We start from the raw sequence: 60,714 nt of genomic DNA, 5'->3' as shown, positions 1-60,714 counted from the left end.
GAAGGCAAAAGGGAACAGGGACAAGGCATAGTGCAGCAGCCCAGATGCAGTGCCCAGCTCAGGAAAGGTCCCAGTGTCCCTGTGTCCCCGTGCTGTAGCCAGGGGCAGCCCAGTCCTAGTCACCATGCCAAGAGTGCAGACCAGGAGCCCATTTCCCATGTGGGAGGGCAGAGAAAGAGCAGGTGTGAAACCTCCAGAGGTGGTGGGAGTCTCTTACCTCCTGTGCCCAGGAGGGAGAGAATTGTGCCAAGCTGCAGATAAAGCCTGAGTCACTCACCACCAAATGCTGCTAGCAGGGAGCAGACATGCTCATGTGAAGGGGTGAAACTGCTGGTGATCAAGGCAAGGGGAACAGTGATGGGCAAACCAGGGCTTGAGATGGGCATGTTATATAGGAGGGGGACATGACAGGGGACAGAGCACAGCTAGCTGCTGGAGGGAGGGGTGATCTCACCAGCAGCAAGGGTGCTCTGCTTTGCCCATCACAGGCAGAAGAGATCTCCTTTTCTCTTGGGGTAACACAATGGGCTGGCTGGTTTCTCAGTGGAGGAGGGTGCAGAGATCAGTGAGACTCCCCCAGGGCAGCTGTCCCAGGAACCATAGCCCAGATGCTGCAGGGCTGGGAGCTGCATCCCCAGCCTCTGCTGGGAGCCATGACTGGTACAAGAGGAATCAGAGATGCCGAGCACGGGACTGAGCGCTGGAAAACCATTCCTGAGGCTCGTCTGTGGGGAGAATTGGTGTGGCAAGCTGTGGGCTCCTCCTGTCCCCAGCTGCCCAGCCCTTGTGTGGCCCTCTGCTACTTTCTGGGCATGTCAGCTTCCTCCTGCCCCAGGCAGCTCCTGCTGCTCCTCCTGTTATGATCTGGTGCTGGGGACTGTCTCCGTTCTGGGTCTTGGCTGCACCTGAAATGAAATCACCATAGACAAGATGCCCATCACTGCACTCTTCTCCTGGTCTCCTTGCTCCTGGGGAGGGCTCGATCATTCTCCTGCATGTCCCTCTATCCCAGGTGTGTCTCTCCAGAGTGTTGGAGCTAAGTGTTGGGAGATGCTTGTGAGGGGGTCACTTCCCCAGCTTTCCCAGGTGGGACAGACTGGTCTGAGGATAGGCAGGGTCGTGGAGTCAGGGATGTGCAAGGCGAGCCAGGCGAGCCCAGTGCAGGGACAGGGGCCAGGCAGGGCTGTCCTGGGGGCGATACAGGTTCACCAGGTTTGGGCAAGGCTATACCAGGCGTGTCGGGGTCCGACAAGAGTGTGACAGGGAGGTATCGGGGACACCTCGAGGCCAGGTCGGGTTTGACAGGGCTGCGGCAGGACCCCGAGTGGACCCGGGCAGGGCTGCGCCAGGCAGGTCCGTGCCAAGCAGGTCCGCAGCAGGTCCCGGGGCTTCCGAGGCAGGGCTGTGCCAGCCAGATCCGCAAAAAGGGCTGCACGCTCAAACGCGGCGGCGAGACGCGGGGCCGGACAGGCTGCGGCCACCGTCTCCTACCGGAGGGTGCCCGTGCCCACACCGCGTCCGTGGCTCTGCGCTGCGAACGGAGCCTGGCACCCGGGAGTCCCCCCGCCCGGCCCGCCCTGTCCGTCCCCCCGGGCTCCGGTTTCCCTGTCGGAGCAGATGCTTTCGCAGCCCCGTCCCTCCTCCTCCTCCTTCTCCGGAGCAGCCTCCGCGCCGCGCTCCAGCCGCCCGGAGGTGCCTGCCCAGCCCAGCCCAGCCCAGCCCAGCCCGGCCCGGACGGCGCTGCCTGCCCGGCCCGGCCCGGCCCGGCCGAGGGACGCAGCGGGCACCCACCCGCCGGGGCCCCGGCCGGACCTCGGGGCTGCCCGGCTCCCGGAGAGTGGCGCGCTGAGAGTTCCACGCTTTCCTCAGTCCTGGCAGGATGCTGCCTTCCTCCCGGACCCAGCTGGGGCTCTTCTTCATCCTCCTCTGCCCCGCGAACATCATCGGGCTCTGGTGGTGAGTAGGACATCCCGGGGGGTGGGTGAGCAGGAGGGTGCACAGGCTATCTCGATCTCCGGGGGTAGTCCCCCTCCAGCTGGGGGACAGCAGAGTCCCCTACACCCAAGCACCACTTGGATGGGATTGCTGCTCACTGGCTGCTCTGATCCCGATTGGGGCACCCACATACTGCTGGGCTTTGGGGACAAAAGTGTGTTGGGGGCAGCAGGCTGGGGGATCCCCAGGAGTATGGGGCTCACAGGTCCCGTGGTGAGACTTGCACTTTGCCTCCCCACACCCCCCAGCCCACGGCCTGGGAGGCTTGTATGCCTGAGGGGTGGGCAAGGGGGCTTAGTGGCTTCCAGACCCCTCCAATAAGTCAAATTTAATTAAAAGCCTTAGGGTCCCTACAGTGTCCCCCCTGAATGGTGGCTTGGACACAGCAGGGACAAAACCCCTATTTGTAATGGTGCCCTCATCAAAGGCAGAGACGGTGCCTCGCAGGATACCAGAGGGGGTGGGGGATTCATTACAGGCACAGAACTGGGACCCAGCCTTGGAAAGCCCAGGTATCTGTCGAAACATGAACTATTTAAATCTATTAAGAATTTCACCCAGCCTGTCTTTATCCGGTTTTAAGTGCTTAGATTCCAGCTCCCCGGCGTGCCGTCCGGGCTATCATTCATTATCTGAGGCTATTCGTCTCCACATTGTCACACTCTTTTGACCCCTAAAATAAAGCTCTCCATAAGCCTTTCCCCTCACGGTTCCCTGCCTGCCCACCAGTGATTTATTCCACATCTCCATTCCCTTTGCTAACCCTGGCTCCAGGGCTGCAGTGGGGGCCTTTGTGAGTTTAAATGGTGCTGCTACAGTCAGTTGTACATCAGCTGAGAGTTTGTCCCTGGAGCCCAAGTGCTGTGTTTATTGCCAGGCAAGGGTTTAATATGGGTCTGAGAGGGACTTGCCTTGGATTTTTGCTAGAAGAGGGGAGAGCAAGGTAGGGCAAGCCCTGGGCAAGGCAGGGTGCTTGTGGAGGGTCTCCATGCTCCCTGCCACCTACCTCAGGGTAGCTGTGCCATTGAAGGGCATATGCCCTCCTGCTGCCTGAGACCTGCTGTTTTTCCCTGGCTAATTCTCAGACACACACACAGCTGTCCCTTCAGCTGTCCCTGCTTTCTCTGCCCCATCCTCCTCAATATCTCCAAGTTCATGCCCTGTGCTCCAGCTTTGAGAACATCTGCCCATGACTGGAGCAGGTAGATGTGAAGCAGAAGCTCATTTTGCCTTCATTTCAGGAGCAGGCAGACAGCATCAATAAGGGCAGGGGGCTGGGGTACCAGTGCCCCTTGCCCCAGGTGCTCAGAACTGCATCTCACTGTGGAGTCTGGGTCCTGCTGGTGCCATGTGTGCACAGACAGCAGTGACTTCGGGAGATTAGCAGGATTTGGCAGAGGAGGGCAAGGGGTCAAACTTGGTTTTTCTTCTTTTAAAAAAGAAGAAAGGGAACCTTTATTTTAAGAAAAATAACTCAGCTGCCTGATGCACGGCAAATGCACTGGGCAATGGAGTGGCTTCAGGAGGATCACCAGCTCACACTCTGCTTCACTCTGGAGCCAGTGAGTGGGAAGACATGGTGGGTGGATGAGGCCACCAGCACCACCAAATGGATGTGCCAGGCTTCCTGGGACAGGGCATAGGAGCAGCTGGGTGATTCATGAACTGCTTCCCTCAAAGTTTGGGGTTTTAGCCCCTGGGCCAAATCATCTTGGGGAGCCCTGCCTGTGCAGGGCAGAGGAGTCTGGGCATTTATAGGCATCCTCCCATGTGCCTGCTCCTGGTACTGGTCCCCTCTCCCAGGTCTGGGTAGCACTGGTGTCTGTGGGTTTTGCTATTGGTGGGGAGGGGTTCTTGGGAGTAGCTGTGTGTTGTGCCAGAGTTCCTAGAAGCCCCAGGTGGCACTGATAGAGCTGTTCCTTACTGTCCCTGATGCATATGGACTTTGGTGGCACACCTTTGTGTGTGCATCACTGGGCACTTGTGGGCTCTTAGCCAAGGGGGCATTTTCCCCTGGCCAAGAAAGAAATGTCTTTACAACTTCCCCATCCCACCCCTGAGTACATTATCCTTGTGGTGGGGGGATACAGAGGTTGCCTGTTTAAGCCAACTTTTCCCCCACTGACAACCTAATTTGTGAGAGTGGTGTGGAGGGCTGCAGCTGGGCTGGAGCTCAAGAGGCACAGTCCCAGCCCAGGCAAGCAGCCAGGCCTGGCCACTCACGGGGGGTAACTGTGCCCATCTGGATCCTGGCAGATGTTTGCCTCTATGGAAAAAGATTCAAGTATGACATACAACCACTGACATCCTGCTAGTGACATGGTAGCCTGAGAAAGAGCATCCTCCTTGTGTTAGGATTCCTCAGAGAGCTCACTGAAGATACAGACCTTTCCAGGGCAAAAGGGAGCAGGCTGTGGTTAGTGCCAATGAAAGACATGTCACTCACATGCTGCTGGCACCTTGATTAGTGCCAAGATGCAGGGATTAGGCTTTCCTTGCTTCCACCAGCTCCGTAAATTCTCTTTCTTCCTCCTCCCCTATCCTTTGCGCATTTCTTGCTCAGCTCCTTGTGCAACAGTGATTTCTCCCTCAGCAGGACAGGTAGGAACTGCCTGGGGCTCCTGGGCTGGCCCAGAGGCTGCAGAGATAGAGAACAGGCAAACTTAGTGCCTGAGGAGCCCCAGGCAGGTTCAGGGCAGGATTTCAGCCAAGCCGGTTTGCAGTTGGGTGTTTGCAGGAACAGAGGCACTCTGGGGATGGGGGCAAGCAAAGCCAGCTTCCCTGTGCCTGTTGGCTCTCCATGGGCATGGCTGAGAGCAGCTGGAAGATGGAAGAGAAAGCAGGGGAGAAAATAATCCCAGCTGAAATGCACTCTGCTCCAGCTGTGGGTCTGAGGGAGCCCTGAGGGATGGACACCTGCCCTCCATCCCCTTCCCTTCCATGCACAAGAGCAGTGCACCTCCAGGTTTTCATGGAACTTCTTCAGTGGTGCTCAGGGAGGACCCCTCCACCAGCCCCTGTGGCTGTACCCTTGAGGGGGTCCCAGTCCCATGTCCCTCAAGCCACACACCCTGGGTGGTTTAATGCAACAGTAGTCTCTCCTCCTTCACTGCCCTGACCAGCACCCACACTGCAAGGCTAGAGCCTGTAAGGGCAGGCTGCAGGGCTGGAGGGCAGGCACCCCTGGGGTGAGCCTTGTGAGTCACCCCCTGGGCTTGCTGACCCACAGCTGCCACCCCACAGTGCCCAACAGACTGGGCTGCCCAGCCTTCCCCAGCACCAGGTGCCCCTGGAGTAGCACCATATGGGCAGCAATGAATCTCCCCGTGGGAGACCCACTGGTGCCATCTCCCTGTGCCCTTGCTGGGGCAGCTGCTGATTTGCTGGGTTTTTCAAAGGGACAACGTTTCTCTTGCACTCTTTGAGATGACTACTGGCTCTAGCATTGGGCTACTTGTTTTCCCCCACATGGCAGCTGAGCTTTCCCCAGTGCCATGCCTTGTTCCTGCTCCTGGTCACATCCACTCTTCCATGGTGACACCCAGGCTCCCTGGCCATGCCCTTAACATGTCCCCAGCTGGAGGCTTTGTCTGGGCTTTGCATCAGAACCATGACACTTTGAACACCCCTCATGCAGGAGGGTACTGGGCACACCCTGACATCTTCCCAGGCTTTGCAGGGTTCTCCCACAACATGTGGCACCCACATTTGGGCATGAACTAGCCAAGCCTTCATGCTATGTCAGCTCCAGCCTCTGTCAGCACCAGGAGAAGGACACAGTGACCATGAGTGGGTGGACTTCTTTCTTCTTATCCCAGCCTTTCCAGGGTTTGGACATGGCTTTAGGATGACCACCTCTGCAGGTGCATGCTTCCTCCATCCCCCCAGTACCTGCAGCACAAGTTTGGGCAGCTTTTGCTCACGACAGCCTGGCCTCAGCGTGACCCTGCAGCTAGCAGGTCCATGGGTTGATGCAATGTCATGCCAAAGCCTCTTTCCCTTAGGCAGCTTCCCAGCTGTTTGCGTGCCATCCTTGCCAAGGAACTGCAAGGAGAAGGGCAAGGAATGGGGTCCCCCTTCTCTTCCCAACCCATGGCATTTCCTGCTCCCTCAGTGCCCCGGGTGCTGCTCGGCAGCCAAACCCTGGCTGTGCCCCCCAGGGCAGTGACTTGCTGCTTACTCACCACACCCTCACGGGCCTCCTGCTCCGTTTCCACACCCAGCTGCCCCAGTGAGTGGCAGCACCCACGCATTGCCCCGGGTGAGGGGCTGAGTGCCCGCCACAAGCCTGCATGGGCTGTAGGAAAGCTGGATGGGTGAAAATTCATCTGCGTGTCCCCCTTGCCCCATTTGCACGGCTTGGAAAGAGACAGGCTCCCTTTGGGCTTGACTTTTAGGCTGTCACTCAGTGTGACATCATTGTGTAGGGCGTGGGGTGACCTATGTCTCCAGGGATGGAGGTCAGTTCTCCATGGCTGTCATCCCACAGTTCTTACCTCTCCAGGTGGGTGCAGAATTACCTGTGGGCTCAGAGTCATGACCCAGGTAACCCAGTAACCTGCTGAAGGCTTCCAGAAGCTGGGGTAGAGACCTGCATGTGAGGCAAGACAAAGCCTTACTACCCTAGAGCAGTCTCCTCGCCACTTGGGAGTGCCCAGGCAGCAATACTCACTGGGTGCAGGCCAGTCAGATCCCACATGGAGCTGGCACGGCCCAACCACTGCTCTCCCACAGGTGCCACCTTTGAGAGCTGACTATCCTCCTTCTCACGCCATAGTTCTACCAGCCTCACTCCCTTGGCTTCCTGCAAACTAGGACCCCACTGGCTCCCCTCCATAATGGTCTGCTGGCAGGGGCCAGAAGTCCTGCTCCACATCATCCCCATGCCCCAGGAGAAGATGGTGACTTGGCCCAGGCTCCTTGGTCCGTGATTTTGGCTAGGAATGACTGGGACATACTGGAAGCTCCATGACTAAGAGCTGAGCTGGAAAAAAATGGTGATTATGGCTCTTAGGAACCCCCGGCTCTGTTGCAGCAGGCACAGCATCCAGAGCACAGGGGTTGCATCAGAAACCCCAGTGACTCCTGTTTGACGTGCGCCACTGGGACTGGGCTCAGGCTGCGGCTGTGGCAGCCCAAGGGGTGACAGCAGCAGGTGGGCAATGGCTTGCAGCCCCTTTTCTGTGCCTCAGTCTCCCCTTTCAGCAATAGGGTTGTTTCCCTTACACAGGGGTGCTGGGAGGTTGGAAAGTGGGCCTCATGATCATTGGCTTTTGGGGTGAGACAGAGGCCCCCAGCAGCAGTTCTGGCAGCCAGCAAAGGGCACCAGGGGCAGGTGGGAGGGATGCTGCTGTGCTGCTGAGCCTGGCTGGGGGCTCCCAGGCAGGAGGCACCAGGGGGCCGGGGTGCCCCAGGCAAGTTGCGGGGAGCCGGGCTGGCGACCCTGCTCCTTCACCAGGGCAGGGGGAGGAGTGCCCGGCAGCAGAGGTGGGGCACCTTAATTGTAGATGCGGGAGGCCTTGGAGCGGGACAAGCTCAGGCAGATCTGGGCCCTGCGCCGGAGCCCTTGCCAAAGTGGTAGCAGTTTGGCAGCATTTTTCTTGCCCTTGTCTCCCTCCATTCTCCCCCCCTCTCTGAACCCTCCAAAGCAAAACAGCTCTTGGGCTCCCGGCAGCCTCCCCGTGCCAGAAAGCGGAGTCCAGCGGAAATTAATATCGCGTTGGGCTTAGGCAGCCCACCCCACGCCTCGCCGGACGGACAGAAAGCTCCCGCGCTCTCCCACCAGCCTTGGACCATGGGTGGGGACCCCCGTGGAGCCGGTGGGCCGCCCATCACCCCCCAGACCCGCGGGGCTGAGCTCTGCTTCCCGGCCTGATCCGGCGGGCTGGGGTGAGCCACAGTTCAGCATTTGATCTGACGGCCCCGGGGGGCTGGCGCATCGTTTTTATATGAGTACAAAGAGTCATCTCTTAATGAAAGTCCCATCCCGGCTCCCCCTCTTCCCCACTGCACCGGCGCAGGCAGCCAAAGCTCCGCCATCCTGCTGTAGATGTTGGGAGCCCGTGCTCACAAAGGACAGCGAGCTTGGAGACCAACATGGAGGCTTGGATCCCTGTGTGGTCATCATGGAATGAGACTGGACAGATTTTCTGGTCACTTTCCACGTGGGCCTCAGTTTCCCCATCTATGGAGGATCTGTGCCAGGCAAACTCAGTGATGCTCCCCTAGCTGCCCCATCCCTTTGCAGAGGTCTATGTGAATCATATAGCAGAGGGAAACCAAGCTGCCGGGAGCAAAGGGAGATGGGTTGTCCCTGGCAGGAGTGTGGGCTTGCCTCAGTTTCCCTGCTGGAAATTTCCTTTCCAGGCAATTCCTCTCTGTTGAGCTGTTTAACCTTTAAACCTCCAGCCAAAGCATAAGGGCTCTCTTTCCAGGCTGTGAGAGAGGGCACGTCCTCTCTAAGCCCAGCTGAGGTCTGGTGGGAAGGAGATCCAGGCAGCTGGGGAGCCTGACATGAGGCAGGGGGACCCTGGCAGGGCCTTGAGCTTCAAACAAGGGGCTTGGAGGGGGTTTGCACTGGGGACAGGATTGCAAGCAGAGTACTGCAGCCTGGTGTCCCAAACACAGCCCCACAGCTGCACAAGAGAGAAAAGGAAACCCAGAACACAGTTAAACACTGAGATTCAGCTTGTGATTTTTGAGCCCCTGGGGCTTGGCCAGACTATAAAGCTCTGGGTTTGAAAGCTGTGCAGCTGATGCTCTCCAGTGAGTGGGGCTGAAGGAGGCACGGGCCGCCCAAGCGCTGCTCCCCAGGAAATCCCAGGGAATGTAGCCTCCCAATCATCAGGCATGTCCTGCTCCTGGGGTATGCTGGGTTCAGCCCTGAGCTTCTGTGGGCATCCATGGCCACGAAAATCATGTTGTTGAGCAGGATGAGCCCACAGGAGCAGCGCTGGAGGCAAGGGTGGGCTGAGTTTAGGGTGTGCTAAATTCGTGTGGCCCATGGCTGAGTTGCCCGTGGCAGAGCTGGAGCATCGCCCACGCCAGCACGAGGCAGGGCGCTGCAGCTGCGCGAGCTGTGCCGGGGAGGGCACTCCGGGCGAAATGTGTGGGGAAAGCACAGCAGCTTCTGTAGCTGATGGCGCACCGGGGAGCGCAGTGTTGTGCTCAGACTTTGCCTTCAGGGCCAGGGAACCAGGCACCTCACTCCAGCTGTGCTGGCAAGGAGGAGCTGCCTCTGACGTGGGCCCAGCCAAGACTTGCCCTCCCTCACTGGCATTGGCAAAGCTGGCGATGCCACCTGCATCCCTCCCCTGCACTCCCGCACCCGCCTGCAGCTCCATTCCCTGGAGTCAGTGCCTGGATTTAGGGAGGTGAGTACAGGATCCTGGCCAGCAGCCGAGGGGCTTTATCAGAGGCAAGGTCATTCATCTAGTCTCCCACGGGGTAAAGCAACAAGCCCCCACGGAGAGGGGGAACACAGCAAGAATGCTGGCTGGGCTCCTTGTGTCCACAGCTCCGGGAGACGCAGCTGCATCAGGCATCAGTCACATGGCAATGCCAGGACTGGGTTAGGTCATTGCCAGCCCCAAAGAGCAGAGGCTGAGTAGCACAATATTTCTGAGTAGCACAATAGCCATCTCCTGTTGGGGTTGACACTATCACCCCCACTGATGTCCCCATAGATGTCCCCAAAGATGTAGAGAGGTATATGCCAGCATCTTCGTATAGCCTGTCCCACGGCTGGAGATCCCCCCCATTCCCCAAATGGATGGACAGGGCAAGGTCCATTGCATGGGTGACCTACCTATTGTCCTGCTCCCACTGCATACATCTCTCTGTCCCCTTGTCACCCAGGCTCAGCATGGAGCTGGCACTGCCCTACAGCCTCGCTCCGTCCCTGGGAGTAGATCTGGTCCTGTCCCATCCACACCCTGGTCTCTCCTGGGCTTGGGTGCTGGTTTTGCTCTGCTCGCTGTCCCCTCCTGCAGGGCAGTGGGGAGCCCCCTGGTCATGGACCCCAACAGCATCTGCCGCAAGACGAAGCGGCTGGCGGGCAAGCAGGCAGAGCTGTGCCAGCTGGAGCCAGAGATTGTGCAGGAGGTGGCCAAGGGCACCAAGCTGGGCGTCCGGGAGTGCCAGTACCAATTCCGCTTCCGCCGCTGGAACTGCACCAGCCACAGCAAGTACTTCGGCAAGATCCTGCAGCAGGGTAAGGCCAGCACTTCCTCAGCTTCCCATTTCCCAAAAAGACCCCAGCCTGGTCACGCACCTCCCTGGGACTCCTGGAGTCTTGGCGTGCAAAGCTGCTTGTGTGTGTGTGTGTGCATGTAGGGGGTTGCTCAGTGCTCCCCGGTGCAGTCACACTGAGCTTTTACTGCCGGGACATGTCTCCCTGTGTTGTAATGAAGCAATTACCAATGCTCCCAGACAGTGCGGGGCTTCATGAAGCCCAAGAATGCACCCTCGTCTGGCAGTGATTTACTGCTCCCCCGGGACCCCAGGGTGTGCTGTGGGAAGGGGCCCGGGTGGGAGGCAGTGCACAGCCATTGGGAGCTGCCCCTCACCCCGTGGGTGCCCTTCACATCCCTCCTCCTGACCCTGCAGGGAGCAGAGGAGAGGAGTGTTTGCCTCCTGTCCCTGTCCCTGTATGGGCACCCTGATGTCACCCTGAGGAACAGGGCTGGGAGGCAGGGAGGTATGTGCAGGTCTCAGACAGTGGATGCAGTGGTCCAAGCCAGGCCCAGCTGCATCAAAATCAGAGCAAGGGCAGAGCAATAGGGCACCCATGGGTGAGGCTGGGAGTGGATGGTGATCCAAGCAAGGGGGATGCTTGAAACACCTTGGTAGGATCACTCAGTGGGAGGTGAGTTTAGACCTGCCCCTCTTCCCTTGTTGATCCCTGTGCTGTGGCAAAGGAAGATGCTGGAACAATCCCCAGTCTCCTCAGCTGTCACATCTGTTGGTGCATGGCCAGCCTGAGGCAAAGCGGGTATGTCCATGGGCCATGCAGGGGGCTCAAGGTGACATTCCTGGAGGAACTGGAAAGGTCGGTGGGCCCTGGGCACCCAAGTGACTGCAGATACTAGTGGGGGTCAGAGCTGAAGCCTCGAGGGAGACACTGACCCATGGGAGGGGGATAGGCTCATTTAAAAAGCTGATTTGCAGATGTGGGTTCCCCCCAACACAGGAAGGTGTATTCTGTCAAGAGGCAGAGAGTCAGGGCATATGAGGGACACTCTTGCCTCTGGAGTCACCTATTCTCACCACAACCTGGCAGTGAGGTAGGTTGGATCTGTGCCAGGCAGGGAGCTGGGCTGGAAGTGGGGTGCTGCCAGAATGCAGGGCCAGACCAGGTGGTGAGTGAAAGGTACTGGCAGATGAGCTGCTGGGTACCCAGGAACAGCTTGTGTTGGAGGAGGCACAGGCACATGGGGATGCTGGTGGGGCCACCACATTGGTCCAGCCTCACTGCTGGGCTGATAGAGACAAGCAGTGTCATAGGGACAGTGGTGTATTTGTGGGTCCCTGGCACTCTGAGGACATGGGGCAACCCAGTTAGAGGTATGGAGTTCCCCAGAGCAACAAGATGGGTTCAGAAGCCCTCCCTGTAAACCTGCAGCTACTGCATAAAGTATCCCTGCATTTTTGGGGTTGCCAGTTCCATCAGATGGGTACCTCCCATCCAATATCCTTTTCTATCCAAGGATGCTGCAAACCTCTCATTCCTGGCCACGGCCTCCCTGGCACAGTCACGGCTGTCCCCTCTTCCCTTGCTGCCACCCGTGCCAGGTGTGGCATGCCAGGGCAGGCTGGCTTGGGGGCAGCCACGTGTCTGGAGGAACTGTCAGAGGAGCAGCATCCCCCCAGGGCCCGGCTGGCAGGGTGGCATGGGCACCTCCGCCAGCTTTGGGCTGTCTGCTGGGGGTTCTGCCAATCCCAGGTGGGAGCAGGCGGGTGGTCGGGTGGCTTGTGGGGGCAGGAGGGCCTGGGGAGGGGGTGGTGCCCCCTCGGTGGCACTGCCAGAAAGGCACTGGTGTGCCCAGTTCCTGCTAACATCAGAGGGATGCAAGTGCTGCGTGGGCTTTTGCAGGAGCTGCTCATGGTGCTCTGGTATCCCTCTTCCTGCAGCCTCCCCAAGCCAGAATACTGAAGATGGAGGGATGGGACACCCCCCAAAACCCACCTTCCCCTCCCTCCCGAGGAATCCCCTGCAGGCCAGCACCCTGGGCCAGCCTGCCCTGGCATTTGGGTGGGCAGAGCTGGGCTGGCACGGCGCAGGGGGAGCGCGGACCCCCCGAGCAGGGCGCCGCACCCCTGCTGCCAGAATCCCCCGCTGGCTGCGGCTGCGAGCGGCAGGTCCGGGCAGGGGAAAGATGCTTGGAATTCGTGTCCCGGAGCAGAGAGAGACAGGAGCAAATACTAATAATAAATAATCCTGCAGGGTGGAGGCTGTGCCGGTGGAGAGAGGGAGGCAGGCAGCTCCCCATGGCAAAGAGGGTAGTGGGGGAGAGCAGGCAGCAGAGCTTCATCACTGCTGCCCTTTAGAGGGTGAGTGGCACCCTCAGTATCCCTTGCAGTGTTTGTTTCCAGGTGCCAGTCTGGAGCTGGGGTTGGGATTTTTACTGCTTGGAGGGATATTGCCGGGTAGTATGAGGAAGATGTGGGTACCACCTGGTCACCTGGGACTACCCTCTGCTCTCTGAGCTTCTCTCTTTCCTATGGGGCAGCACGCAGACTGGCAAGAGGAGGTGGGAGATTTGTTCCTTCATCTGGGTGGAGGAACACTGGCAGGGCCTTACTGTCCCCCACAGTCTTAAAATCTGCTTGTGAGAGGCAGCTCCTGCTCCAGGCAGCCTGTCCACGGTGGGTGTATCACCCAGGGATAAGCACCACTGGCATATGAAGAAGGGAGGAGGGGGGGGTCTGAGCTGGGATGTCAGCTGGGGGGGAGCTTTGCCTGCTGGAGCTGACCCCCATGCCGGCCCTGTCCGTTCTCCTGCAGATATCCGTGAGACAGCCTTCGTGTACGCCATCACGGCGGCGGGGGTGAGCCACGCCATCACGCAGGCCTGCAGCATGGGCGAGCTGCTGCAGTGTGGCTGCGAGCTGACACGGAGCCGGGCCCCCCCCTCGCCCACGGCGGGGCCAGGCACCGAGGGCACCGCCTGGGAGTGGGGGGGCTGTGGGGACGACGTGCAGTTTGGCTACGAGAAATCCCAGCAGTTCATGGATGCCAAGAACAAGAAAGGCAAAAATGACATCCGAGCTCTTATCGACCTGCACAACAATGAAGCCGGGCGCTTGGTAAGGCCCCTGCACTCCCTGCCCCCTGCACCCTTTGTGCCCCTACCCAGCCCTCTGCCTTCAGCATTCCCAAGTCATGACCCTGCACCAGCTTTGGCTGAAATATGGCCCAATATCTTTAGGGTATCCTTTGGAGGCGCTTTGGAACCCCCTCAGGCCACTCTCCAGCCCCCAGGGCAGCACCAAGAGGCAGGGTTTTGGCTGGGGGTGCTGGGCAGCGGGAGAGGGAGCCGAGGGCTGAGCGTGGCTGTCTGTTCCCCAGGCGGTGCGCAGCTACATGAGGACAGAGTGCAAATGCCACGGGCTGTCGGGCTCCTGCACCCTGCGCACCTGCTGGAGGAAGATGCCCCATTTCCGAGAGGTGGGGGACCGCCTGCTCGAGCGCTTCAACGGGGCTTTCAAGGTGATGGGAGGCAACGACGGGAAAACCCTCATCCCTGTGGGTGACAACATCAAACCTCCCGATAAACAGGACCTCATCTACTCGGCCGACTCACCCGATTTCTGCTCGGCGAACCGCAAGACAGGCTCGCTGGGCACCAGGGGCCGTGTGTGCAACAGCACAGCCATGGACACGAGCGGGTGCGACCTGCTGTGCTGCGGGAGGGGGCACCGGGACGAGACGGTGGTGCTGGAGGAGAACTGCCTGTGCCGCTTCCACTGGTGCTGCGTGGTGCAGTGCCGCAAGTGCTCCGTCCGCCAGGAGCTCAGCCTCTGCATCTGACAGCCTGGGGTCAGGCGAGGACAATTCGGGAGGCCACTCCAGGCTCACAAGGCCCCCCTGGGACAGAGACAGGTGGAGCCAGCGGCAGGGTCAGCGTGGGTGAGCTCAGCTCTGCGCTCTGGGCAGTGCTGGCTTCCCCAGAGGGCAGCACCGGGCTGCCCGGCAGCCACACGGCCCCGTGGGGGGAGCTGTGGGCACAGGGCTTCCACTAATAAAGCTATTTAAAGCTGGTGTGCCTCAGCGCTTCCTGGGGAGGGCTGAGAAGCGCTGACCACCGTACTGGAATGGGACTAGCCAGGGAGCTGTCCTGCCCCAGCTGTGAGTCCCAGTCAGTCACACTCCTGCCAGCCTCTGACCTTGCTGGGACCTGTGGCAGAGTCCAGCTCATTTTTAATCTACTCTCTGTGGTTGTTGAGCCCGAAGATGAGTGTGGATGAGGGCATGGGCACTCTCCTGCCCTGCTGTGCTGTTTCCATTGCCTGAGTGCTCTCCTCCCATCATCCACAGCTGTCATTGCTTGTGGTGCCAGTTTGTGTCCTGCCACCACCTGACCTGGGATGTTTGCACTCCACAGTGCCTCCACTCATGCCTCATGCTGGAGGTACACCTAGCAGCCCTAACGCTATGGTGTTGTGCTCTGACTTTCTTGAAGGGACCTTGTATTCTTTTCACTTCAGCCACAGTCACTGCAGCCCCTGCTGCAGAGCCTGGCACACAGAAGCCTTGGACAGCGCTGGCACTGTTGGCTTGGTGGCATGCAAGGCATTCACTTGGCATGCCATGGGCCACGTGCAACCCCACCTGGATGGCAGGGTGCCAGGCATGTATGTCTTGATAACCTGATCAGCCATCAACCTGTTTGTCCTGTCATGGACAAACACAGGGTGAGGAGCAGCCTGCGTGGCTGCCCAGCAAGGCAAGCTGCCAAGCCTCTGTTCCAGGGGCTCCAGGGATCTCTGAGGGGGTCCCTCCCATGCTGCAAGGAGCCCACAGGAACTGGTTTCTCCAGGGTTACCCAGCACAGGGGTTTAGGTAACTGCAGAGTGGAATGTGTGCGTGCAGTGCCTGCTCAGCTGGCAATGCCCCACTGAGCTGAGGCTCCCCAGAGGGATGTCAGCAGAGTGAGAGCCTGGGAAGAGAGATCCATGCTCCTGGGCCTGCCTTCCACATTGCAGCAGTGCTGGACACTGGGGGCTTTCCTGTCCACCCCTCTTCAAGAGAGCTATAAGCTGAGGTAGCTGAGGTGGGCAATGCCCCATGTGCTGGGTACTGCCAGGCAGGGTAAAAGCAGAGCTCACAGTGCTGGGCAGACTGCAAGGCAAGGGAGGCTGCACAGGTGCTGGAGATGCCCACCAGTGGGTCCTTCCTCGCCCACCCCAGGCAGCCAGCAGGAATAGCCAGAAGCAAGGTGCTGGTGAACCATTAACTTGGCCCAGCAATCACTGGGGAGGGAATCTCTAAATCTGCCAGCTGCAGCTTTGCAGCTGGAAATTCCCTTCTGACTTGGCCACAGTGGTGCTGGGAGAAGGGAGGCACACAGGGCTCTCAGGAACTCCTGTCCCCACACCCACCATGGGAACACACGGGTGGGTGTGAGCAGGGCAGGGTGGGTGCAGGGGAAGGTACCTGTGCATGCAAGCAGTTTGGTGTGTGTGCATGCACAGGTAGCATGAATATGCTTGTTCATGACCATACACGTGCATGTGAGATTGTATAACCCATCACTGTGTGTGTGAGCCCCTCGTGGGTGTGTAAATATGTTGGCCCATGTATTCTGCATTTCTATGAATACACAGCAAATTGAAAGTGTGTGTGCATCAGTGACACTGTCCCCATGTGAGCCTTTGTGAGAGTATGTTTGCATGTCATATTGTGTTTCCTCAAGTGTGTCTGGGACAGGGAGGACCTCTAGGAAGGGAGCTGGAGAGTTGCAAAAGTTGTGTGCTGGAAGATGTGTGGATCTGTTCCATAGGCTCTGCAGGTCCCTCTGGATGGATGCACTTGAGCACTCTGGACTGCCTGTCAGGAGACGTCAGTTCAGGCAGATCCTGTGAAACTTTAGGTCACCCATGCTGTCCTCTGGAACCATAGCTGAGACTGCCTATAAGGGGATTCTGAAACCCTCTATGAGATGTTCACAGTCTGAGCTTCAACATTTGGCAAGTTCCTTCTCTGGATTCTGTCTCAGCTCCCCCACAGTGGGCTGCTTTCCTGCTCTGGGCTCCATGGACATGGCTCTGGAGATGTGGCAATGGATAAACCCCTGGGAAGACATTTAGTGCTTTTGAGTAAGGTATCTGACCTGTGTCCTCTCTGCCACTGCCCCAAATCACAGCTCCTGAAGGATGGAGATCACAGAAGACACAAATGTGGAGGGGAAGCACAATGGTATGCTTGTGGGGTAACTCCTCTGCACATCCACGAGTTTGCCTGTGAGCCTCTCATGAGTGTGCAAACCAGTTGGGCTGTGTGCATTGTTCTCTGCCCAGGTGGGGAAAAGGGACAGCTCTTGTGGAGGCTGACAGCTCCTTACCACAGCTCCTGATCTGGCAAAGCCAAATCCATTCCTTTGATAACCAGGAGAAGCCCTGACACAGGCAAATGCTGCCAGTAGCCTGTCAGGGTCTGGACTGACCCAGTGATCTGGAAAGGGCTGAACAGCAGAGCCCCCTGTAAATCCCAATTCTCCAGACCTCCACAGCTCCCCAGGAGCTCCCCACCACACAGGACCTCACCCCAGATTCCTAACACACCCCAGCACCCCCAAGGGCAGTTACTCCTCAGGTCCCCAGAAGTGCTCCAGGAATCCCCCAGATTCCTAGAAGTCCTGCAGCCATCTAGACCCCAGGAGCCTCCTGAACCCCTCAAGACCGAGCAGCTCCCGGCCTGGGGTGCGCAGCATCCCTGCCGTCGCCATGGCAACCCTGGATGTGGGGCAGAGCGGGCGGCGCAGCGGCAGGAGGCCGCCAGGGGGCGCTGCGGCACGGGATCGTGGGATGGGATGGGATGGGATGGGATGGGATGGGATGGGATGGGATGGGATGGGATGGGATGGGATGGGATGGGATGGGATGGGATGGGATGGGATGGGATGGGATGGGATGGGAGGATGCATGGGGAACATGGGAGTGGGCACAGGGTTTAGTGGTGAACACGGCAGTTAGACGTTTACAGCTGGATTCGATGTTCCTAGAGGTTTTTTCCAGCTGAAATGATTCTATGGCTCCATTAATGTGGCTGTGTGGGGGCTCATGGAGGTTTACTGGGTTGTGCAAGTGGCTGTGCCTGGGGAGCTGCTCATGTGGATTTGTGTGTGTGGGTGTGCATGGGATTGTACTTGGGAGAACGGGCCCAGGAGTGCGTGTGTGTGAGTGTACAACCCCCTGATTCCCATCCCTGTGCTCCCGTGGGCAGGGGTCAAGCAGGACTCTGTTCTGGGCCAGGCTGGTGAAAGCCAGGGGTGCACAAGGGTGGCTGTGTGGGTGCAATGAGTAGCTGGAGAGTCTGGGGGGTGTGGCTGTAGATGTGCGTGTATAGCCCAGATCCCTGCTACTGGACAGTTTACATTGCAAAACTTTCAGGATCTTCCCAAGGGAAAAAGAGGAAGTTTATAATAATTGGATTTAAAAAAAAAAAAAAAAAAAGAAAGAAAAAGAGAGAGAGAGAGAGAGAGAGAATCCCAGACTCCTGTAATGTTAATGACTTTGGTTTTTGGTTGGGTTTTTTGGTTTGCTTTTTTGGTTTGCTTTTTTTTTACATTTTCTTTCCAAATGGGAAGAATGCATTTTTCCCTTCAATTCCCCAAGTTGAAAGCAGTTGGACAGATTAATTCAATCAAACTTGAAAATCTCTCTGAACTGAGACCAAAAATAGAATATTTTTGCCCCCCTAAAATAAGCACTTTAGGAAAGTTTGGTGTCATGCAGATAAGTCCTAAGAGGGGAAGCCAAGAAACCTGGATGCCAGCTCAGCCAAGCTGAGTGATCAGGCTTGGACAGTGGCACCCAAAACCTGTGTGAAACCCTTTTCCTGTGGTTGCACTGCTGGCTCACTGCTTGTTGCTGAGCAGGGGCTGCCTGGCCAGCAGCAGAGCTGGGTCCTGCCTGCCCAGCCCTGCTCTCCTGGGAGGCCTCTCACTCTCCTTCTCCAGGCTCTGCTGCTCCCTCCAGGGAGCTGCCTGTAACTGTCCTCTGTCCTCACTCCATTTCTCAGTGATAGATGCCACCCAGGCAGCCGGGAGCACACACGAACCCCAACCTGCCCACGAGGGCCTGGCTCACCCCTGCCCATTATGGGTGTTCTGCTGACCCAAACCAGCTCCTCCTGGCTCTGCCCTGTCTCTGGGACTCTGTGTGTGCAGTGGTTGCCTCTGGAATGGGGGACATGGGTACTGGGAGGTGTCCAGGCCAGCTCTGCTGCACATCTCTGAGCACTCAGGCAAGGGAACATGTTGGGCTACCTAAAGCAGAGTGCAGAGAGTAGGTGTGAGCCCTCGAGGGTCAGGAGATGGGGTGCACAAGGACCCCAGACAGCTCTTTGGAGACACTGCCTATGAACATCAGGGGTCTGTGTACCTCCTTTTGCTGTCAGAACTTCTCCAACACTGGTGTCTGGGCCCTGCTCTGTCCACATAACTCCAGCATCCTGGGACTGGCTGTGCTGGCCTGGCCCACACCAAGCAGTGTTTGTGAGGGCAGTGGGCTCTGGAGGCTATCAGGGAGATGCCTGACACCAGGGCACTCCTTAGCTCCCCCACCCCAGAAGAAGGGTAGAGCAGAGGTTCTCTCACTCCTGGGTCTTATTTCTGACTGCCAAAATCTCACCTTATTCAAGTATCTTCCACTCCATGGCCTCATTACTTACCCTGTAGCAAAGGCAGCAGCCATCCTCCATCTCTAGGGTAGGGGATCTGCCTGTGCCTACCCCTGGAAGGCAGAGCTGCAGGAAAAGTGATTGCTGAGCTGGCTTCATGCCCTGATCACTCCACATGGGGACCAGCACTCCCACCTATTCTTGTGGCTGTGCATCCCTCCCCACAAGAGGCACCTGCAGCAGCCCTGCACAGATGTGCTTGGGCAGCCCTGTCCAGCCACCTCCCTGCTGCCTCAGCCAGCAGCCTGGTCCTTTTGGGGACGTGCTCTCCTTGCCTAAGGCAGTGCAAGGGTTGGGATCCCCCATGGTGGTCATAGCAGCTCTGCCATGGGGTGTCCCTGTGGAGTGTGGGAGGCAGCGTGCCTGGGGACGTGCTCCAGCCCCACGGATGGTGGTACCACAGCCGGGCTCCAGCTCCTCCCCTGCACCCTGCTGTGACCCAGGCAGCCTCTGCCAGGTGCTGGGAGGAAGATGGGAGGGAAGATCTGCCTCACTGCAAGGATGCTCGCAGGGATGGCCAGGTGCTGCCTTTCCACCCCGACGCGAGGCAGCGAGGCTGAGCGCTGCTGCTGGCACTGCCCACCGCCCCGGGCTCGCAGCGCCCCCGCCCCCGGCAGCTGGGAGGACTGGCCGGGCCAGACCAGCGGCCGTGAGCCTGGTCCTGAGTCACACCCAGCAGACTCGGGCAGCTTGTGGGTGTGAGCCAGCAGGGAGGCACTGATGCTGGGGGCTGCAGTGCTGCTGGGCTGGGGAAGTTTGACATGGTGAGTAATGCTGCCGCAAAAGGCACGGTCACCCTGACCCCACACCCAGCCCTGACTCACGTGGCTGCCGCTCCAGTCCCAGGGGTGCTGCCGGGCAGGGGAGTGAGGAGACCTGTGCTTCAGGATGGCAGAAGCTGGGTAAATGCATGGTTGCATGGGCTCTCAGCAATCCTCCCCTTCCTCCTCCTTCTCCTCATCCAAGCTTCCCCTCACTTTAAGATTCCCCAGAGCTTCCCCCTGCACCCCTTCAGCCCCACCCTGTGTCACCAGAGCTGCCTCCCCTTCCCACACCTGCACACACAGACTGGCTGGCCCTGGTGGTCCCAGAGGCTATCAGCCCTTCCAAGCTTGCAGCATGGCCAGGACTGTGCTTGTCCAGAGCATTGTGTTGTCTTTCTGTGCTGCCTTCTGGTCACATCTCTGGGCCCACAGCCAGTCTGTAAGAACAAGTGGGAGCAGCACGATACACACAGAGATCTCAACCCCCCCATTTTCCTGCTATGGATTTCTGGTGGGTCATTCCTGGACATCACAGAACCTCAGAAAAGCTGCATGATGTCCAGGGCCTTGGAAGCTGCTTACCAAAAGGCAGAAGGGGCTAGAGGAAGGCATATGCCAGGAGGAAAGGGGGAACAGAGCCAGCTGAGGTGCTGGAAAGGAGTTCTGATGGAGATGACCACAGGAGAGCCAGCCCCATTCTCCCAGGGGTGTGGAGCCTGTGGCGTGGGGTGCTGGCAGGACCTGCTCCTGCACAAGGGAAGGGGAACAGAGCAGGCAAAGTGCAGGCAGCCTGAGGGCTGGGCAGGAGGATGTGCAGTGTAAGAGATGGAGGGATGGCAAGAAGGATGGAGAGACAGAGAGATAGAAGGATGGAGAGGATGGAGAGAATAGAGATGCTTCCCCAGTCCCCTGCACAAAGCACATCCTGGGGCATCATGTAACCTGCTGAAAGAAGGGACCTGCCTGAGTGCTTTGGCCTGAGCAGGGGAGCTCCAAGGGGTATTCCCACTGGGGAGCAACCACCTTCATTCCAGCTCTGACAGCATCCCACATCTCTTCCTGGTCTCTGCAGAGTGTGGGGCTGCTGAGCAGTGCTGGAGATGGGGCAGAAGCTTGGATGTGACAGGTCCCACGACCCACTGATGCTGCGTACCCAACTGGGGGCCTATAGTAATGATAAGAACAGATGCAGTGCTCTCAGAAATCTCAGCTTTTTGCCCTGAGCTTTGATGGTGCCATCGGGACCAAAGCACCCTCCACCAGCCTCGCATGCCTGCCTACACCCATCCCTGCTCAGGGGGGCCAGCTCCTGTTCTTAGTCCCTCCGGTCCCTGGGCCACAACAGGTGCTTACTCATGCTTCAGGGCTTTGCTGGTGTGATTCAGAAGAAAGGCTGGAGCAAAAGGCTCACCTGGCTCCTCTCCAGCCCCAGGACATTGCTGGGACATGAGGAAACAAGTCCCCCGTGCCTGGCCCTGCTGTGAGCACCGAGACTGTGGGACACAGCAGCTCCCCAAGTCAGCAGGAGCGTGTGAATGAGACACCTGCTCCTGAAAGTGATTATGAAAGGATGAAAGCGTTCCTCCTCAGATTTTCCTTGGCATTTATTTTGTGCACAGGATCCTAATGAACATATAAGCATCTGTGCTCCTGAAGCCTGGAAGCAAGGGTCCCTTCCCACAGGGCAGGAGCTTCTGGTGGGAAGGTGTCCTGCTTTCACCAGGGGATCTCTGGTGGGTCCAGGCTGAGGGCAGCACATGCCTGGGTGTTATCTCTGGGGTGGCCCGAGAAAGAAAGGGGTGCTGAGGACACCTGAGCCAGGAAGCTGCCTGAAACTGGAGGCTGTTCCTCTGCCCTACCCCTGCCTGCTAAGTGGGGGTTCAGACAGTCTGTTCCAGGATATAAAGGGGAATCTCCAGACAGGAGCCAGGTCTTGTGTGAGAGCAAGTGGAGAGGGTGGGAGCAATGGCTTCTATGTTAGGGACCACTGTGTGTCATGTCCACAAGTCTGCTGGTGTGCTCTGTCCAGCCCTGACACCACACCTCTCATCACCAGTCTGCATCTCTGCCTCCTTCGGTGGCAGGTGACTAAAGGGTGTCCTGACACCATTCCCAAACTCCTGTGGGACACTGCACATCACTTGCTGGGTGCTGGGGGATCCAGGAGGGCAGCAGCTATGGAGGAAGTGATGAGTGCCAGGTGATGCTGTGCCAGGAACCTCTCTGTATTCTCAGGTCCTTGCCTGAGGGATAGAAGGTTCTGCACCCTCGCCTCTTGCTAAACTGTGTGGGTAAGGAAGCTGGAGGGTAGATGCTGGCTCTGGACCAGTGTCCACCCCTGCACACCCCAAGGAAGCAGCAGGGAGACACAGGGATAATCTGCAAGGCCACTGCACAGTTCCCAGATGAAAGATACCCTGCCCACTGGACTCTGTGAAGGTAAGGGGTGCCCAAGAACTAAACTGATGGTGCCAAGGAGGTGGATAAAATTGGGTGCCCAACCTGAGAGAACTGTGGGCTGAGGCTGTGAGTGCTTGGTGGCCCTGTTGAGGGAAGGCAGAACCACATCCACAGCTCCTCCACAGGCACTGGCAATGCAGCACTGTTCTCCTGGCATTGGGCTGGGGGAACCCAAAACAGGGATGACACATGGGATGTTCATGGCAATTCTTCATGCACACACACACGAAGTCACAACCCCAGCACGTGCCACTCATGCTCATACCCCTGTGCACACTGACAGGCACCCACACGCTCCACACCCTCAGGAATGCCTTCCTGCCAGCACCCCCAGTCCCCATGTGCACACCCTGATACCTCCATGAACCTCCAGCATCCCCTGCACACCCCACACCACGGGGATACTTGCCCACACTCCTCCTCCATGCTATGTACAGCCTGTCTTCACTCACTCCATGCCCCATGTATTCCCTGTCTGCTGGTACACTCACTCCCCACAAACCCCACACCACGCACTCTCTCCATCCCCATTAACACTTACCCATGCCTCAATCACATTCAATCCACACTGTCCACACTTGACCACACTGCACACACTTGTTTTATACTCCCCAGACCCTGTGCACACAGGCATTGGGATTGAGAACAGTCATACCCTCCACACTTCACACATGCCACCCTCACCACTTGCACTTTCTCTGTACTGCATGCACACTCACCCCATGCCATGCATCCTTATGCCATACCTACTCCCATGCCCTATGCAGCTACCCCACACCACACACACATCACACCCCACACACCCTCATCCCTGCCATGCACACTCACCCGTGCACTGCTTTCTCACTGTGCTGGGGTACAAGAGTCCCCTCTACTCATGCATGCTGTGCACACTCACTCTTGTCTCACACACACTCAACCAAGCCACGCACAATCACCCTGCACCCTGTGCCCTCATCCACACCTGCTGCACTCTCACGCTGAGCACATTCACTCCACACCTGGTGTATGCTTATCCCACGCCATGCACATTCACCCATGCTCTGTGCACACTCTGCTTCCTTGCGCACACCGCTAAACCCCACGCCCACAGCACCTTTCCCCCATGCCCTGAGCACACTCCTCCCAGAAGCGTGCGGTCCCCCAAGTCCTCACGAATATGGTCCCACAGCACGCACACTCACCTTGCACCCCACGCACGGTCCCACACCGTGCACACATGCCCACGCGCACTCAGCCCTCGCCGCTCTCCAAACCCACGCCGCACACGCTCGCCCCACAGCACGAACACTTACCCCGCACCCTGCGCACGCTCCTCCGCGCTGAGCATTCCCACCACACACACTTCCCCGCGCGGTGCGCGCTCACCCCGCACACCGTGCCCACTCACCCACGCCGTGCCCAGCCCACGCCGCCCTCTCCCCCAGCCCCGCGCCCGCTCTCCAGCCGCCCGTGCCCGCTCCCCCCCCGCCGCCCGCTCCCTCCCCGGCAGGCTGCGTGCGACACGCCGGCTCCCCGCCCCGCTGCCACCCTCTGCCCCGTCCTTCCCCCGCGGGCTCCTGTCTGGACGTGTCGGGACTCGGGCTCCGGGCGCTGAGTAATGCTCGGCGCAGCGCGATCCCAGGCAGAGCCGCTGCCGCCGCCGCCGCCGCTCCGCGCCCCGCGCTCCCGGGGCGCTCCGGCCGCGACCGCGCTCGCTCCGCCGGAGGCCCGGCGACACCGGCGGCGGAGGGCGGCGGGGGGGCCGCGGCTCCCCATGTGCCTGCGGGCCCCGCGGGAGCCGCGGAGCCGCTCGCCCGGCGAGCCCTGCCCACGCCCGCCGCGGCCCCGGAGCCCCGGGGCGCCCTGGGGAGCGGCGGGGGAGCGCACCCCGCGGGCCGAGCGCCCCCCCGGCCCCCCGGCACGTCCCGCCATGGGGGGCTGAGCCGGGGGGCTGCGTGCGGCGGGGCGGCGGCGGGCAGGGCGGGGGGCGCGCAGCCCTCGCCGGGCTCGGAGGGCGCCGGGGCGGCGGGAGGCGGGGGGGGCATCCCGGGAGGATGGCAGAGCCGCCCCGGCGAGCCGAGCCCCGGCGCGCAGGGAGCCAGTGAGAGGGAGGAGAGGGGAAAACACAAACAAGCAAACAACCCACAACAAACAAAGCGGGCAGAGAGCAGCGCCGAGCCCCGCCGCCCCTGCCCCAAAGGCGCCCGCCCGCCCGCAGCCCGCACAGCCGCTGCCCCAGCGAAGATGCGCCCGGCCCTGGCCCACGGACTCTGCTCGCTGCTGCTCAGCCTCTGGGTACCCAGGTAGGAGCTGCACCCCTCCATCCCCAGCCCCGCCGCGGAGAGCCCCGGCCCCGCGGGGAGGGCGCCGGGGAGCCGCCGCGCCCAGCCCCGCACCGGGGGCGGTCTGCCCGGGGGGCTCCTGGGGGTCCCGCCGCCCCAGCCCGGCCCCGCACGGTTGCGGCCCCCCGTTCCAGGGGCTGTCAGGGCTGCTGCCCCCTCCGCCTTCCCTCGTCCCGACGGAACGCTGGCGGGATGCGCAGCTTCTCCCGCTCCGGGAGGCTGTGCCCCTTCCTCCCCGGCCGGAGACGCTCCGGCGCACGCCCCGACTGCCTCAGTTTCCCCGCTCGCCCGCGGTGGACGGGGGAATGCGGCTGGGATGTCACTGTCGTGGGGGTCGGTGCCTGCTGGATCGCCCTGGGTCCCCTCCCTGGCTCCGCCTGTCCTAAATGCTAGAGGGGTAAGAGGGGGCCACCTGCTTTACAGAAAGCGAACCCCCAAATTCACCATCCCTGTACGTCTTCGCCTTCCTTCTGCTCACTCCCAAACTTGTGCGCTGCAGGCAGCCAGGGGTTAATTCTGGTGCTGGTATGAGTGGGGGGGGTCCCCCGCCCTTCCCCCTCCCTCCAGCCCCTTTAAATATAATTTGTTAACGTTGGGACTTGTATTAATTAAAGCAGCAGCCGCTGCAGCCTGTGACCTGGGGGCCTGTCACCGTGAAATCAAGTTTAAATCCAGATTTAAAGGGGGAAGAGAGATGGGGGGAGCGCTGTATCCTCCTAAGAAGTGTGACAGTGACAGCTTCTTACCGGTCCCTGGCTCTCCTGAGCCCTGGGTGGAGCAAGAGGCAGAAGGACCTTCCCTCCACTCTCCGGAGCTCCTGCCTCAGTTTCCCTGCAGTGCAATCGGGAGAAAGACCGTAAAATCGCCCCCATCCCGGGATACCCTGGGAAAAGATGGCAGACGCTGTGTCAGGCTCAGGACACAGCAGGGAACGAAGTTGTTGCAGTGGTCGGGGCAGGAGCTCCTGGGGTTGGGGATGGTGGTACCTGTGTCCTGCTCTGCATCTTTTGTCAGCCAGGGCTTGCTTGACAGTGGAAATGAGTGCAGGAAGCCAGGAAGAAAATTTCCTCTCCTGTGTAGGGGTTTTGGAGGGATGCACTTTCTTTGTCTCTCTTCTCTGCTCCACCTCGACTCTCCCTATTGGAGTCACTGTGGATTTGCACTGGGGCATATTCATATACTACCCGTGAAAGTGGTGGGATGGGTATAAACACCCTTGGCAACCTGGAGAAAGCAGCAGCCTGATCCTGACAGTTCTCTCTCTCCCCTGAGCAAGCTGTAATTCAACAGAGACGCTGGGGCTGAACGCTCCCTCCAGAGCTGGGGAGAGCTCAGAGCTGAGTGCTGATCTGGGGAACTCATCCCCTGACAGCTGCTTCTGTCCATGTTCCTGCACCAGGCTTGCAGGGTTAGAGGGAATAGAGGGAGGGTAACCCTTCTCCCCAAGACCTGGCAGCTGCAGTCCTTCCTCCAGCATCCTCCTCCAAGTCTTGTTTCTGTAATCGAAGTTCAAAGGGCTTTGAGCTGCTTGTTTCTCTCAGGGACCCAGTTCTTGCCTGTCCCAGGGAGCAGGGAGAGACCTTCCTGGGGACACCTCCCAACAGTGACCAAGCTCTCCTGAACAAGCAGTGGGGTGGTGCTGAGCTCCTAATGGACCGTGCTGCAAGATGCTGGATACTGCTGGGCATCCCACTGTCTGCTGCTTGCTTGACATTGTTTATCCCAAAGTCCTTCAAGCCATTCCTTGGAGTTGGGCAAACACTTCCTACTGTCTCCTTCTCCAGATCTGTCTGTCATGTGTATCTCTGTATTAGCTCCAGGCATCTCTTTCTGGACATGCTTTGTCTCTCCACACCCCACATCTCATATCCCATCTCCACACACTCCATCTATTTCCTCATTTCCCCAGGCAGCATCTCTATTTGTTAAAATACCTGTACCCCTGCTGTGGACCACATGCGTCTCCTTACACCCATCCATTTGCTGCTCTCTGTGCTTCTGTCACCACAAGCATCTGGTTCAGTGGGGCTATGATGTGACAGTGGACTTGGGATTGTTGCTGTTAGCTTGAGGATGGTTGGCACAGTGCTTGGCTCCAAATTTCACAGCTGAGCTGAAAAGAAAATCACTCCCTTTACCTCCCTTTCAAGGTCTAGCAGTGTTGGGGGGATACAAGAGGTGCAAGGAGGGGGTCAGCCAGCAGCAGAGATGGAGCTAGACATGGAATGGTCCTCCTGCTCCAGGGTGTCTCAGTTAAACCACGGTTAAACCCACGCTTTCTGTGGAAGGGGAGTTGGGGTAATGTGTGCTGAGGGTCTGCAGTGCATGGCCAGTGTGGGAGATCCCTGGGGGAGCCCACAGAGAAGGTGCAGTCCTGGGAAATGCTGAGGCAGAATGGTCAGATTTTACTTCTGCCAGAGTGTCTGTACTGCACTTATGTTGTTGGAGGGGACTGCAGCCCCAGTGCTGCTGGTTTTCTTTGCCTAGATAAGCTGCCATTGAGCACAGGGTTTTTCCAGCCTTCCCTGTAGACCATGGGCACAATGTGGATTGAGGAGCATCTCCCTTCCCTGTGTGCATCCCTCCCAGACTTTTCCCCTTCCCCAAATGGCAGACCAAGTGGTTGACCCATTGCTTGCTCTGAGCTCAAGGGTGTCCTTTGCCCTCCCAGCTCCTGCTCCAATGAGATCCTGGGCCTGAAGCTGCCGTCAGAGCCGGTGCTGAATGCCAACACGGTGTGCCTGACCCTGCCGGGGCTGACGCGGCGGCAGCTGGAGGTGTGTGTGCGCCACCCTGACGTCACCGCCTCCGCCATCCAGGGCATCCAGATCGCCATCCATGAGTGCCAGCACCAGTTCCGGGACCAGCGCTGGAATTGCTCCAGCCTCGAGACCAAGAACAAGATTCCGTACGAGAGCATCATCTTCAGCAGAGGTAAGGGTTGGGCGGCTCCCGCCTGTCCCACTATCCGGCACTGCCCTCTGGAGCCCTCCTGGGTTCCCCCTGGGCCCCTGCACAGCTCTTCCCTGGCCCAGGGGATGAGGTGAGCTCTTCAGCATCCCCATGGACGAAGGCAGAGAAGTGTTACAATCTGCCAGATGAAGGAGCACTGCACAATGGCAAAGCTGCTCCATACACCTTTGTACCTGCACTGGCCTTTGTCCTGAGCTGCTCCTCCCTGACCAATTCCAGCTGCTCCTAAGGCTCTTTCCAGGCCCTCGTGCTTTCTGGCATCTTCTCCCTGTGTGGTGTAGGCTCTTTGGAGCAGTGCCATGGGTGTGCAGGTGGTTCTCAAGGTGGTTGCCTTGCTCTAGGATTTGGTATGGTGTATACAGTTGAGCATCTTGGGTCAGTCCTGCTCTGGGGATGGTGTTTTAGTGTGTTGTGGTGAGCTGAAATGCCCCTAACTAGTGGGACATAGCTCTGAGCCCGTCACCCTGATGTTCTGCCCTTGTGCTGGCTTGCCAGTGCAGAGAGCTAAAGGCTGTTTCGTGGTACCCTAAAGCATGATGCCAGAGGGAGCAGGGATACAGGCTGTCCTGGGAGCTCACCTGCCCACAGAGCCCCCAGGTGCACTGCTGAGAGAACTCTCCTTGCTCTCCACATTCTGCCAAGGGTCCTGGTGCCAGGATCTCATCTCCCTCACAGCCATGTCTAGCTCTGCCTGTGTCAGAGCCTCCCTGATTGATACTCTCCCTCAGGAGCAGACCCTGGGCGTGCACAGGGGCTGGCCTGCATGGTGCAGATTAGGGTTGTGACCTGATGGGATCTTCTAGAGAACTTGAATGTATGTTTTCACCTGAATACCCTTTCTTGAAGCCTGTGCCTCAGTATATTTCTAAGTGCCCATTGCTGCAGATGGGAAGGGCAATAGGGTGCCAGTGGCTGGCAGTGAGGGTGCTGAGGGCAGACCAGGTGCCCAGCACACATACCACTTCTCCAGCTCACAAGAAGAGTGAAAACTATCTAAGAAACTGCTCATGTACCCGCTTTGTGAGCCTCTCAGCCTGATGCCCATTAGAGAGTTACAACCGTTCACTCTTCTTCAAACATTCTTTCACATCCTACATCTTCTTTCCCTGGGACTATGAGGAGACTCTCAAAGAGGAGAGGTTGACAGCTTGAGTCATTGAGGGGATGTGGTGGCAGGAGCCCATAGACAGCTGTAGCAAGTGGGGAGAAGGCTGGAGAGGGGATCACAGAAGTGTTTTGGTGTCTGAAGATCCCTCATGTCCAGGGCAGCCTGGACAGCCTCGCTGGATGGAATGCTGCCTTGGAGCATGTGTGGCATCAGAGCTGTGGTCCTGCCATGGAGCAGCCCTGGTCCCTCTCAGGACCTTAGTGCCTGGAGAAGGGCAGAGTGTTTTCCCTCTGTAAGCAGTGCCCAGGTTAGAGCCTGGCAGGAAGGGTGGGGACTGTCAGCCCTGATAAGCATCGAGGTATTTCCAGGTCCTGAGGAATGCAGTTCACTTCTAGTCTCCTCGGGCGCAGGAGACACCGACTTGCTGGCTCAAGTTGCTCACACACCCAGACAAGCTTCTTTGCTCCAGGTCCCACCAGGCTGGGTGAGAAGCACCAGCAGCAGAGAGCATTGGTTTGCATCCCTCCCTCAGCCCACCTTGTCTGCTGGTGGCCCCAGTGACTTGCACCTCATTTCTGTCTCAGATGCTCCTGCAGCCCTTCCTGCTGTCAGGGCTGTGAACGATGTATTTGGAGACTCCCACAGACCCTGGACTTCTGCCCCTGTCTTGAGCTATTGGATATGGCTCAGCCCAGGCTCTCAGCATTGGTGGGATCCCATTCTCTGGAATGGAGACACAACAGCCAGCAGCAGGGCAGGATGAAGGTAGGGCTGGAGCATCAGAGCAGGCAGGCATCTCATCACGCTCCTGTTTTGGCAGCAGAGGTTGCAGGATGAGCTCCAAGCACCCAAGCTAGCTCATGTAGTTGCTTGGAACTGTTCTGGCATGGAACAAGCCTTGAAGCTGGAGCCCTGGCCCACTTTGAACCCACTCGTGTCCCTCAATAACAGTGCTGGAGCTCTGGGCTTTGCCTTCCATCTGTTACAGGCACAGCCATCAGAGAGGGGATGCATCTCAGTGCTGGAGGAGAGGCGAGTGGTAGAAGTGAGGGGTGCAGGCTCCGTGGTGCAGATTTTAATGCATCTGACCTCCAGGGATCAGGTCTCTGCTCTGAGCCCTGCCCCAGCCTTGCTGTGCCTGGGAACACAACGTGCTTGTAGGATCATTGTTTGTAACCTGAAGTGACAGACCCCTTTAATCTTTCATTCCTTTTCCCACTTCTTCTGCCATCAGCTCAGCCGTGCGTGAATCTCACTTTAAATTATTTGTAGCTGGCTTCTCCCTCCCGCTCTCCCCGCTTGGCTCCGCTCCCCAACTCTGTCCTGTCCTCCTGCATCTCTCACATCTTCTCCATGAGCCAGACAGGATGCAATACTATTCCAACCTGTCCCATGGTGCCTGTCCCACACTCTGGCCAGTATCCAGGCACTCAGTGGAGCCAGGGACCTCATCCCCTGGGGACAGAGAAGAGGACGATGGCAAAGGGGTGCCCATCTCCTCATCCCGCTGAGCTGATCCCAGAAGTTTGAGTGCAAGCCCTGGGGAGACAGGAAGGAGAGGCTTCAAATCGGACAGGGCTGGGAGTCTGGAGTGGCTCCAGAGCAGCATACTGGAGACAGAGATGCTGACAGCATCCTGGGCAGAGCACAGACCTGGGAGATGCTGCCATCCTGGAGCACAGCAAACAGTGACTATGAGGCACAACAGCAGGTTAGTGGAGGGCAAGGGAGGTGCCCAGGAGTGTACCATCCCTGCTCTCACAGAGCCACTGGATTCTATTAACACCACCATGATCTGTGGGTTTTTCAGGTCTGGTCTTTTCTTGCTGCATCCTTGGGGTATGAGATGTCCTTTGTACCCTCTGTTGAGTCTCCAGTACCATCTGCACCCCCCATTCTCCTTGGCCCATGTGCCCTGCATGTTAAGCCAGGCTCAACAGTGCTATTGCAAATCCTCCTCCAGTTTTCCCTGGCTCCCCAGCTGGCTGCCCATGTACTCGTCACCTTCCTGCCCATTCTCTGGCATTGTCACTTCTGCCAGGACTCTCCAGTGCTGGCCCTGGTCCCATCCTTCTCTACTGTACCTCCCTCTCCCTCCATGTGCTCACCTGGCTGACAGGAGACATCCTCTCTTGGCCTCAGGAGATGTAAGGGGATGGGGCAGTGAGGTGGAGGCAGGTGGCTGCATCTACACCAGCAGTGGAAACAGGACCCCTGCTCCTGCTCCAAGGGTGAGCAGCACGATTGTGTCCACCTCACTGGAGAGCATAGCCTGTTGTCCTGGTATATTGTCCCACCACAGCATCTGTGGGCTGCCAGGCCCTGTGTGGCTGGGCTGGGCTGACCTGTGCCTGGTTCTCTGACAAAAGCCAAGCTGCAGATGGTGGTTGGTCACTGAATCTTGGTCCCTGTCCAGTATGTGTGCTCCCAAGGGTGGGTACAATGCCATCAGGGCTGGGACTGTCTGGCTGCTGGGCAGAGGCTGTTTGGGGTGTGCTATGAGACTAACTATTCCCCTTTGCTTATCCCAACCCCAACCCCATCTACATGGAGCTCTGAAAAAATTAGGATGCCCCATGGAGGGGCTGGGTGTCCTTGCAGGCCTTCAAAGGCTCATGGCTGGAGGGGACGTGACTCTGGAGTTCAGTGTCTCTTGGTTTCTGCAGCCTTTGGAGAGAGGGGTGATGCTTCCATGCCCTGTGCTCACCTTAGAAGGGCTCACTGGTAACAAGGGGCCTGCATGGCCATGGCCAGATCTTGATTCCTTCCAGCAGGGAGTGGGGGACTCCCTGCAAGGATGGAAACACCAGGTGCTGGGGCCCAGCCAGCTGTGAAGCGGAGCTTGGGGAAGCTTTGCTGTGTGCTGAGGGAGGCAGGTGCTGTTCCAGCAATCCAGGGAGATGCTGCCAAGCGCAGGACCCCGGCTCCCAGCTCTGCAGAGCCCCAGCCAAGCTCTGGTGCCCGCAGACCGCAGTGCTGGCCTGGCACACCTGCAGCTGGGCTGCTGGCAGGGTTTTGCGCACCCCCAGGCAAACCAAGGGCTTTGCCCACCTGGCCTGGAGCACATGCGGGTGCTGTGGATGCTTGGCTTCACCCCTGTGGGCTCCCCCGTTGCCTGGACCTTCTCCCCAGTGAGGGTGCAAGTGAGACCCGGGGGCAGGCAGGGCTCCTGGCCGTGCTGGGCTCGGCTCTGCAGCCTGCACGGCAGCGAGGGCTGCTCGCTCCCAGCGCCGTGGGCGGACAGGCAGCAAGGCTGCGGGCTGTCCCTGGCACGCTCAGGAAGGTGCAGGGAGGCAAGTTGGGATCTGCAGGGAGGCATTTAGTGCCTGGTGCTGGGCCAGACCCTGGCAGGTTCACCTGCAGTTTAATTAGGGAGAGGGGAGGGGAGGGAGCTGGGCTGGGGGAGAGGCAGCGTGTTGGGACTGGCCGCCTCGGCAGGCCTCGCAAGAGGTGGTGGGAGAAGTTCTCCTCTGCCTTATATCAGGGCTGGGGCAATGTGCCCACAGCTCCTGGCAGCTGCAGCCCACTTCTGGGGGGTATTGCCATGAAAGGGGCAGCTGAGCATCCCTGGGGTACCCTAGGGTGAGCCTACATGAGGCTGTCCCTGGCTCCCTCAGTGCCACCCAGGCATTGCAGTGATGGGTGCTGGGAGAGAGTTGCTGCCTGGATGTGATGGTGAGCTGTGGGAGGAAGGCCATGACTCCAGCTCTTCCTGGTTTACAGACTGTAGAGCCCAGAGCTGTGCCTGAGCCAGCCCTGTAGCCTTCATTGCCTATCTGCCTGAAAGATGGAGGAGCTGCAGCATCCATGGTGGAGCCAGTGCTGCTGGGACTTGGGGTCTTGATAAATGACACCCCATCTTGTAGGCACATCTTAACAGGGAAAACTTTCCATCCTAAAAAAGCTGCTTTGGGGTTTGACCTGGGGAAGAGATTTCAGACCTTCCCTCCTTGCTTAGCATGGTGTTTGAGTACACAATAGGCTGGATGCTGCTGGTGGTGTCAGGATTCTGTCCTCCATTCCCTCTTCCCTGCAGGGTGCAATACTTCTTGTACCTCCCACTGCTACACCTCTTCTGTGGTCTCTGGAGGGATATGGTGATTCAAAAATAACTGCTGAGGTCTTAGGTGGCGGGGGTAGCTGGAGAGCCTCCCTCCAAAGGGCTCAGGGCTGGCCACCACATGCCACTTTTGGCTGCCATTCCTGGAAGCTTCCACCCTTGCTGAGCCCAGGAGGCAGGTGGTTGTTGCAGCCATGTTGCCCATTGCTTTGCTTCAGTCCTCTGTCTCTGGTTTGGCTGGGGTAGAGCAAGGAATGTAAACTGGACCTCCTGGCAGAACTATACTGGCATAGCTGCTGTGATCGCAGCACTGCCCTGACCCTCTCCTCCCCTTTGCTCAGAGCTCCCCATGAGAGCAGGTGAGAGAAGAGGGGGAGAAGTCAGGGAAGAATGGTGGGGCCAGGCAGAGTGACACTGAGCAGGAAAAGGACCATGATGAGATGGGAACAAGACGTCCTGAATGCTGTGATGTCATGTCCTGGGGACCAGTCTGTCCCCTGCTCACAGCCTGGGGAATGGCAGCTCCAGGGACAAGGACCCATACCTCATCCATCAGTTCACATGTGCATGGAGAGCACTGGAGGAAGAAGGAGGGCTAGGGCTTTAAACCATGGGTTTTCCAGCCGTGGAGGGTGCTCAATCAACCTGACCTCTTTACCTGTAAGGACACGGGCTTGCTAGACAGACTGGGTGGGGTAGAGCTTGTGTCTGGGCTCCAGAAGGGATTTTAAGGAGATGCCACACCGGAAATTATTTTTTAGGCTGGAGAAATGTGCAAGAAAGAGGCAGGGCTGAGAGGAGGGTGTAGTGCTGGGTGAAGGGTTTGCTGCCCCTGTCCCCAGGTGCTGGCTGTGCGAGGAGCTGGTGATGCCCAGCAGAGTGGGAGTGACGAATTGGGCTGTGCCCAGGTTTGGCATATGAAGGGCTGAAGCTGGCCCAGATGGTGGGATCAGACAACTGCCATAGGGAGGATTTGGGAACCCAGGAGACCTTTCTGTGCTGGTTCTCCATCCTCCACTGCTCCCCTGAGGACTGAAGTTCCCCAGATGTGGGCCTTCATGCTCCAGCAGCGCTGTGGGTGTGTTGCAGGCACTGCCTGCCAGCACTCTCCCTGGGGAGGCTGCACGGCACAGTGTACGCACCAGCAGCCCCATTACCTGCCCGCTGAAAAATGTTGTTCAACTTGTGCATGGAAAGAGGCAGGCTGAGAGCAAGCTTGTCCCACACCGAGGGGAAGCTGGGAGAGGCTCCTGCTGGCTTTTAAGCAGCGCCTCGTTAATTTTTTAAATGCACCAGTGTCAAATTAACACACAAAAGAGCAGCACGACTTTAAATGCAGGTTTCCGGGCTGCATTTCATTTTCCTTTAATAAGATCATAGCGTTTGCTCAGCGGGCGGCAGCGAAGCGCGGAGGAGACGTGCGTGATGGGGAGCGCTGCCAAGGACGGGCGACAGCAGCGCCTGCACTCTCACCTCTCGTGACTCTGTGGAGAGCTTTGGGGTGCTCACCCCTGCTTGATGGCATGGAACTGGTAGAGAAAACGCCTCAAAACCTGTAGTCTGTTCAGCTGTGTCGAAGCCAGGGCCAATCAAACTGCTCGTGTCCAACAGAGGGAGAGAGGCTGGAAACTCCAGCTATTTATTTATTCACGTGTGACGCCACGGCACAAAATCTGGCACTCCCTCCATCCTCGCCTCATGCTGGGGCCGGTCACTGTGCACCAAAGCAAAGGGCACTGCAGGCTCCCTGCCTGACCTGGGAACCACAAACAAAGATATTACGTTGCATTTCAAATAAAATAGAAACTCCCAGGGAGGAGAGGGTCCTCACCTGGCTTCAGCCAAGAGATTCTCAGGCATCCCCTGCTCACAGCCACATGGAACCTCATGGAACCCCTTCTGTGAGACCTGTCCCTGTCCCCATCTGCCCTGGCCCCAGAAAATGACACTTGTGGATGTCCTCGCTCCCTAGCGTTTAACGACAACCATCTGCTGCCTCTGGCAGTGCACGGTGTGGTCACGGCATGCTCTAACTAACTAGGGATGCTCATTTTTTTCCAGCGTGGTATCACATTTAGAGTTTCTTGTGGGATCTGGCAGGGTTGAGGGTGGGAAGGGATATGGGCAGATGAATGGGGCTGGACAGGCAGTGCAGCCTGCTCTTTTTACTGCCTAATCTGCACCCTGTGAGTAAGCAAAAGTGGCCCATTCTTCAGAAGAAATATCTCTTGGTCAGCATTATATTTAGTATAGTAGGAAACACTGAGTGGAGAGAGGAGGAAGTATTGCCTTTCCCATCAGAGCCATGATGCCTGAGCAGTGCTGGGGTGGCATCTCCTGGAGTGATGTGAGAGCAGGGTGACGGTGGAATCTGGAGGCCAGCTAAGGCAGTGCCCCTCAGGGCAGCAGTGTGTCCTGGTGGGGATGGGGCTGGAGAGCAGAGCGTGGGGATTCACTCATGGCCTATGTGCGAGCTGGTGCACCAGGAAAAAGCAGGATACAAGCTGAACCTCCAAGTCCCCACACCCCAGTGTGACAATGAACTCATCCATCCCGCCGCGGGGGTGGTGCCACCCAGCCTGATCCCCACTTTCTCTTCCTTGCAGGCTTTCGGGAGAGCGCCTTTGCCTACGCCATAGCAGCGGCTGGCGTGGTGCACGCCGTGTCCAACGCCTGCGCCCTGGGGAAGCTGCAGGCCTGCGGCTGTGACCAGAAGCGCCGCGGCGATGAGGAGGCGTTCCGGCGCAAGCTGCACCGGCTGCAGCTGGAAGCCATGAACCGTGGCAAGGGCATGGTGCACGGGGTGCACATGGAGCACATGCCAGCAGAGACCCCTGGCCTCCAGGACTCCTGGGAGTGGGGAGGCTGCAGCCCTGATGTGGACTATGGAGAGAAGTTTTCCAAGGATTTCCTCGATTCCCGAGAAACCTACAGGGATATCCACTCCCGCATGCGGCTGCACAACAACCGCGTGGGCCGGCAGGTGAGTGCGGCACTGGGGACGGCTCTGGGGAGATGATGGTGAGAACAGGATCCCCAGGACACGTGTGGGAAGGCTGTGAGGGACTCATGCTGGCTGCTGTGGAACCATTGGTGAGTCTGGGATTGCCTCTCCCCAGCTTTGCCCAGAAAAAGAGCAGTGATGCCCTTAGCAGGAGGGGCTGGTCAAACACCTGCTGGGAGCAGTTCCCCTGAGCATTGCTGCTGTGACCTTGCCAAGGGATGCTGTCCCAGGCCACTGTCACCTGTCTGTGCTGCGGTGATGCTCCTGGGGTGGCACAGCAATGGTTCTGGCTTGTGCCTCTCAGGATCTGGCTGCTGGGCAGCTGCAGTTGGAGGAAGTTAAAGACAGGGAGGGGAAGGTCACTGGCATCATGGGGACACAGCACAGATTCTGCAGCACCCAGCCATGTCTCTGCCTCCAGAAAGGGAGCCAGTGCCCTGAGGAGGCAGATGTGAATGAGATTGAGTTAGGCAGTGGGCTCCTGTACCAGCTGGGAAACACAGTGTGCCCTTGGGAGCAGAGGTGACAGCCCACAGCCTTGTCCCCCATCTCTAGCAGTGTGCTGGAGCCTGTCCAGGCAAGCAGGACAGCCTCCCCTCCATTCTTATGATGTCAGCTCTTGTTAAAGGTACTAATTAGTAGCTCACTCTGTCTGGTAGCTGTGGTTTAAAAGCAGCCTGACATTGGAGACAAAAAGCATGCAGGCCGGAGGGGCTGGGAGGATGGTTGCATTTCCCTGCCTGCTTTTGCTCACAGCAGGTGCTTGAGAGATCACATCCATTGAATCCAGCAGGACACACGTTCCCAAAACCCCAGCTACATGCTGCCAGGGTAGTGCCAAGGGAGGTGTAGTGGCTGCAGGAATAAATAATTAAAGGTCAGAACTCCACAGGGAATGCTTCTTGGGATAGCTCAGACATTTGGATGTGCCTCTTGCTTTAAGTATGTTTGAAGCCAGCTGTGAGGCGAGGATGCTGCAGAGCAGGACATTAATGTGTAGCTTTCTCTGATGCTGGAGCTGAACTTTACCACCCTGGAGAAGCCACCCCAGTTTGGCCAAGCTGTATATGCCTGGGGAATACCAAAACTTTTGATTTGTTTAGTTTTGTTTGCTTGTGTGTGGTGAAAGCTCACTCAGTGTTAGGCAGCTAAACCCTCAGCAGGCTGCTCTGGCCCAATCTGGGCAAGACCCCCATTCCAGTTCTGACTGCAGGGCTCATCCTGATTCCCCTATATCTCTCCATGCCCTGGATCTCTGGGACTCATTGGCAGTGCTTAGAAACCTGTGGTCTGTGTTCCCTATTTCCCAAGGGAAACCTCACAGCCTGCAGAGGGTAGGGAAGGTGAGAGAGGAATATTTGCTCTGGTGAGATGTCACGAAACATTTCCTGTGGGATCCAGTAACACTGAAAATGCCTGGGGTCTGCTTGTCCCTGAGGGCAGGCAGGCATGGGACTGGCAATGTCAGCTCTTGGTGGCTTCAGTGACAAGATCTGGACTGCTGAAAGAAGCCTGGGAGCTAGAAGAAGAGGCAGAAGAAGCCTAAAGGAATAAAGGAGGGAATGGTACCTGTGCAGGTGGGGAAGCAATGCCTGGACAGGCTGCCCAGCTCAGGAGCCTTGTTGAGATGAGGGTGTGAGCCCATGTGTGATGGCTGTGGGTGCCAGGCATTGGAACAAGGAGATGATGCTGTGCCTGGTCTGTGTCTGTTGGTGCTGTGCTTATTGCCAGTGCTGGTCCTGGCCCCACTGAGGATGGGTTCTCCAGCTCCCCACCTGCTCTTTTAGCAATGCTGTAGGTCCCACACCCACCCAAGCCCCACTTACTACTAGAAGCAGTTTTCCTGCTGTAATAAGGAACAGTCTCCTGGGATTTCCCAGGAAAGGAATGGCTGTGCTGATTGCAGCAGCTCTGTGGCCCTCCCCTCCAAGTCCTGAGGCTTATCAGAGCAGAGATGTGGACATGCACACCTCGTGCCATGCCCTCCATGCACCATCCCTCTCCATGCACCAAGAGCTGCAGCGCCCAGAGCTCTCCAGCATCTCACTGATTCTGAGCATCCTCTCTGTGGTTCCTGTGTATCCCGAGGGTGCTGTGCGTGTGGGTAAGCCTGTCTCCTGGCTCGGACCCTACAGTGCTGGAGGGAGGTGACAATTCCATGAATGGTGGCATCTGGTGCCATCAGATGTGGGTTTCTGTAGTGTAGTGGTTATCACGTTCGCCTGACACGCGGAAGGTCCCTGGTTCGAAACCAGGCAGAAACACACTGATTTTTCCTTTTTACGTCCAGCCATGGAGCTGGGCAGGGGATTGCAGCATCCTCTGGTAGTGGCAGCAGTGACCTTGGTCCTGAGGAACGGGAACCCTGGGATAATCATTGCTTGGTCCAGCTCAAGACTGAGGTTGGTGTTCTGCATCCCTGGGAGGCAGCAAGCTCCCCAGCAAAGAGCAGCAGAAGTGTGAAAGAGGCTTTGCAGGTCCTCCTAACTCACCAGATCACAGAGCAGGAGAGGATGAAAGGAAGCCAGGAACTACCCATTACCCTCACAACAAAGACCTACGATAAAGCTCTTATGAGCGTGCCTGGGAGGAGCTGGGAATGTGCAAAAGAAAGCACCAGCGAGTCCAGGCATGTGTGGAACTTGGGTGTCTATGAGACAGGGAAAGGACGGGTATGGGTGCATGGAGAAAACTGAATGACAGAAGCATGGGGCCAAGACTCAGATAGGCCCTTCTTGCATCTCCCAGCTCTGTCAGGGGCCTGTCCTCTCTGTGCTGCCTGTGCAGGAGGGAAAGAACAGGCCATGACTGGTCAGGGATGGATGGGTGTTGTGGTGCTGGGACTCAGGATGCTCAGCAGTGATGGTTTGGGTAATGGAGATGACACTTGACACCTTCTTCAGCCTGTGCTGTGACCAGCTGTAGCTCCAAATGAACACCATACCACTGTCACACCACTGTCCCCTCCATCCCAATGGTGAGCCTGCCAGCCACAGCCCTGTGTGCAGATTTTTCCTGGTCCAGTCAAGGAAGGGAATGTGGGAAAGGATGGGGTCGCAGTGCCAGTGTGCTCCCAAGGATAGTGACAAGAACAGTGGCGAGCAGCTGGTGTTCCTGGCTGGCACACCCAGGACATGGTGGAGAGGCCAGGTAGTTCATTACTTATGAGGTGGAGGCTCTTCCCAGCAGGAGCAGGACTCTCAGCAGGATGAAAGCCAAACTCCAGCCCAGCCCAGACCTCTCCACCATGTGCCCCAAGCTCCAGGCGTGTTTGCCTGACCTGCCTTCATTACCATAACTGCTTAGCAACTTGGAGATTTACTCAAAAACAAGAAAACAAGGAATAAAAACTGCCCACTCCTACCTAAACAAGGCACTCCTGTCACATGTGACCCTCCCAGAGGTGGGGTAGGAATGGCAACATGGGCAGGCATGAAGTCAGGTAGTTGGGCAGGACTGGCATTGTAGGATAGCACTTCACAGAGACAGGTGTCCCCTGGAATGCCCCCACAAGCCCTGGAGCACTGCTCTGGGTATGGGGATCAGCCTGTGGTAGTCTGTCAGCCAAACTCTGGTGAGGTTTGTGTGTCCACATGGGAAGGGAACTTGCTGAAGCCTGTGTCAGCACATGGATATGGGGGCACACAACCCAGCAGGGAATCCCTGTTGGGACAGAGCAGAAGACATTATAAATTGTCTCTTTCCAGGCTGTGTGGGGATGTGTGGTCATGTTGTGTCCCTGGAGATTAATGGGCATAAGCTGTTTCTCTTGGCTTGGCCACAGCATATCCCTTACAGGGATGGGGGATGTAGGGGATCCCAGCATGCAGCCTGGGGGCTCAGCAGCCTTGCCCACAGAATCCAAGGAACTCCACGCTGGCCTCTGGCCCCTGCACCAGCTGTGCTTTTGGGCTAGCCCGAGCTACAGCCAGAGCCCAGCCCATGCACCTTGGCCCTTGAAGGGGGTGGATGTATAGCACTGCCACACTGCAGCCTCTACAGACTGTAAATCAGGGATGTGATCCCTGCTTGGAATTCAGAGGGTGGTGGGAGGCAGCACCTCAGCCCCCTGGCACTGTGGCCAGGTTGGCTGAAGGAAAGCAGGCAAGAGCTAAAAACAGTTGCTCCCAGAACTCCCAGAATGGGACTTTATGGGATGAAGGCCATGCAGTGGGAAAGGAAGAGGAGAGCATCCCTTCCAAACCTGCCCCACTTGCAGTGCTACTGGCTGGTGAGGTGTGTGGGAGACCCTTGCACTGGGGGGGATTCTCAGTGTGGCTGCACACATGCAGCCATGCTGGCTTTTAACTGGGGTCCAGGATCAGGTCAATGCTGCTGGAGCCAAGCAGCAGTGGGAGGTGAGATCCAGGCTCCTTCTCCTCCCCGTGCTCAAATAGCTCACCCTCTCCTTTAGGTGTTAATCCCTTGCTGAAAATAAAAGCCAGTTGGTATTGCCAGGATGGGAAGGGACAGGGCGTGGGACATGAGTTACACTGGGCACAGCAACAGGGTGCAGCCTTGCTGGCTTTGCAGTTCCCGAGCTTTGATGGCTACTCATGCCAGCCCTTGATGTTCCCGTAGTGCCAACCCACACAGAGCTCCATTGTGGCTTCTCCAGTCCCCAAAATGCTTCTCCTTAATGCTAACTCCTCTGTCCTTCCTTCCCCACCCAGGTGGTGATGGACAACATGAGGAGAAAGTGCAAATGCCACGGTACCTCAGGGAGCTGCCAGCTGAAGACATGCTGGCAGGTGACGCCTGAGTTCCGCCTGGTGGGGTCCCTGCTCAAGGACCGCTTCTATGGGGCCACCCTCATCCGGCCCCACAACCGGAACGCGGGGCAGCTGGAGCCGGGCCACGCTCGGCACCGCCGCCGGGCCGGCATCAGCGAGCTGGTTTACTTTGAGAAGTCGCCCGACTTCTGCGAGCGAGAGCCGGCCCTGGACTCCTTGGGCACTCAGGGGCGCCTGTGCAACAAGACCAGCCCGGGCATGGACAACTGTGAGAGCCTGTGCTGCGGCCGCGGGCACAACATCCTGCGGCAGACGCGCAGCGAGCGCTGCAACTGCAAGTTCCACTGGTGCTGCTTCGTGGCCTGCGAGGAGTGCCGCATCACCGAGTGGGTCAGCGTCTGCAAGTAGCCCGGCAGCGATGGGTGCCCACCCCAGGGTGCCAGGGACAAGCACGCCTGCCTGCGGCAGGGGAGGGAGACGGGGATTGGCGCCGGGGGGGAGGTGACCGCGATACCCGCTTCCCTCCGCTCCGAGGGAGCAGGAGAGGACATGCTCGGCACCCTCCAAAATCAGCACTTTGTCGTCACCTGGGAAGGGCAGGGCTGCCCTCTGCCCCCCAGCCCCACATGCGAGCACCAAGGCTCCCGGCCCCGGGAGCGCACGGCCACGCTGTACAGACCGCCGACACCAGCACCACTCGGGGGGGCGGAGGGTGGGCGTGGGAGGGGACTGCCCGCTGGCACCCTGCGCCACGGAGCGGGACGGGGTCGTGGACAGCACGGCATAGGGAGCCCAGGGTGGGAGGGAAGTGGGGGGGACACACACTAGCACTGTGCACAAGTTCCTCCAACCACATGTGCTCAGAGCAGGATGGGGTTGGAGCGCCCCGTGGGATGGAGAAGGGGCACAGCTCCCCGGGCTGGGGCTCACCTCTCACCTCTGGGCTGCCTTGGGCTATTGGGTCATGGCCGGAGGGGCGGGTGCCCGGGGCTGTGCTGTGTGTGTCTGTGTTATTATATGGTAAGTTATTTTCTGATTGTGAATAAAAGTGGATTGGAGACAGCAGAGGTATTTCAGGATGCAGCACCCTGCTCCTCCTGCAGTCAAGGGCTCTCCGTTCCTCTAGGGTGACAGAAGGATGGAGGGGGACTCTCGGTGCTGCTGACCTACTTGCGTGAGACTTTCTCCCTGGTGCTCTGCTGCCATCCCATAATAACCATCCTGTGAGCTGTTGGCAGACTGGCAGGAGATGGGGACACATCGCAGGCATCCCAGACACTTGCAAGGTGGCTGCTGGGAAGCTTCTGCCCAGTTGGATGCATGCTGTGATCCCGTGGGAATCCTGGCTGTTGCCCCCATGCCCGTGACCATGCCGGGGCTGGGAGCTGCCCCAGTCTCCCACACCTGGGGAGGGGCGGTGGGGCTGGAGAGCAGGGAGAGGGGAAGGCAGCATGGGTGGGCAAATGTCAGTTTGCTGTGGTGGTGGGGAGGGCACCCATCTGGCTGCAGCAGCCTTCAGGAGCCAGGCAGTGAATCATGCTGCTGCTGTCTCCTGGCTGATAACTTCCCTGCTCCTCCCACGGCTGTGCACCCCTTGGGGCTACACAAAAAAAATAGAAGTGAATTTTTTAAAAAACTGAATCAAGGAGGAAAATACCAGGCTGGAAGGAAGCGAGCGCCCTGGGTCCAGCAGGGAGTGGCCCGTGTCCTCATTTCATAACACACGCACGCAGCTGGAGCTGGATCAGCTGGGATGGATGCTCTGCCCTTCACCATCCCTGGATGGGAGGGCTGGCTTTTCCTCTCTGGGACGGACCATGTGGATGGGGTCCTTGCTTCTGGAGCCAGGTGAGGACAAGAGAATGTTGTAGATACTGGAAGGAAATACAAGAGCTTCAGTGACCTTGCGGCACCTATGTGGCTGTCTGTCAGCGCAGAAGGGACAAGACACGTGGTCTGCACTGTGGCTCCCAGCAGCAGAGACATTGGGCTGGTGTTCTTGTGGGGAGCAGGATCTCAGCTTGGGGTTTGGGGCACCCAGGCTTGCCCTGTGAGGCATGAAAGCAATGTTGTTCCCTTGGGGCAAGTTTACTCTCACAGGGCATGCTCCAGCAGTTCATTTTCCCTCCTGAGATCCTACTTTTTCATCTCCAATATCTATCTCCAGTATCAAGGTCCTTTTTCCAAATCCCCAAGACTTTTTCCTTTTGGCCATTGCCCCAAGAAATAATTGGACCCCATGAGGTTCCTCTCCCTCTCAGGCTTGTCAAAACCCTGTGTCCCTGAGGTTATGCTACTCAGGGCAGTGGAACTCTGCACATCTCCATGCACTTGGTAGGTGACTTGCCACCTCCCAGGGGCTTCTTTGCAGATGCCTGTCATCTCAGGGCTGCCTGGAGTGATCACTGATTCATCACACAAGCTCTCACACTGCGCTGGCCCCTTCACCCCCTGCTTGCTAATCCCAGGCCAACTGCTCTGCAAGAGCAGGATCCTAGGATATGACTCTCCCATAATGGGACCAGAGTGGGGACAAGGTGTGTTTGATGATGAAGAAGCAATGCAGGGCAGGGCCATCCCCCCAAGGATATATCACATCCCCCAGCGGGGCACCAGGCTCTGGGCATCCTGAATCTGCAAAGACTGCAGCTTGCTCTCACCTTGCCAGCCAATTTTAGGAACACAGCATTGTGAAAGAGCATACCAGTAATGCCAGCACACCTAGGCTGAGGCTCCCAGCACAGTGCCTTTGGCTGAGACTCCCAGAACCAGTGCTCTTTGGTTCTGTAGAGACCCCGTGTGAGCTGGTGACCCTGGGACGTTCAGAGGAAAACATAAGATCCCTTGACCTTGGTCAGTCTGCAGGTGGCATGGTTGGGGTGCAAGTGCAGTGCTGGAGGGGTGCTTTGGGCTGCAGGCAGCATGCTCTGGGTGCAGGCAGCTCCAGGGCACAGGCATCCTGCTTGCAGCATCTCATTTTCCTACTGGGGCCAGCTGGCTCCTGATGCAATACCAGTCTTCAAGATCTGCTCTGTGGCTTCTCTGGCTGAGTGTCTGGGAGCCACAGGCGAGGTGCCAGTGTGCCTGTGGTTACGAAAAGCACTGTCCCCATGCTTCCCTAACGAGGAACCAGCCACTGGGCAGCTGTCCTAGCACCCACATTTCTGGGCAGAGCGCGTGCAGGACACCTCCTTTCCCCACGGCCACTCCTGAGCTTCCAGAGCCAGCTGCCAGTGAGGGCTTGGCTCCCTGAGGTCTGAGCAATCCAAACTGCTCTTCCATGAGGTTCCAAACTTCTCTTCCATGAACCACCCTCCTTGATCCACCAATGGGATATGTCCCAGTCCCACCAAAGAGTCATATTTCCTCACACAGAGGGACTGTTTGAGCCTGCTGAGCTGCTCCAGCCTTGCACATCCTGGTGCATGGCCCCCTGCTGCCCCATGAGGGACATCTCCACCCTGCAGAGCACTGCACACAGTGCTGGCCTGAACTGGAAACGTTCAAGGTGCTTCACCCAAGACAGAAGAGTGACCATCAGTGTAGAACAGCTCAGGCAGATGATGAAGGTGATTTCCAGTAGAGGACACCAGATTTTTTCGATATGTTCCCTACGGAGGCAAATCACTAAGCGAGCTCCAAAACTGAGAAAGGAAATGGCCATTCCTTTCACTTGCATGTCATAAAAGGGCACTGAAGGCTCTAAAGAAGACAGATAGTCCGTGCTGGCAAAACCAGGTAAAACTTACTCCAGTTTCATTAAGTGTTTTGGCCCAAGCTCTATGAATTCCTCCATCCTTGAGGGTCCCTGCTGCTGAGGGAACCCCCAGCCCAGTGGCTCTGTTAGAGCCATGTGAAGTCCAGTGGTTTCCTCAAATTTTGAACTTCCTGGTCTCAGGGGCAGGAAAGCTTCTCAGATCCTTCTAGTAAATTGAAAGTAAATCTCACTTCTTGCCCCTGTGGTTGTGGAGAGTGATGGGAAAACCCGTCCTGAATGTGACTGCTGAGAAGGCAATAGAGAGACCTGAGCTGGCCTGATCAGTTTGTACTTCTGCCAGGTCTGAAGCCAGATCTGTGGCTGTCCAGATGTGAACACCCCAGGCTGGTGCTCTCTCAGAGCCTGGCCTAGTGCCCACCAATAGACAGAGTGGAAGAGCCAAAGGGACAGTGGAATCCCTCCAGCACAGCAGAGTGCTTTCTCCTCTCACCCAAAGCCCCAGCTCATCTTTTGCTTCTGGAAAGCTCCAGCAAGGGTGGGGAAGGTCTCTGGGGGTGGCAGGGGAGTAGTGGGGGGGCTGGGACTTTCCCCAGGAGATCACAGGAGGAACTTTGGCTGGAGGGTGGGGGGAACCGATGAGGAGTTGCTACATCATGCCCCAATGAGCCGTGAGTAACTCCTCTGGTATTTCTTCCCCTCACAGAACAGTCATCAGAGCCAGATCCTGCCTGGGGGAATCACTACTCGGGAACGCCCAGCTCCATCCAAATTCCATTCCTGCTCCCATCAGCACTCACAATATAAAGCAGAGCCAGAGTGGACGGTTCTGTCTCAGTGGTACCCCCGGTTCTGGGGTGGCAGGAGCACGGACATGGGCAGGGCTGGCAGTGCTGGCTGGCTGAGCCACAGAAGCAGCCAGGGGCACTTGGGCTACTGGAAATAATGAGAGAGCAAAGCCTCATTGTGTCAGCTTATCCAAGGGAAGCAGAGGGCAGCCCCTCTCCTGCTTTGGTCTGGGCAACTGGCTTCCATGCTTCCTCTGCTTGAGAAGCAAGTAGCCATGGCTTGAGACCCATCCTGAGAGCCTGGCTAGCACTGTGCTGTGAGCTGAGATGCAGAGAGGTGCTCCGAGGCTTTCCTGACGTTCAGCCCCAACATGTCATGCTTGGCACCAGCACCCGTGCAAGCCCCCGAAAAAGAAAAAAAAGTTTGGCCCTGACTGACCTGCTTGGCAAGGCACAGTACCTACAGCGAGGCAGCACCTGGCTTGGGATAGGAGCCCAGGAGTCCTGTGCTCCCCCACCAGGCCCAGCTCCTGCCCACCACCCCCCTGGCACAGCATCCCGATGGCATTGCCCTCCATGAGGGGTGGGTCACCTACCCAGTGAGAAGGTTTAGCCACCACTGGGTTGAGCTTATTGAGGTGGCAGACACTGTGGCAGTGTCACCACTGCTGGGCAGACTGCAGCCTCCTTGCTCCACAAGCTGCACCAGCCCTTGGTCTCCAGGGGAGTCCCTGGCCATGGGGCTGCCACATGCCTGCAGAAGGGCCAGCAGAGTCTGGACACGGGTGGGATGTGGAGATGGAGAGCAGAGGGAGGGCTTGGGCTGACAGCAGTGATGGAGCCAGGACAGCTCCAAGGCTGGGGTAGGACAAGTTCTAGGGGGAGGCTGGGCAAGGAATGGGAAAGCTGAGCAGAGTTTGGGGTGCACTGAGCCCTTTAGAAAGAAGATCTGATGAGAGGCAGTGGGTGCACTGTAGTGAGAGCAGGTGGCAAGATGTATGAGAAAGGAGGCTGATATTGTTTGGGAAGGGGGTGATGTGGAGATCCTCCACATCCCAGACCCCAATGGCTGAGATCCTCACCAAGTCTCCCTGGAGAGCCTCTGGACTAGAGGGAGAACTCTAAGCATTAGACCACTTAGCTTGTGTTGTGCCCCTGCTGTAATGGCTACAGTTATGGTTGGACCAAAATGTTCCTTGTTCCCTTAGTCCTAAATGTCCTCTGGCCAAGAAAACACCAGGGATACCCCAGACCTCTTGGAGAGTGTGTGAGGAGCACTGGCCCCTGGCACAAGTCTGTGACACGCAAGAAGAGGATACCCAGCACTTTTCTTTATCCCTTGATCTGTCACAGGGAATGCCCATCCCTGACCACTGTGTGAATAAGGTCCACCAGCATTCCCAGCTCATTGCTTCCATGAGGCTGATGGAGGAGGCAAGAGGATGCCTGGCTGTGACAGCACAGGACACATGAGGGAAGGATGTGAGCCTGGAAGCAGCCTGGTAGGGACACCAGCACAGGTGGGGAAAGGGGGAAATCCTTTTTGGACAGAGATGGAGAACACCTGGGGCAGACCTTGTGCTACTCCTCTCCTTCCCCCGTTGCAGAGGGAGGTTTTGGGCTGGGGAGGGAGATGATGGAGGGGCACATCTGGCATGGGGGCAGGACACTGGTGCAGGAGGGTGAGAGCAGGCAGCTGGGGGTTGGGGGATGAAAGCACAGCGTCCAGGAGGAGGGAGTGACAGGAGCAGTGCAGAGGCAGCCAGCACAGCCAGGTGCAGTGAGAAGGGCTGGGGGGAAGGCGGGGAAAAGAGGCCAAGTGCAAAGAGAGCAAAGGCAGCGGAGGAAAAGAGAGCGTGGCCAGAGAGGCAGAGATGAAAGGGGGAGTGAGGCAGGGGAGAGATGAAAGGGCCACGGCGCGGGTGCTGCTGCCTCCTCCCCAGGCTCCCGGGGCTCTGTAATCCCCGAGGAGCTGGCTCCTCTCATGTGGTGGCCCGCAGCTGTGTGCGGTCGGCTCAGCCCCACCGCTCCGCACTGGGACTTTCCAGGAGGGGGAGAAACCCAACACAAAACACATGACTTAACCAGCGCCTGCCGGGCCCTGCGCGGGGCTCGGGGGCACCCTGTACCCGGCACACCCCGAGGTGCACGGCAGACACGGTCCCCTCTGCTCTGGGGAAAGGTGGCCCAGGGCAGGGTGAAAGCCATACGAACCTGGCTGGTCAAGGGGCAAAGCCCTAAGGTGCTGGCAAGAGCTTGGTTGAGCAGGGGGAACACAGCTCAGACAGAACCTGCATCAGCATGGGGTGGCCTCTTAGGGACACCCCTCTGAGGTCACAAAGGTGGGAGGGTGCAGGGGCCATATGGGCTTGGTCCTTCTCTCCAGATTTCTCTGCTAAGTGCCATACTGCCTGCTGGGCTTGGCTCTGGGTACCAGGGATGCAGCAGGACTTGGCATATGGAGCTGGAACCCATCCTGGTGGGTCACTGTGTCATTTGTTTGACTGCTTCAAGGCAAACTGAAAATTCAGGCTACTGCAGATACTGAAGCAGCACTTTCAAGGCACTTGTTATCTAGGATATCTCTGTTCTCCATGCCCAGCTCAGGCCACTCCAGGGGGGGTCTCTCCCACCTGGGCAGCACTAGAAGCTGCTTTTGCCTTCTTGTCTCAGGGATTTTCCTCTCCCTATCTCCAATTTCAAGATTAAAGAGGCAACCTGGGGCTCAGGGAGTTCCTCTGAGCCCCTAGTGAGTCACTCTGTAGAACCTTCCTCTTCCAAAGGCTCTCATGGAGCAGGGCTGTCAGCTCCACAGGTATTGCCCCTCTGGGAAGACCCCATATAACTCCATTTTTTTGGCTGCATCTGGAAGCATTCTGATTTTCTCTGGAGCACCCTGTCCATGCTCAGCAAGGAGCTGGAAGGGGACCCTCCATGGGACAGGGAGGTCTCAGCCTTGTTATGCTGCCCCTGCCACATCTGGCTCCTGCTCTGCACCAGCTGGGGAGGGTCACAGCACCCCAGCCACACGCACAGGAAGGAAGGGGCACAGCTATCCCAGGGTGCTCCCCACAGCTGCACAGCAGTCCTGAAATTGCTCCTGGGAGCACACCTCCGTGCTGGCTGGGAGGGGTGACTCCAGGGCTGCAGTGGAGCCTCTCTCCAAGGACCAAGCTGAAGAGGTGATGAGGGTGCTGCGGTGCAGAAGAGCACATTTGGAGAGCAGGAGGCGGCTGTCCGCAGGTCCCCGTCCCTCCAGGCAGGAGCCAGCCCTCCCCAGAGGAATGCTCCAGCTGCAGGGAGGGGAGGCGCTTGCCAGGCGCCGTGGCACGAAGGCAGGATAGGGCACGCTCCGCCGGACCGTGAATACCTGTCCCAGACTCTCAGAGGCACCCAAGGCGGGTACGGGTGGCGCAGGAGCGCACAGCTCGTCAAGCCTGGGCGGTGGTGCTCCACCGGGAGACGAGGCTCTTTCCAGCTCGCCCTCCCACTCCCGCTGGTGAGCGGCAGGCTCCCGCTCGGCAGCAGCCCGCTTTCCATCACACTCTGCACGTAGCGCACGGTCCTGCGCGGGGAAGGAGGGAGGAAGAATGCCCTTTTCTCCCTGGCATCGGGGGTGCAAGGGGTCTGCCCTGAGGCGTGGAGTGGGCTGGGTGGTCTTACTGGGTCCCTCCGGCATCGCTGCTTGAATTAATTGCCAAGGGAGTTGATGAGCGAAGATCGGACATGAGGAGATGTGCGACATAGTGAAATAAAGACAAGCACAAGCAGTGGTGCCCGCTGACTTGCTGTCATTTGCTGCTTGCATGGACACGGACTGCATGCCTATCAAATGCACAGGGATACATGCATGTGAGCCTCACCCATAGTGCTCACACACAGCTGCACCTCTGCTGCTGCAGGATCCTGTTGCTTGGAACAGGCTGCACCCCTCTGCCACACCACTGATCACACTCCCTGCACCCGACCAGGAGCATGTGCCATCCCAAGAGGCCCCCAGATTCTGTGCTTGGTTGTGCTCTCAGCCCAAGTACTGATGCACATGTCCCTGGGGGCATCCTGAAGGGCTGTCTCCAAGTAAAGAATGAGGAAGAAGCTGAAGCCAAAATTTCCAGCTGTTTGCAACAGCTGCCTAAAAATAAGGACGTATCGCACCATGATATTGCCAGTGCAAGTCCTCTGCCATGAGCAGCTGGGGTAAATACCTGCCAGAGGAAGAGGCTTCTGCTGAGCAAAGCTGGGTTGGTATTGATAGCCCTGTGCTGGCTAAAGGTGTGCTCCAAACCTTTAAGGTGTGCTCCAGACCAGACAAGGGTTGGGAGATCAATTTCTGTATATTTGGGATAGCAAGAAGACACCAGAATACTGAAATGCTTTTAGCCAAGACCAAGGAGTCTGCAGAGCTGGAGAGTCTAAGCCAGGTGAGTTGACAACCTGTCCTCAGAAGGTGGAGGCTGTGACAGCAGAGATGCAAAATCAGACTTCTGCCATGTGCCTCCAGAGGTAAAACCCACAGCAAACCTGAAGTGGCTGTGAAGTAGAAGGCAGCAGCACTGCCATTACCCCCCACATCCCTCTACCTGCATACACTGCCTGCCCAGCTTTACAAGGAGAAGTAATCTGTGCTGTCATGATGTGTCATGCTCACTGTTCATGGATGCTGAAGCCTGTCATGGGATGGAGTGTCCTGGATTGTCTTTGATGTGGCTGCCTGATGAAACCACCCCTGCAAGGTCCCTTGGCAGCAGCCCCAGCTGCAGGGCAGATATCCCTGACCTGCATGGGCTCCCCTTCTGGTGGCGTTGGTTGGGCTGGAAGAGGAGCCTGAGAGCAATGGAAAACCTGGGATGTGCTGGATGATAAGGAGTTTTTCCCTGGGAGCACTTGGCAGACAGTAGGTTAGCCCTGCCTGCAAGATGCATGCTGTCAGCTATGGTGCCAACACACAGGAGCTCCTATGGATAACACAGCAAGAAACAGCCAGGCTGGGAATAGGACCCTGAAATCCTGTTCCTGCCACTTGTCACCCAGACTGAGAGGGAGCCTGGGCTGGAGTCTCTGCAGGCTGGTGCTGCTGCTGTAGGAGATGCCTTGAAGAGACATCCCCAGAGGCATTCTGTGATATGAATGCCCCATGGCAGGTATGCTCTGCAGTGAAGCATAGTTCTAAATCAAGGCTGAACTGGGCAGGGGTGTGAGGCACTTCTCTTGCTTGATTTGGGGACCAGCCCATGCACAATTCAGGGAGTTCTCAAGCTGGAGCAGAGCTGTAGATGCAATTGATCCATGTAGTTCCTGGAGCCTCCTGACTCCCCCTTCCTGTTGCAGGGTTCCTGTTGCCATAATCCCAGCACTTAAGTATTTGGGGATGCAGCTCCATCCCTGCTCTTCTGGGGAGATGTCTTTTCCCACCAGGCACCTTTCTCCCCTATGCTTCTTAAAGCCTGGGGCTGGCCTGGCCCCATGCTCACCAGGGACCACAGCATCCCTCAGCCAGGCAGCCAGGCTTGGTGAGAGCCTGGTGCTCCAGCTGTCAGCAGAATGGCTCTTCCTTGCCAGCTGCCCCAAGTGGGGCTGCAAATAAACAAACACCCCAGAACCAAGCCCCAGCAACTCATCCCCTCCTAACGACGTAATTACAGTGAAGCAGCTGGTGAGCAGCACTTGAAACCTGGCATGTAAACATGGCTTTCTCCTCCACCACTCAGGCAAATTACTCTCCTCCTTCAAGGGGAGCAGTAATTTCAGGAGAGGGGTCCACGTTTTTGTGGTGAGGGTTGTGGCCAGAGACTTTCATCTCAGCCTTTTGATGCAGAGCGGGAATAATAGATGGCAGACGTCAACACCCCACCTTGCTGTGCTTCCTGCTCTGGGCCATTTTCCACCTCCCGGTGGGTATCTGAGTCTCTTTGACGTTTCCAGCCCCTGGGCCAGCTGATGGCTCCCTCTGCTTTGCCAGGATGAGTAAGGGCACAGGGAATCTCAAAAAGCCAGGCCAGAGCTGGCACCAGCCATCCAGGAGATAAAAGAGCCATCTTGTGCCCAGAAGGGCTGGCAGAGAGAGGCACAAGGGGATGGCAGGGCACATCACCACCCTGGGCCACATCACCACCCATCTCACTCCCTCACACTGCCACTTCAGGGTTGTGTCTGCTCCAGACCAAAGGGCTAAGCGTGTGCACTTGGATGATACCTTAGTGATGGACACCCTTTGAGACCAGCCAGGGATGTGAGGCTGCCCAAAACAGGAGATCACCAGAAGATCCCCAGTGATGTCATCTCTTGCAGAATGAGCCCAGACTATCACGAGGGATGTTCCACTCTATGCACACTCTATGATGCATGCACATCATTGCAGTGTCCCCCCAGTCCTGTCCCCTGCTCCAGTCTCTCAGGCCTTCCCTTGGGGAGAAAGAGGAGAGGAGAGGAGAGGAGAGGAGAGGAGAGGAGAGGAGAGGAGAGGAGAGGAGAGGAGAGGAGAGGAGAGGAGAGGAGAGGAGAGGAGAGGAGAGGAGAGGAGAGGAGAGGAGAGGAGAGGAGAGGAGAGGAGAGGAGAGGAGAGGAGAGGAGAGGAGAGGAGAGGAGAGGAGAGAAGAGAAGAGGTGTGTGGAAAGCAGAAGGAGGAGGCTGCATGGGTGGAAGAGGAGTGGGAGAAAAGACGGAGTGAAGGAGGATTGTCCCAGCTGGGAGAGATGGGTGCAGAAGACCCTTGCTCCCTGCCTTACCTCCCAGTCCCTCCAGTACTCCCCAGTAAGCAGCCCTGAGCACGATGCTGCTGAGCTTTGGGCCCCTCTGCCCAGGTGCTGGCTCCATCACCGTGCTCCTCGCTGCTCACCCAGCCGGGTGTCACCAGAAGCCTCCCGTGCCGAGCCCGGCAGAGCTGGGTCCCTCTGGGGAAGGAGGTGGCTTGTGTCCTGCCAGCATGGAGAGGAGTGCCACTCTCTCCCATGGTGACAGCACAGCGTCCGTACAGGGAGAGGGAGGGACGGGACAGCCCACACTGCCACACCCAATGGCAGTGCCAGGCTGGTGAGTCCAGTACTGTGGCATGCCAGCCAGGCATGGCTGTCCCAGGACATGCAGTGCCAATGCTTTGAGAGACACTTGGTTTTGTGGGAGTGATTCCTGCTGGCCATGGCACCCAGATATCATGTGCTGAGCTGTGCATGCTGGCAGCAAGGGGATGGAGCTGGACATGTGTGTGGTGGCTTCCAGGTACCTCAGGTACCTCAGGCTGACTCTCTGCACAGTGTCTCTGCACAGTGTCTCACACTGTGGATGGGTCAGACTATCCCAGCACACTCTGCAAGAGTGCTGAGTTGTCTTGGGATTGATACTCGAAGTATCAGCCACAACATGCTGCCTTTATGCCCTGCTGGCTTGATGCTCTCCTACAACCAGAGCCAGGGTGTTAAATCCACTCCCCTGGACCACTTCCAGCTCAGGTAAATGCACCTGCCAGAACCCCATTCCCTGCAATTCAAGGGCAAGGCACCATCTTTCACTTGCTGGAGCATAGAAGGGATGCTGTTTCTTCCTGGGAATGTTCAGCCCATGCCCAGGATCACCCCTGGCAGGCTCAGGGTTGGTGCTGGCTGCCACATAGCCAGGTGCTGCACAAGATGTGCATGGTCCAACTCCCCACTGACGTAACTCCTGGGAGGCAGACAGGAGTTGCCAGTGGGGAATTGGCCCGAGTTTCTTAGAGCACTTGGGGAGCTGTGGGGAGAGGAGGTAATTGTTAAATGTGGGCTGAGATAGGCTGAGCAGGGAGGGCAGGAGGCCAGGGAGGTGGCAGACACCTCACCAGGGCTGGCTTGGTTTATACAAGTCGAGCTTTGTTCAGCATCTCCCCAGGGTTTCGTGGCTGGGAGGAACCATCCCGTGCTGCTCAGATGACAGGGAGCCAGGTGGTTACTTTGTGGAGCCTTGCAAAACCTTCCCCATCAGCCATTCCTCAGCAGGACAAAGCACTGATGGGAAGGGGCCGTGGCAGGACTGCCTCAATTCTATCCCGAATGCTGGTGCCAAATCCCTGTGGAACAATGGTCTCAAAAACCCTTGGGAGAGCAGCATGGGGTGCAGGTGGTGAAGCCTCCCTGTCTGAACTGAGATATGGTGGCTGCAGCCTGACCGGGTCTTGGCAGCCTTTATCTGGAAGCCAGGTTGAGGGCAGAAGCAGTGGGGTGGAGGCTGTAACCTCCCCCATCTTGATCATGGTCCTGAATACCAGAGAAAGCATCATCTGGGACATGTTTTGGTCCACATTGGCCAAAGACCCAAGGCACGGAGTTTTCAAGATTTAAGGTCATATGCTGGGCCAGTCTTCATGGACTCCTGCACACCCCTTGGACTCCTATGGGCAGGTGAGAATTGCCCATAGTGTGGTAGGAGACAGGCCCTGGCTGCTGGGACAAGCTCCTTTAGCCCTCAAGCATTCAAATGCATGTCTCTACCCTCTAATATTGATGTCCAGATGGCTAATGGTGCTGGGACACGGCCCCTCCTTGCCAGGGGAAGATTGTGTTCCTGCAGTGCTCTCAACTAAGAAGGGAAGATCCACCAGTGCCTTGGGCAAACAGAGCAGGTCTCTCTTGTGCCAGATCTCCTTGACACTGGGATCTAGCAGAAAAATGAATTATGCACTAACACCCAGCTACACCCTATGGGCAGTCTCAGCTGAGCCTGTGGGGTGCCCATTGTGCAGAGCTGGCTCCCAGACTCCTATAGCCCTTTCTGCTGTCACACACCATGGGAGTGGAGCCTCCTGTCCTGCAGGTATAACCTGCCCTTGTCCTCGTCCTGGCACTGCCTCGCACACGCTGTGCTCAGACAAGTAGCTGTGCTCTGTGTTGCTCACTGCCAGCACCCTCCAGCCTGTGTCACCAGCAAATCTGGCTGGTGGTGATGCCACCTCTCTGCCTGCTGGTACCTCAATCAAATTGGCAAGTGTCTTCAGGACTCTCCAGCACGTCCTTGCCCACACTGTCTGTTGTGCTTGACATCCCTCCCTAAGCTGCACATCCCCAGCATCACCCTGGCCCATCCCCAGAACCAACCAGACACACTGTGTGTCTCTGCACTAAAACCTCACAAAAAAAAAGCAAGGACCTAACTGGCTCACATGCTTACTCTCACCAAGCTGGGCTGGGGCCCATGTTCACAGCAGCACATCTCTCCAATCTGGGGTCTGTGCCCGCCAGAATACATCTGCTCCTCATCTGTGCCCACACAGGGGAGGTCTAGTGCAGGAGAGATGCCTCTGTGTGCTTTGTTGAGCCGGGTCCTGTGCTCAAAGGCAGCCTGAGAGAGGCTCCTTGCTTGGCTGCAGAGGTGTATATAAGCCCCTCTGAGCCTGCCTGCCTGCCTGCTCCAAGGCTTTGCTGGCTCACAGGAAGTGGAGGAAAAGCATGAGGGTCTGGCTTACACCGTGCTACAGTTTTATGGGTTATATGCAGAGGCTGCACAGCATCTCATGGAATCCAGACACCTCCTCATGCAGCTGCCGTAAGCCCCAACCATCCCCAGTTCTGCAGGCATGGACCCTTGATCCCTTCACTGCCTGAGACACATCTCTGCCTGGCTGCCAGATCTGATCACTGAACAGGAAGGTCTTTTCTTCAGGTCTCTTGCCTGCTGGTCCTTCCCAACACAGCCAGCAAATCTTTCCCAGCTCCACAGTTCTGTGCTCCCCCATACTGAGCACTCCCAATTCAGCACAACATCCCCATCAACACCACCACAAAGGTCTCTGTAAAAGTCACGGGGAGAGGGCAGTAAATACATCTGAATCTGTCTCACACTTTCCGCACAGCCACATTGCACCTGGCAGAGCAGGAGCAAGGATCCTGGGAGAGGCAGCTCCCTCCCTGCTGGCTCCCTCGGCCCCAGCTCAGCGGCCGAGCTGGCTCCCAGCACCTGCCTCCCCCCAGCCTGCCAGCCCCGGGGCAGCGTGCAAGGAGTGACAGGTGAGTTGGCAGCAGCTCAGCTCTGGCTCCCCTCGGCGCTCCTTCTCAACCAAGCCCTTTGCACGCCGTGTTTCTGCCATGACGAACCGGCAGACATCAAGGAGAAGTAATTTGCTGGGATTCTTCTGGACAGGTGTGTCCCGACGCCCACGCGCCGCTCTCATCGCCCGTGCGGACAGGAGACACGTGCTCTGATGTTTCCCGACACCTGGGCACGGCTGTGGCTTGTGGCTGCTGGAAACACCGGCAGAGGGGTTGGGTCTGTTTCTCTCCAAGACCTTAGATTCAATGGATGGGTATCGGCTCAGGGTTTGCCCTTCCCGGTACACAGGTCATGAGACACCAAACATGCAGGGTTTGTGGACAGATTACCAGATTACTTTTTTCCCAACAGGACAAAATCAGCTCCAAAGGCTGCAGTACTGCTCTGCCCTTCCCTCTGTCTGAAGCATCCTTTGGCTTCAGGCAAGTAGGGATCCTATACCCAAGCTGTTGCTCTGAATCACCAGGTCTGCCTCCTGCTGCCACTCTGATAACTGATGACCTTCCTTGGCAGAGCCAAGAGCAAGCCCTCTAGTCTGCTTTCCAGGATTCCCTGGTCTGAAAATCCTACTGATTTTGTAATTCCTGGCTCTGAAGTCACACTATTCTGTTCCATCTCTTGACATCCCATGTCCCATCTCATGGCAGGGCTTTGTGTAAGCTTAGAGCAGGGCTCAGAGACCAGGATCCTGGGTAGGGCTAGTGGCAGCTTAGTCTGTCCTTAGCAGGGAAATCATTCTTGGAAGCTCAGTGTTGATCGTGTTTGTTGTGAAGCTGGGCCGGTGGGACAGGCTGTGGGGGTCTGGGACATGCCCCAGACATGCCCAGTTCCCACTGTCTCAGCAGGAGCTCTGTTGGGCTGTGAACAGGAGCAGAGGGCATGTCCTATGCCCAGCATGGAGTGGCTCAGTGCCTTGCCCCAGCTGAGGACTCTTCCATCCAAGTAGGGTCTCAGGACCTTGGGGCTGTGCAGGCATCTCTCCTGGGAGGGCTTTCCAAGGAAGAGACACTGAGCCAAACTCCTGAAACCATGCCTCTCCTGGCAAGGCAGACAACAGCCTCTGTCAGGAGGGGCTGGGAATCTCTTCCAGCCAGCACTGCTGCAGGCTTCCCCATCACCCAGGAAAGCCACAAGTGGATGGCCAGCAAAGGCATACATACCCCAGCATCTGGTGAGGCTCTGGCATGTTCAGCCGTAGCCTGGGCTCAGTGACAGCTGGGCTCAACCCAAAGTGCTGATTTGGCTGAATCCAGGCCAGGACAGCTCCTACACTTCCAGCAAACTGAGAGGCTGAGAGCGACACAGACTAGGGGATCTGATGGCAAAGGCAGCATCCCACAAGACCCCTCCTCCCTGCCCAGCTCCCACTACCCTTCAGCCTGGCCTGAAGAGGAGTGGTGGGTTGGGGTCTGGGAACACCCTCTCTGTGGCTTCCCCCCTAATATCGAGGGGATGACGCTATGTGTGCAAACTGTTCCTGAGGAGGAATGTCCTTTCTTCCCTTGCCATGTCGCGGCTGGCTAAGTACAGGCCTACAGCTCAGCAGCCTCCTCATGGCTTGCTGCTGCTACCTTCCACATCTGGCCTGAATGTTCCACAGCTGCCAGGCCTGCCCTCTCTCTCTCTTCCCAGCCCCTATGGACCAGGCATCACCAAGACAGTGAGGCCAGGAATACCAGGAGAGGCTAGGATGCGCTGGGAGGGGATGGTGCTTTGTGTCCCACAGGGATGGGCTGGCACAGGGGACTCTCCCACAGGTGGAGGAGGAATCTTGATGCCTTAGACCACTACAGTGGTCTTGTTTATATGGTTATAGCACTGCTCCTGGTATAACTGTGAGGAACTCTGCTTATACAGCTGTAGGGGAACCCCTTTATACTCTGACAGGGATCACTGGCCCAGGAGGCTGCCCACACTCATGCAGACACTACTTCACCTGCCCCTGTGCATAGAGGAGGGGTTCCAGTTCAACAGTCCACAGTTTCATGTGGACACTTCCCCTGTCCCTCCCAGCCTCGGGACTGCCTTTACGGCCACACCCTTGCTGCCCAGGACTTTGATTTGCCGCCGGTGAAAGTGGCATGTGCTGGCAGAGACCCTCGCTGGCTGCCCCGCGGAAATGTTGCCAGACCCTGCAGACCTTGCCTGCCAGTCCTTGCAGACCCGCTGGTCCCTCAAGGATGCCAGGCGGTTCCTTCAGCCCCCCGGCAGCGCCGGGAGCACCGGGAGCCGGTCTGTGCTGCCGTGTCCCGGGCACACGGGCCGTGCGGGTGCCCAGGGCGCGCAGGCAGGTGCGCAGGCAGGTGCGTGTGCATCCACTGCCCTCTGCTGAGGAGCGCGGGCAGCTCAGCGGGGCCGGGACCGCACAGCCACCGCCCACGGGCAGCCTCGGGCAGCTTCGTCAGCGCCTGGTTTTGCTCTTTCTGCCCGTCTCATCTCTCATCGGTGTTATTTTCTGGCCCCAGACCCCCGATCCCTGGCTCTCAGCTCTTGTCCCCATGCTGCTCGCAGCCTTCCTTGCCATACTTTTCCTAGTTTATCACTGAGCTTGGTCCCTCTCCATCCCTTTCCCATTATTTGCTTGGAGTGTATGTGCAGTTATCCATCTAGTTTTTACTACCCCAAGCCCCAGCCAAGCAGATCCATCTGAATTAATAACCAGGAGCTGCGAGGCACAAAGGAGCTGCTGGGGGCAGCAGGACCTGTGGGATAGTGGTGTACCTGCCCAAGCCAGCCCTAGGGAGTGGTGATGCAGCTGCCTGCAGCACCCATGCTCCCCTCTGCCCTGCCCCAGACTGGTGGGGCATTTCTTCCCAGCCTTCATGCCCAGCTCATAGAGAAGTTTATTTTAACAAGCCAGTGGGGTCTGGCCAGGCATGACCCCTGCATGGTGCTAAAAACGTAGAGGTGTGTCAACAGGGCCAGATTCAGACTCTCTGCAGCATTTCTACTTGTCTGGGGAGCTGCAATCACATCCTTTGGTGCCTAGAGGGTCTCTGGTGGGTCTAGGGTACGTTTAGCTGCCATATATATTCAGGAGGAGCTGCTCCCCCTCCACATACCTTATATCCACTGTCTCTCTGTAAACAGGCCACTTAATTCAAAGCCTCCAGAGGAAAGGAGTGGGAATCTCTGGTTATATCTGCACTGGTAAAACAAACAGTCCCAGGGCATTGCCAGGCACAGCACTGGGATTGTCCCTGTGGGAATTTTTAGCACTGTCCTTTTATGATTTCATCTTGGGCTAGCTTGCAGTGATCCAGACAATTTCTGTTCGCAGTTTAGGAGCTAGTCTGGGTTGGGGCCAATCCCAGCAGGATCTGGCACACAGGCTGTCCATTAGCAGGATGCATTTTGCAGCCTGGAGGTGGGCTGTCCATGGCAGAGGTCCCCAGGGGCAGGGAGAATTCCAAGTCTGTTTAACTTAGCATACGACTGTAGGGAATCCTTCCCAGAGAGACTGGGAATGGATAGTTTGGAAATGCAGCCCCATTCCCCATGACGTGTGCTCCAGGCATTTGGAGGGGTCTCTTGGTAGAGTAGCTCCCAGGCTAGGGACAGAAGTGTGATTCTTTTCTGTAGGTATTGTGCAGTCAGGGTTAGGATGAAAATCAGGGAGAGTTCCAATGGCTGGGCACTGGCAGGGGGAAGGGACTGCAGGCAGGGGAAGGGCTTGGGACAGAGTCGGTTGGTGGGATGGGGTAGAAATTCATCCATCCATGACACAGGAGAGCCTCAGCCCATTTCCCCCTAAACCTGTCTCCCACATACAACAGAAGCAGCAAGATTTATTCACACATTCAATCAAACACTAGATTGACCCTAAAGGACTTCCACCCCCATGGTTCTTTTCAGGCATCCCTTGCCCTCTCCCACTGTGGCCACACAATACCACAATACCAGCTGTACTTGCAGACCTGCAGGGTCTGAGGGGGGGTAAGGATGCATGCAGACATGTGTGTGTGTGCTCGTGTGTGTGTGCTCACATGTGTGTGTGTGCTCACATGTGTGCTTGTGTGTGCACCAGCACGGGTGATGGGCAGAAGCTCCTGGCATGCCGTGTGCCTGTATCTGCACTGCACTTGCCACGTGCACTTTAGGGCACGTGTGGGATCTGGCAGCCTGATGCAGGTGCTTGGTGTGGGCAGGGGGTGTTTTGCTCAACACCTGCCTTCACCTACGGCTGCGGTTTTGATGCAGACGGGCTTTTGATGTCTGCTGAGTGTGCTCTGCGGGTATTTCACACACCCTGCGTGCAGCCTGCCTGCAGGGCTGTTTGCACATGCATGAGTGTGTGCATGTGTGTGAAGTGTGAGATCAGTGTCTCAGCTGGCCGCCACTCCTGCTGGAATCCCTGCCTCCCAGGCCATGTTATAGATGAGCACACTTGAAAGCATTTTTTCCCCCTTAGCCACTAGATTTCACTGGTAGAAGAAAAGGAACTGGGCACTTTATCTTCATTAGCAGCTGGGAGCCTCTTGGGACAGCTTTAGTCTGGGTGATGCTCCCTCCGCCCCTGCTCGTCTCCCCTGTCCTCACTCATTAGCTCTTTCCAGAGGGCAAAGGAGCCGGCTGGCAGGGACCTGCAGCTTTGCTGAGTCGCTGTTCCTGCTGACCACCATGTCCTCCAGCCCTGTGGCCTTCTCCAGCTGCCCCTAGTTAGCAGGCCTGGGAGGGAAAGGGGAGACATCCTTTTGCTTATCTGCCCTGGGAGACCACAGAATTATTTCAGATTCCAAGAAGCTCTGTCAGTTGCAAGCTGCTGCCACCTCTGGGTTTGGAATTGCTTATGCCAGTGCTGGCTCAGGGTCTGGAGCAGCTGGGGGTTGGTATGGTGGTGGCTCCATGGCCAAGCCCCCATGGAAACGGCTGCAGCTGGGCAGGTTAAGGGCAGCCCTTTCCCTCTGGAGCTGCTCATCTGGGAAGCAGTCATGCCCGCATCCATTAATACCCGGTAACCATGACAACTGCTGTGGAGCTGTCATCCTGTCCCCAGGCCAGCCACCACAGGCTTCCTCTCACAGGACAGCAGCTTTCCTGGAATCACTGCTGTGTGTGGGGTGGCCTGTGGGCAGCACATTGCCCCACTGCTGAGGGCTGGGTTATTTGGAGGGGATACAGCACCGTTCCCTGCAGTGTGCCAGGCATCTCTAGGCAGGGCCAGGGGTGCTGCTGACAGGAATGGGGCAGGATGATGGGGCTGCCATGGCTGTGGGGAGGACTTTGGGAGAGAACAGGAGCAGAGAGAGTGCCTGCTCCCCTCTTGCAAGCCCAGATGCTAGGGTTTCAGTGAGACAGAGAGGCAGGGGTGTTGGGGGCAGACTGCCTTAGGTAACATTCCTTCCTGCTTAAAAGAAGCCATAAATCACTCATTCTTTATTAAAAGCTCTGCCTGACTGGGAGAGAAATGTCAGGAGCATAAATCAACTCTACTGCTCTCTTGCAAGGGTCCTGGCTTGCCAAGGACTGCTCCCTCCACCATCCCCAGGTAGAGCACAGCATGGCCACACTATTTTTGCCCACCCCCATGGATGAGGGATGGGGGTGCAGGTCAGGGACAAATGCTGTGGGTTGTTAAAAATCAGGGTTTATCCAGGGAGCATGTGCCCAAGTCCTTTGCTTCCCCCTGCTTCTCAGGACCACAGGGAGAACTGGGCACTGCCCTGGCCCTCAGGGTGCAGGGCTACAAAGGTGCTCATGCAGCTGTGGGCAGAGAGCAGCCCCTCCTGGAGCCACCAGGAAGGAGAGCCCCTTCTCCTTCCACCTGCCTGGCACTGAGAAGTGCTGACCTTCCCCAAATATGAAGCCTCTGCTTAGGAACTGAAAGGTGCCAGCTGAAGCCTTTGATAGCCTGCAGTTTTTCCCCAAATGATGGG

At 57.6% G+C, this 60,714-nt stretch overlaps 2 protein-coding genes and 1 non-coding gene across 3 annotated transcripts; all 3 read left to right on the top strand.

Moving 5' to 3' along the window:
- The first annotated feature begins 1,879 nt into the window (after positions 1-1,879).
- Positions 1,880-14,061, top strand: WNT6 (Wnt family member 6). The gene is made up of 4 exons (XM_056496445.1): positions 1,880-1,956; positions 9,987-10,207; positions 13,001-13,302; positions 13,565-14,061. The coding sequence occupies exons 1-4, from the start codon at positions 1,880-1,882 to the stop codon at positions 14,024-14,026; spliced, it is 1,062 nt and encodes a 353-aa protein (XP_056352420.1). The 3' UTR covers positions 14,027-14,061.
- Positions 14,062-24,209: 10,148 nt separating this feature from the next.
- On the top strand, positions 24,210-41,389 carry WNT10A (Wnt family member 10A). The gene is made up of 4 exons (XM_056496440.1): positions 24,210-24,407; positions 27,118-27,380; positions 35,194-35,570; positions 40,265-41,389. The coding sequence occupies exons 1-4, from the start codon at positions 24,349-24,351 to the stop codon at positions 40,730-40,732; spliced, it is 1,167 nt and encodes a 388-aa protein (XP_056352415.1). The 5' UTR covers positions 24,210-24,348; the 3' UTR covers positions 40,733-41,389.
- TRNAV-GAC (transfer RNA valine (anticodon GAC)) lies at positions 37,783-37,855 on the top strand. The gene has a single exon. It is a non-coding gene; the product is annotated as a tRNA-Val (tRNA).
- Positions 41,390-60,714: the final 19,325 nt, after the last annotated feature.

Source organism: Oenanthe melanoleuca, chromosome 7 (assembly GCF_029582105.1).
Source record: "Oenanthe melanoleuca isolate GR-GAL-2019-014 chromosome 7, OMel1.0, whole genome shotgun sequence".
Lineage (NCBI taxonomy): Eukaryota > Metazoa > Chordata > Aves > Passeriformes > Muscicapidae > Oenanthe > Oenanthe melanoleuca.
The sequence above is the reverse complement of the archived record's forward strand: the minus strand, read 5'-3'. Positions and strand labels throughout refer to the sequence as shown.

Coding starts and splice junctions, on each gene's coding strand:
- WNT6 (XM_056496445.1), top strand. CDS start 1,880: ATGCTGCCTTCCTCCCGGACCCAGCTGGGGCTCTTCTTCATCCTCCTC. Junction 1,957..9,986: donor AACATCATCGGGCTCTGGTG/GTGAGTAGGACA, acceptor CCCCTCCTGCAG/GGCAGTGGGGAGCCCCCTGG. Junction 13,303..13,564: donor ACAATGAAGCCGGGCGCTTG/GTAAGGCCCCTG, acceptor TCTGTTCCCCAG/GCGGTGCGCAGCTACATGAG.
- WNT10A (XM_056496440.1), top strand. CDS start 24,349: ATGCGCCCGGCCCTGGCCCACGGACTCTGCTCGCTGCTGCTCAGCCTC. Junction 24,408..27,117: donor CTCAGCCTCTGGGTACCCAG/GTAGGAGCTGCA, acceptor TTGCCCTCCCAG/CTCCTGCTCCAATGAGATCC. Junction 27,381..35,193: donor GAGCATCATCTTCAGCAGAG/GTAAGGGTTGGG, acceptor TCTTCCTTGCAG/GCTTTCGGGAGAGCGCCTTT.